Below are 60,948 nucleotides of genomic sequence, written 5' to 3' on the forward strand. Positions count from 1 at the left end.
GAGAGATACTACAGTCCCCTCATCATCTTCCTGGCCCTTTGTTGGACTCTTTCCATCATGGCCACAGCTCTCTTGTGCTGGGAAACCCTGACCTTCTCTATAGGCAATCCTGGGACTGTAGGACACTAAAGCAAAACCTTCTAGAGTAAATTACCCCAGGGAGGCAAGCTGCTGGAGGCTACTAACATTTTATGGCTGCATTTCTGACCCTAACTGTGCTCAGATTGTGTCACCTGCAGAAGGAAAGAGCGGCATGCAAGACTTGGTGAGGGTAATCCAGGCACAAGGTGTGATATACAAGAAAGCTGGAGGGTGGGGTAAATGTCTGATAACTAGAAATAGTATTTGAACTGATCCATGCTTATGGAGGTGATGTAAGTCCCAAACAAGAGTGAAAGCTGAAGAGAAGAGAGGGAAACAGGATGGAAACTAAGAGAGGAAAGTCCACAGAAAGACTATAATACAGTGGAACAGATGAACAGAGGCTGAAGGAGAATCAGAAGTGAAATACTGAGTTGAAAAAAAAATTAAAAGAGTTTAGAGGTAAAGAGGAAGAGGGAAATAATGCCCATGTTTTATTCCCATTCTCTTTCATACCACACTTTCTTTTCTTTACCTTACATGGGTGAAGATATTGTTCTTGTCTCTTCTTCTTTTCCCACCCTCTTACCCCTTTCTTTTTATTTTTCCTTGTGTGGATTCCTCCTCTTCCTAGCAAGGGCTGCATGAAAACATCATGACATGCTCCTAGGCAGTAACTCCATCCTTGCTGTTCCTCCTCCACCTCTCCAGTAGTTGGATGGGCTCTTTCCTTACCTGACCAGCACAGCTGTCCCATTGTCCTCAGCATCCACATATATCTTCTCCCAGGCACCACGAGCACTTTGCACCTCTGCTTCAGAAAGTGACATGGTGGAGGAGATGTTGGTAACAGAGGGTGCAGCAGGAGGGAGAAGGACAGGGAGGTCCTGGCAGGGTCTTTCTGCTCCAGTTCTCTCCTCAGGGCTCTCTAAATACTGCCCTGGGGATTTAAGAGATCTTGAAGGGTCTCTTTGTCTCTGTTACCCTCAGTAACATTTCTGCAGGTTTTAGAGCTACCTAATCACTTTTAATCAGGAAAGAAACCAACCACATGAGAAGGAGGACTAGCCCTGTAGTCATAGGTCAGGTGCCAAAGCAAAGGTCTCACTGTCTGAGGGGAGAAGGGAAAAAGGGCATTTTTCAGTGGGGAAAAAAAAGATCAATTCTCTTCCCCTCTCACCCCTGCCAAAGCTAGTGCTTGGCTCATTTTCCTGAAGGTGATCTTTGCCTGAGCATTAATTTTCCTGGTTTTCTCCCAAGAGTGCTGCTGTGCTGAGGGCACTGTGGTGCCCTGCTATCCCCTCTCCCTGGCTCTCTTTGGTCTTTCAAAGATCCTGTTTCTAGCTCCAGCAACTGTCTCCAGTCCTGCCTTCATGCCATGGTCTCTGCTTTCCCCATGGCTTAACAGGGGTTCACCCCACACCTGCTCCCAGCCTTGGTCCCATGAGGCTGGGAGGCTTCGCCAGCCCAAAATGACAGCATTGCAGGGCTGGTGATGGCAGCGTGGCACAGCATCCATGGCCATAGTGCCCTGCAAAGCCACTTCATTTTAGCACTGCAGGTACAGGGTGCAGCGCAGCCAGGCCAGGAGCAGCGGCATTTCACTTTCCTAATGCTCTTGGCCTGCAGCTGGGATCTCTGTCCTGTCTCTGAGCTCTGACTGCCTGAGAGAGAGATAAGGGTGGAAGAAGGGCCAGAGTGGAGCTGCAGACAGCATCACTGGACTTGTTACAGTCACGGTCACTTGGAACTGGAGGCAAAAAGTTTTCATGGATTATCCATGCAATGCCTGGGCTTAACCTCTGGCAGGAATGTTCTGGTTAAGTACAGGGCACGCACGCAAAATAAGGGCTAAGGGGCTTGAGAAACTGCTGCTGGATGCTGAGGGCAGACAAAACCTCATATTGTTTGGGATAGTTTAGAGGAGGGAAGGAACAGGTGTGAGGGGAAAATATGCAGCATGTCCAGAAAAACCAGCCTGATAACCCAGGGCAGAAGGAAAGTGCTGGATGCAAACTCACAGAGACTGACTGGTGTTGGTGAGGTTTTGTCCCACCGCTGCTGAGGGAGGCCTCAAATTACTGCGCTGAAATCTCTCCACTCTTGCCTCCCTCTCCCTTTTTGCCACACAGGAAACAAAGAGCAGTCTGACAGAAAGCTGCAAATCAGTTGTGGGTGCCCCATCTCTTTCCACGGCTAGCTGGTTACAAGAGAGGGGGGGCAACAGGTTCCCCCTGGAGCTCCGTTGAATCCCAGTTGTCAATTGTTTCGGCGCAGTATAAAACACAGGCAGCGCACACGGGTCCCAGGGAAACTTTATTTGATGCCAAAATTTCCCCTTTTTCCTCTCCTGGGCCCCATTCAAGGGGCGAACAAAGACTTGTATCTTGGGAGAAAGTCAGGGGAAGGCCCAACTTTCAACAAGTCAGGAGAGTTGGGAGTAAAAAACCTAGGCGGGGAATAACAGCAGTGAACCAATAAACTTCCAAGGGAGGAAAAACAGTTTCAGTAAATGGGTGAAGTTTGGAGAAATAGAAACTAGAAACTAGCTGACGAAATAACTGGGAAAAGGCGGAGACAAAAGGAAAACAGCACCAAGGAAAACCACCAAATCACAAATCAAACCATAGACCCACTGATAAAACAAAAAGCACCATACAACACCCCATCCTTGGAAGAGTTCAAGGCCAGGCTAGATGGGGCTTTGAGCTACTTGGCCTGTGATTCCCTAGTAGACTTCTCCTCTGCTCTTCCCCATTCTCCTCTGGGACACTGCAGGATAAACATGCTCCATCCTTTGATATATAGTCAGACATCCTGTCATGGGCCAAAAAATACCTATTTTGAGTGGAGAAATTTCAATCCAATTACTTTATTGCCAAGTAACAAACCAGCCAACCAACACTTAGATGCCTCATTTGCCCTGCCCTGTTTCCCCACCCCATGCTGCAGGTTACAACCAGACCTTTTGGTGAGACCGTGGGTGGTGCAGGAGCTGTGGTTGGGGTGTGGGAATCCCTTGCTCTTGCTGCTCAGGGCAGTCCCTGACCAGACAAAGCAATGACATCTTCCCTCAAGCATGTCACCATGTTCTCTCTGTGATATGCTTTTCTATTCTTCCATCCTCTGGTGTTACTTTTACTGGTTTGGAAAATTATCTTCTTTTTTCCCCTTGCATGATTTGCCAAGTCCTTGTAAGATGAACACAATAATCCCTCATAAAGTTTTGACATCTCTAACAGGGCTATATACATTTATGCTACACCTCAGCAATCTTTAGCAATTGAAACAAAAAAGTTCCAGAAACCCATTTAGTTTGGCATGGAAATGGAAAAGCTATGAGAAATGTGCTGTTTAATCATGAAATCATTGCTGACACCTCCCCGTATGTGAGTGCTTGGTTTATTTCTTGGTTTATTTTCACTCCCCGCAAGAGGATGAGTGCTTGGTTTATTTCTTTTTCCTCTCCTGTGGTTTGTTTTGTTTATTATGCCAAAGGAAGTGAATTCTCTCAAGCATAATTTCTATTGCATGAAGAGACATATTTTCTAACGGGGTGAAGCTCCTCTGGATGTTATCCCTACAGAAAGGAATCCTCATGTGCAAGAGCAAATCAACACATTGAGTTGAGACATGATTTTATTACAAATCTGAAGAATAGGGTGCCAGGCCAGGCCTTTTCCAACCTTTTGGAAAACAAGCAGAGTCCTTTTTACCAAAAGGTAACCAAAACCAAATCATATAGGAACAGGAAATTGGTCACTCATGCTTGCATAACAAAATTTTTGATGCACATGTGCTGATCTCAGTCCAGTTCATTATCCTATCATTTCCACATAGAAATTCCCTTGGGAATGTGTTATTCAACATTATAATTAACTAAGGTAACTTGAGGTTCTCTTTACATCCTACCACCTGTTGCTGTTATCATTTAATTTTATTTTGTTAAACCTCTGTTGCAGTTTCTGCTTGAATCTATTTGAACCATTACTTGTCAAGGACAAAAAAGGATTTATAGCATTCTGTTCCTAGGGTCTCTTCATGGTTCCATTGCTCCAGCACCCCATTGTCATGGCTTCAAGGCTAACTTATAGTTACTGTGAACTTTTTGTGAATCTTTAATTTCCTCTGACATCAAGCAAGGAGGGTGAACCAGATGGCACTGGGAAATCTGAGGCAGAAAACACAGCCACGGTGTTTGGGCTGTGACAAAGCTGTTCCTCTCTCTATCCCCAGCTGGGGGAGAAGAGGATGTGCCTCCCACTTTGCTGCCAGGAAATGTGTCAGTACTGAAGAGTGGGGGTTGCTTTCTCTCAGTTTCCAAGAAATCACGTGCTTTAGGCAGAAGGCCACTGGCAAGATCAAGCCACAGAAATGGGTGGCACCTTCTACTCACCCAGGGTCCAGCAGCCATCGCACCTCTAGAGCTCACTGATGTCCCGGTTACAGGCACGACAAACCTCAGTGTCTTCTCTTATCCTTGAAACTTGGGGATCTGTGATTCTGTGATTTTTAGCACAAACACCCTCTTTGTTGTTCAGCAGGGTTGATCCCCAGCTCAGCAGACACACCTGTTTCAGAGGATGGCTGCCAGGGGCTCAGCAGCTGGAACTCTTATTTTCCCAACACCCATGGTAGTGTCAGGCTGAGGGTAGAGCCCCCCATATTGCCAGGTTTCAGGGATGCTTATCCCAAGACCCTGACACTCAGTGCTGCTTTCACAGAAAGGACAAACACCTGCAGCTGCTCATGCTCAGTGTCTGAGGTTATCAACACAATCAGCTCATCAGAACAAGCAAAACCAGGAGCTGCAGTCACGACTGTCGGTGTCAATGTCTGAATCCCAAAGGCAACCTGGCACATGATGGGTGGGAAAGGCTTTCCCCACTGCCACTTTCCCAGACCGTACTTCTCTTCCCATTCCAGGGCCTTGGTGAGCTCGGGTGGAGCCGTGTTGGGCTTTCCACTGGCAAAAATACCAAATGCAAAGAGTATGAAAAAAGCAGGATTACTCATCTTCTTGGGACCTAGCCCCCTGAATAGCCCTTATGAAGTGTTCAGAGTGGTACCACCTGACCGGGTAGAAATGCACACAGGTGTCTGTTGTGAATATTTTTATTGCATGCATAAACATTTTAAATTTAACATCTAAAATTTCAAAATAATTTCACTTTTATATATCATAGGGCATAGCATATATGCAGGTTAGTCCTCTGAATGCTGCTCTCATGATTAACAACATTCAGTACATGGCCAGCAGTGACTCTAACGTTATCATTCAACTAATAAGGATGACAGTGCTGAGTTTTCTTGCACTGTATCCACCTAACCAAGAGTTTGCATTGGTGGAAGCTGGTGTTCAGCAGAGAAACTTTACATCCTTGGTAAAGGGGAAGAAAGCCAACCCTACAAACCCCAGCCCACCCTGAACCATCAGTGTGCTGTCAGCACCATTCTGGAGCCAAACCACACACCAACATAAGGGTTGCTGTGAAGAAAGTTAACTCCATCTCAGCCAGACCCAGCACCCTGCAGGACTGCATCCTTTTCGTGGACAAATTCAGGCTCATGAAGCCTTCACAGTGCTCAACTTTTGTACAGGTGCCGCAGGCAGGAGGAAAGAGATCAGCTTTTAGAGATATAGAAAATATCATGCCCAAATCAGAGATGCAGAGTACCAGGGCTGGACAGAGGCATCAGGCAGCAGCATATGCACTATTCATATCTGTAATGTTACAATCTGGCATTTATATCTGCCCAATTGATGACATTGAACCACCCAATCATTTAATGGAAACAGCACTCCCACAAGTTTTGGACATAAGCCCCTAGACTGGTTCACTCAACTCCCTTGTCTGGGATACTGGAGCTTTAATTACATAGAGTTTGTATAAATCATATTCTGAAGAAAACAGAAATCCACTGAATATCACCCCTAGCAGAATTAAACCCGGACTCCAGATAAAGTGACCTGATGTCAGAGAAAGAGAAGACGTAGCTGCAAGAAGACATCAGGCTAAAATAAACAGCTATGGGCTGCTTTATGTGGAAGTTAGACACCAGTCCAGAGGCTTTCCATCAAAACACAGGTAGGTCACAGATGATTGTGTTGGTGGTGTGCAGAGATGCAAGCTAAAAGGGCATGAGATAAAGCAGCAGGAAAACCTGCTGTCAGATACAAGAGAAAATGAGGTGTTGGTGAGGAATGGAAGGAAGCAGAGAATCAGACTTGTAGTTTTCCTGTATAAACAGAAAGTTGAATGATGGACTTATTGGTCCAGTTGTCTCCTCTACTGTAGAAGTCATAAAATTGTTAGAATCATAATGGTTGGAAAAGGCATCTAAGACCTGTTCAATATGAAGAGCAATTATAAGATAAAAAATCCATTATAACTGTCCGACTTGCTTGGGAAGTAACATCAGTACATGTGGCTTTAAATTCAGTGAGCCCAAATTGAACCTCCACCTTAAGCGTGCGCTTTGTCCCCAGCCATGTGGCTGGTGATGGCACTACACAGGAGCCAAGCAGTTCCATCCCTTCCTCATCCACATACTGAGCATTCTGCTTTTTTGTACAATAGAAATTAAAGTTTAGCTCTGTTTGATCTGGTTCTAGTGGAAAGAAATCATAGCAGGCAGCTTCATGTATGTTCACTGACTCCCCAATTTCCACCAGTTTCCAGAAGACATCTGTGCAATAAATATAGTCACCAGCTTTTGAGACCCTCCGTTTACGGGCGTCATGGATAGCATCATCAAATTTCTCACATACTCTTAAGCCATATGTCCTACAGCTGATTCTTGAGGTAATGATGTGTGGATTAACTCCAAATAAAACAGCTCCTTTTGCAATGGCTGCCTGGGCCTCCATGGGACAAAGGATGTGATATTTGCTGCTAAAGGCCTGCCTGACTGCATCTCGCAGGATGATGCTGGATGCAAAGCCTCCCACAAGTAAAATGTACTGGACTTTGTCCATCTCAGGTTTGCAAAGAATTTCCCTCAAAGCAAAAATTATATTGCTGATACTGTAGTCAAACAAGCTCTTCATTTTCTCATATGTAATCATGATTGTCCCATCACACCACACAGCTCCTGCTGCTTTTTCAAAGAACTTGGAGATGTCCTTCTTGGACTCTGCCAGTCTGGTCAGGTTGTAGTAGCAACGTATGTAGACTGCCTCCCTGCTAGCAGAGCATTTCTGTAGGCTGAAGTTGTACATCATATTTTGTAATTCAGTAGGGTGCTTCTTCACATATTCATCCCATACGCCATCACTGAATATTTCCTTGAGGAAACTGATGAAGTTTTCATCCACTCTGTTGCCTCCCCATCCACCTCCAGTTGCCTTATGTAGCTCCTTTAGGTAATGGTTTTCTTGGATCTCGTGTACTGTGATGTCTATGGTGCCACCTACATGTGCAACACACACACAGGGACAGAGACTCAAATTAATTGTGCTGTTTGCTTTAAAGTACACGAGTTTCCATGGAATTTAATCTTACCTTCTGAATTCCCGATTCACAGATGTGCTTTTCCACGCTGCTTTCTTTCCTCACTCGCTCTTCTGCTATTGCCTTACTTCTCTAGATTTCTTAAATTTCTGCACTTTTGTTTAAAGGCCTGTTCTCACAAGGCTCCTACAGTTATTTCTGATATGAGCTGGATGCTCCAACTTGCTCACTGAACAAGCCAATCTCCTGTCTGACCACAAACCGAGCCTGGCCTCCTCTCATAGGTAGTTGACTCCTGAGCAGTGGTGAGAAGACTCTCAGGAACTTGTGGTCCTCCCAATGCCTCTTTGGTATTTGTTCGCAACCACCGGACTGCTCTTGGCAGAAAATTCACACTGAAAACCTCAGGAATCTAGAGATATTACTGAGAAGTGCGTCATCAAATATTCTTAATGATTTACTCTCCAGTGCCTGCTAGCTCTTCTCTTTGGTCACTTCACTGGGCACTAACTCCAGTTGCTTCTGGAGAGGAGGCTCGAGCTCAAGCTACACAAGAGCATGTGCCGGTGGCTGACGCTGGGACACCGTGCCGGCTGATCTGGCGCCGGGCAGGGCCTCGTGTTGTGACAGTCTGGCCTGAAGAGCACTGCAGTGTGAGACACAGCCCTGTTCTTTCTTCCTATTTCTCTGCCTGCTCACAGGATCTCATTAGGTGACAAATAACATTACAAAAAGACCATGACAAGCACAGCAGTGGAGTCCAAGCTCTGGGACCTTCACCTATTGTGAAACAGCCATGCACCATGCCCAGCAAAGATGGTACCTGTTAAACAGGGAAAATTTTACCTCCACAGTCAAGGACAACATACTGGATCCCAGGGGAGTCTTCAAACTTCTTCTTGTCACTGCTGTCTGCCATAAACCCTTCATGTGGAAGCTGCTTGCACCACAGTGATGCAGCTTCTGGCTCCAAGGCAATGATCAGGTTCCTAGAGATCATGTCAGAGATAATTCCTGCCTAAAATCACAAAAAGCAGAGTCAGGTTGAGGAAAGGGAGTGTGAGATTACTGCTGCATGAACACCACCTGCTAGGGAGACTGTTCTCACCCTAGCAGCTCATGCAGGGGTGGTGGTTCTTGCACTGCTGATCTCTGTGGGGCTCATTTCTCCCCAGCAGTGGGGAGAGAGGGCAGAGCTGTTGTACTGCCATTTGGGGACATCCTCTCCCTCACCACCTCAATGTGAAAGATTGCCCAGTGGACTGAAATTTGGAATACAAGTTGTTTACATATTGAGGAGTTCCTGAGGCTCAGTTGGGCAAAGAAGCCTCCAAAGGTAATTAAGGAAATGGGGTAACCCCTGCTTTTACCTCTTTTGCTGCCAGACGCATGAACTGCTTGGCAGCAGCGCTCCATATGGCCGGGACAGTAATGACCCAGGTGATCTCCTCCTGGTCGTAGACAGTGTGGAAAGAGGCCTCCTTGATGGTGTTCAAAGCATGTTCCTTCATGTAGCGCAGGCTTTCGGAAAAGACTGTCAAGGCAGGAAGGAGCTTTCCATTGGTGGCTTTCAGCTTCATGCCAGCTGTGACATTCTACCAAAAAAAAGGCCCAGGGTCACACGGTGCAGTGTCGGTATGAGACCTGTCCCCTTCACACCAAGCACTGCACTACATTGGGCACCCAGACACCCCTGTCTCCAAACCAAACTCCCAGCACTGGCTTCACTACTGTGGCAGAGTCTAAGTGGCACAGGTCAGCTACCAAACTGCTTACCCACCACACCTGTGATTCAGAAGGCAAAATGTCAATGTGGTTGATAATTCAGCTGTTTCTCCTAGGCCAAATTTTGTAAAGACCCTGTAGATCCTATAGATTCCTGAAGAGCCAGTGGGGAGTGATTCTGTAATGAAATTTTTCTTCACCATTTGCTCCTCAGATGCAGAGAAATAGTTCTAAACTAAAACCTCTCTCCAGCCCCTGCTGAGAGTGAAAGAGAACCAACCGCTCCAGAGGTGACATTGTGACAGACCACATCATCCCCAGCTGTTCTGAGGAGGAAAATCTTCAAAGAGGCCCCCCATCCACCAAGGAGAGGGCCTGAGGCTTTTCCTGGGACTGGCCTTGTGCTCTCAAGCATAGCTTATTCTATGCTTGAGAGGCCCTGTGGGACGCTGGAGCACAGACAGGAAGGCCCTAATGTAGCCTGGTGTGTGGCTGAACAAGCAAACACAGATAAAGTTGTGAACTATTCCAAACCAGCACAGAGCCTTCAGAGAGAAATTTGATAAAGCCACTGCAGGCTTCAAGGACAGCTGGACACCCTTACATTAGCTTCAGCATAACGTTTCAAGGGAGGGAGAGACAAGCTAGGGGGAGCTATAACGTGGAATGAGAATTTAGGTAATCCCAAGACTGCCCATCTCCTCTGAATTACAGGAAATTTCACTTGATCCCTGTTTCTTGTTGAGGACTAAGGTAGAGAGTCCCAGAGGGAGACGAGTTTCTCTGTCAATCTCAGGACCAGGGCAGCTTTTTATTAGGAACAGGTATTTGCCTTCACCCATGTATTCAGTCACGGTTTATTGTCTTTAGACAAAAAACACCATAAAGGAAGGGCCTGGGAAGCTTTTGGTAACTAAAAAAAAAAAAAAAAATCTTTTGTTCATCAACTACTCTCTGACTTGCATTCATTCAGCCTCATCAACCAGACTTACTCAGCCCTCTTAATGGATTCTCTAACCCTCACCCCTCAAATAAATGTATAGCCCTGACCCCCATTAGTAGTGACTCTTCCACCTACCGTGTTGTACAGCTGCATCTTGAAGTTCTGGAAGAAGTACCAGCTGTCAGCTTGGCTGGAGGGCAGGCTCTTGTACTTCATCACAGCATCATAACCAAAATATTTGAACTCCCGCTTCTGGTTGAACAAGATGCTCGTAGGCATCTTTGGGGTCTTTACACCATGCTCTGCTCCCCAGTAAACCTGGCGGATTTGGTCTGCACCTGAAGCAAGAGAAAAACAGTACCCGCTGTAGGATGTGCCAAAATCTATAGCAACGACGAAGACTGGCTGGCTGGCCATGGCCACTGCAGGGCAGGCACGCAGCTCTGGGAGCAGAGAGGAGTAAACAGGGCTGGACTGAAACTAAAAGGACTGATATTGCAGAAGGAAGGGCAGTCTCCCCTGATTTTATTGGCTGGAGAAAGATGTGACTCTAGACATCCTGTAAATTCTACGTTTTCCTGTAAAGACGCAGGGCTTTCTTCTGCTTTTTGTAGCAGCAAAGTGCCTTTGTTAGGGAACTGTCTTATCAGTAGCTTTCTGCACTCCCAGCAGCATCAACAGTCCTCAGTGCTGCCCACACATCTCCACAAACTTTTTTTGCTGCTGCATGAACAGACGAAAGCTTTCTGGCTCCAGCAAAAGAAAAATGTGGGTTGTGGCCAATGTTTTTGGTCATAGAAAAGCAGAAGTCTCGGATACACCTGATATTTCTGACTCCAGCAAAGGAGATGTGTTGGGTACACCCAGTAGTTCTGGCTCCAGCAGAGAAGTGTGGTCTACATCCAACATTTCTGACTGCAGAGGAACAGAATCATGGCATACATACAATGTTTCTGGCAACGGAGGAAGAGAGGTATTGGAAAGACAGTGTGAGGACAGTGATCCCAGAAAGACAACTGCAGAACACAGCAGGTAGGTTACACAAGGGGATATCTCTGGATAACCTCATTTAATCTTCCTAGGTCTGAATATTTCTACAGAGTTTCTTGGAGGGTTGCATGAATGCTGAATTGCAAACATTTTCTGACTGTGAAATATTCAGTAAGAGCTCTGTTTTCTACTTCCTAACCTTTCTAGCCAACACAGACATGATAACAGTTTTCTACTTCCTAACTTTTCTAGCCAACACAGAGATGGCAACTGTCCCCAAATTCTGCTCAAGTTCAACTCCAAAGTGGGAGGCAGATCTTAAATTGGTGCAAGAGGAAGAGAAACTAGAAATATCAGTATAAAGATTGTGACAAGATTTCAGATTTCATGGCTCTGACTTGGAGCTCATCAATTTTGCAGGGAAACATGGACTAAAATGTAAATTTTTACTGGATTGTTTAGCTTAAAGAAAAAGATTGTGTCTTCAGTGAAAGACTGAAAATTAAGTGATTTAACTGGAAAGTAATCAATCCAAGTAAATAAAACCAAAATGTGCTTCAGTGGGAAGGAGTAATTCTGAGAGGGGCAGCAGGGTCCCTTGCAGCAGCTGGTACTGTTAATCTGGTACTGTTTCTCTAATAATAGTTGATATTTGGGATCCTTGTGAGGAAACAGGACACAGCAGTTGTACAAATTAAAAATTACCTCAAGAACACAGAGCTTCGTACTCCTCTGTTAAAAATAAACGTACATTGCAAAGCTGGTTTTAGCAGAACAGTCACCTGCATTTGCTGTTCCCCTGCTCTCTGCAAGTCTGGGCTGAGTTTGTTTTCCAGGAGCTGTCCTTGTATCTTGCCCACTCTATCCAGACCTAATGATTAGTCAAACCCTCCTGGTTTTGGCAGACCCTGGTGTGGCAAATAGTAAAAGTAAGAAGATTTCTAGAAAGCTTTAAAAGTAGGCCTTAGAAACAGGAAGAACAGAAAACTTAGAGCTAGCTGCAGCAGAAAAGTCTGAAAGTAGAAAAAGTTACAACAGTACAGCAAGCAAGGACATGAAACAACAGCTTCAGTTTTAGGGTGGCTAAGATAGATAGCCTGTGGAGTCCTCTGAGCTGTATCAGGCATAATCTGGGAGAGTGCTACCTCACTTGTGCCAAATCTGCACCCGTGTGCCCTTTGTCCCGTCTCTGATCCTTTTCCTGGCATGGATATAGCCATGAAGCCTCTGCTCACAGGACTGGCAATTATAAAGTACTTCTTTCAAGGATGTGTTCTTACCCCACTTCATTATAAGAATTCCCTTTTCTTTTTTTCCTCAGATATATATCTGACACCTCACTGCAGCCATCAGCCTATGGAGACCAGACTTCTAACATCAAGGAAATGTTTGAAATTATGAAAGAGATGGACAACAAAAAAACAAAGGAAATGTTCGAAATTATAAAAGAGATGGACAATAAAAAAATGAAGGAAGTGCTCGAAATGATAAAAGAGATGGACAACGAAAAAACAAAGGAAATGTTTGAAATGATAAAAGAGATGGACAATAAAAAAACAAAGGAAATGTTTGAAATGATAAAAGAGATGGACAATAAAAAAACAAAGGAAATGTTTGAAATTATGAACGAGATGGACAACAAGAACACAAAGGAAATACTTGAAATGATGAAAAAGATGGACAACAAAATAATGTGAGAGTCCAGTAACCAAAAATGACACTGTTTAGTGTGGCCTCTGACAATGAACAGTAGCTGGTGCTCACTAGGGCAGGTGGGACAGAAAATGAGACAGACACAGGGAGGGCTCTGCATTAGCAACAGATTTTGCCCAGGCTGTACTGGGAACCCAGAGCCAATTCACAGAAGCTGTTGGGTTTGCACCATGTAACGTGCAGATCTTGCACTTTGGGTATTTTATTTGCACTGTTGGTATTGACTCAGAGAATCACAAACCACGCACCTGGCAAAGAATAGCCTTGACAAGTTTTGGTCTCTAAATTTCTTTTCACTATGGGTTTATCAGAAATTGGAGGGAGGAAGTTTAGCTTGTGCATTTTTTAAGACTTTATTGCATACTTGCCCACTGATTGCAATGTGGTTTATTGTTTCTTTCTTTCCCTTATGGATGGATGGACAATGAGAACAGAACTTTGTCTGACACTGTTCACACTCTACTTCACCTTCTGGATAGTCACAACAGGTAATGTGATTATTTGCCTTAATAATCAGTGTAAGAGGGGAAAATCATTATGATCCTCACAACCACACCTCTATTTCTTCTGATGTAAATAGCTTCCCAGTTGATTTGAGCATAAATTCTGGGTGGGAGCTTTCAGGGGAGGTGTTCAGCTCCCTGGAGTTTTCCTGGATGCTCTTGCGCTTTCCCACCTCACAGCTTTTTGTCCTTGAATTCAGATTATTCAACAGGGGCATTTCCATTGTTGTCCCAGTGTCCAAGTACAAATAAAGAGATCTCCCAAATCTGTTTCAGAGCACTTCCTGAAAGGGTAATCCAAATACTGTGTAAGGAGAAAGAGGAAAATGAGATGCTGAAAGAGAAAACCAAAAAGCTAGAGGAAAGGTAAGGCATTTACTCACATTTCAGACATAGTGTGTGTTTCTACACTGAAAAGCCACACACTTCTTGCTTCCTCCAGTCCTTGGGGACTCTATTTCTGACCAGACATCCCAGACACCTTCTCTCCAGACTTTCAACCTGCCAGCACCTCTTTGTAACTGACTTCTGGAAGATGGCGTGGGTTGTTCTGCAAAGGGAAGAAGATATTCTCAGGGAAACCAGTTAAATAAAGAGTAAAAGAGACCAGTCTGCAATGACATCATCAAGATGCCACTCTGATCAGATTCTACTATGATCATGCAAAACTGAGCTGACAAAGCACTGTTTTCCACAAAAAAACTGCTTGCCAGCTATAGAATATAAATGAGAAGTGCATTGTAGAAAACACGGTATTCATTAAACAGTTTCATAAGTAAAATATTCACATTTGCTCATTATTTCACCTTGACTTAGATATGTTTTTTAATATCCTCCTTGACCTAGAATCCAAGAGCTGTTGGCTAAAGCGATGGCCATGCACCAGCACTCTGAGGACATCAGTGACCCTTCACGTTTGTCTGCTGTGCTGGAGAGATACGAGATACTGCGGCTGCAGGAATGGGAGAAAGTCAGGAGCTCCATGCCCCACCACTGGACCTATGAAAAAGGCAGTCGCACCATTAGGGTTTGTTCAAGTCCATTTTCTCCATCTGATTCTTATCACATCAATTATGGCATAGCCATATAGCAGCCTCTGAGTATTTGTATTTCTGTACCAGAGGGTTGGGGGCTAAGTTTGTGTCTTTGATTTTTCCAGCCCAGCAGGGCCTGTGGAATGCTGTAGAGATCAAACTGACAGTGACCTTCTTCCTCCTGCCTTGCACAAGGGCACACTCAAATACTAGTCCCACCTCTCACACGTGTTAAGCACAAGTGGGAAAACAATCCACTTTCCTTATGTTAGTGCTTGAACTGATAGCTGGGAGACTTCATTTTGATGTCTGACTCACTGCTGTGATGCTGGAGAGATCTAAAGGAAAATACCAAAGTGGTATTACCTTAAAGGACAAGACTGAGATGAGGCCATTATTAGCACTGACTGTGATGACAAGGCCCCACAGATGCTGAAGAATGGGCTCAATATGCAAGCAGCTTGATGAAACAGTTTGTTTCACAGTTATTGAAGACATATTTCAATCAATTAGCAGACCTGTAATTCACTCTAATGCAGATGTTTTCTCAGCTTTGCACACTACACCTGTGGTTTCACTGTGATTGATGCTGTAATCAGTTGTTGTTTTTGCTCTGCAGAAGGTGTTTGATGCCTGTGAAAAAGATATACAACAGAGAACGGAGAACATACTTAAAGTTCTTTACATTCCACCTTCGAATAAGGTAAAAATACCTTTGACCAAGGTATTTTATGTTTCTGTAAAAGGCCTGTAAAAGGGCCATTGGTACCTACCATTTCATTTAGAAGTTTGTTTCTGCTTAGGACACTGCTCAAAATCTGTCAGCAGTGACACTGGGGATAACTTCTGAGCTGAGAGGTCTGGGGCTAAGCTCTAGCAACCCTAGGTATGAGAGAAGTACTGGATAAAAAACAGGCCTTTCTCTCTAAGAGTTAAGCTGTTCCACGGAGAAGCAGGGAGCTGGACTTGAGGGTCCCTGTGGGAGCCTTCCAAAATTAAATTATTCTGTGTCCCATGATACACAGCCATACAGTCCATATCTGAGTTGTCCAGCTGGATGAAGCACATATATGAGTGCAGAAAGCATTTTCTAGCCCTGTGTTGCTTTTATGGGACCTTCTTCCAAAGCCTGAAATGAGTGACTTCCCCATTACTGATTGACTCAATATGAGAAACAAAAATTCCCAATTTTGCCTTATCACATGGTAACAGGCTGCTTTGTGCTATGATTCTTCTGTAGGTGGTGATGCAAGACATAATGAAGCTGTTCAGGCAACACTATCACCAAAACTCATTGGTTTACGACCAGATTGTTCAAGTGAGTAAAGATACAGCCCAGGAACGAGGGCAATGGTTCAACTGTCTGTGCAGCTTGTTATTTAAAACATGAGAGGTCTCCCTTGTGCAGGAGGTTGTTTTCCACTTGTGGCCAGGTCCTTCCAGCCCATATACTCCCAAAATATTCCAAAGTACATATAATCTTGTAAGGGAAGTACAGCAGGACAGGCAGGTTCATGCCCCTACCAACAAGGCACAGCCCTACTGGACCCAAGCAAGGAGCAAAGAGCAAAGGGCCAGTGGTGGTGATCAGGGACAGCCTCAAACCAGCGACCACTGGGCAAGCTCACAGTGACCAGCCAGGTCAAGACCAAGCTGTGAAGTTGGTCTGTGGGTCAGGACCAGCAAGACGGGGCACAGGCACCCCAACACCACAGCTCAGTCAAGCACCCAGCCACCACTCAGCTCCTGGGTCAATTGGTGGTCAGTCTGGGGGTGAAGATGAGGCTTCTCATAACTCCTTCTCACACCACCCTTTCTGCCAGCTTGGCTGTTATTGCAGGAGTTGGATACAAGGTCATATGGTCGTGCTAAATCTGAGCTGACCTTGAACACAAGCAGCCAGACCCCTGGTAAGGCAGAGGAAAAACGTGCAGAGGCTGTTGATGTGCACAGAGCCCTGACACCTGCTATCCAAATGGACAAGTCTCTAGTGGGCTTTTTTTGTGGAAGATATGACATATATATCACAGATATATGAAACTTCCAAAGAGGAGCTTCCTCCTGTTTCAGCTTACTGGGCTTATCCAAGAGCTTGGTCTTACCAAACCCCTTGCAGATTTCTCTGTAAGGAAATAGAGAGAGGTGCTGTGTGGAGGAAATAGAGAGAGGTGCTGTGTGGAGATTCTCAAAAAGAATTCTCCCAGGCCTCAGTCCTGGGAAACTCAGAGGGGAAGAATGAAAACAATTATTATCTCTCTTTCTGTCCGTGTTGTTTATAGATTTGTACCTTGAGAGAGCTCTATTCATAGTGCACCAATGGAGTAAGAGGTTTTCACCTTAAGACCAATCAGGTCTTAGGTCCACTGCTGTTCCTATAAGAACTGTAGATTTCTTAATACTACATGGGATAATAAAGTGTCTTTCAAGCCTTCTGCATCATGGAGTTAGATGCCAATCACTCTCCGGCTGGGGCAATGCCTGCTACCACAGTGCTGGGCACTGGCACAATCCAGGAGTCAGGACTTTGTAAATAAAAGAACTTTTAAAGTGACCCTGGGACCCCTGCATGTCCCACTCAAACAGTACCAGCAGCTTTGACAAGTGAAGTTCTTGAGTGCAACATAACAGTACATCAGCATAATATTACAAAGCTTTGAAAACTGTTTTCATTTGATTTTCAGGAAGCTGGCATTCACATAAGAACTGAAAGTGAAACACAGTTCCTGCTGCAGTGCTGCCAAATTTATTGCCTGCTGCTTCTTCAGGACCCCCCAGTTAAAGCTGAGTGGAGGATGAACAGAAGGCATGGAGCCTTCTGTCTAGAGCACGTGGACAAGAAAGATGCAATGCACTGGAAAAAAGTATCACTTCTGTGGCCCATAATGAAATGTGGGGAAGAAATTATTGTGAAAGGTGTAGTCTGGGATCAAAGGACAATGTCTTGAGAGTCGGGCTAATTACTTAGCCAGAAGATGAAACAGCTGCTATGTAATACTCTGCTTTTCTTTCTCCCATGAATTGCCTACTTTTCAGAGCTAGTAATTTAGACATCTCCCACTTGGGACACCTAGGATAAATCATCATTAACAAACCTGTATTAAAAATTGAAGCTATTCCAATTGTGTCCTCACAAAGGCCACCTGCCTGTTAGCACTCCTCTGCTTTCCCACATCTGTACAATTTACCTCTCCCAATGTCCTTCAGCTACACGTGTGCCACGGCTCTGGACCAAAAACCTCTAAAAGTTGTACTCCTTGCATACTGGGGATGCAAGGAGGCAAATGCATGTTTATGTGATTTGGTGTGACACAGTATTCTGTAAGCAACTTGAGAATTACTGAATAAAAAATACTTCAAATTCTGCTGTGTGCCTGCTGTTAGAATGCATGGAATAGAAGCCTCTCTGAGTCCCTCAGAGAGAGAAAGGAATACAGGGATTGAATTGGAACCTTTAGAGAAACTAAAATATATTTAACCACACAGACCTCAAGTAAGTTTCAGTTTTAAGTAAGTAGAAATATATCTTAAGTGCCTTAAGAAACTCTATTAGCCAGTAAAAAAAACCTAAAGCCTAGTTTAAAGTTCAGCAGTGTTACCTTTCACAAAATTAACTTAGCTCCAGACATAACAAAAACACAGCAGAACATTGCTTGCATTTCTAAATAGAACAGATAGAACTATTTGTGTGAACAGATAGCAGCACTATATGTGTAGATTTTGTGTTAAAACTAACACTACTTTCACACATTAGAATTAAGCTTGGATAAGTGGAGAAAGAATGTTTTAGAATCATGTTTTTAGCTGATTATTTATGAATAAATTTCCACTATATTGGGGTACAAAAAATGTGCTAATTGCTTCTACTAACTACTACTACTTCTACTGCTTCTACTCAGAACATCAAGACTATACCAGAAAGCTTTTAGCACAAACTTTAATACTGTAAACTCTTCACCTTCAGTACCGATGTATTCATACAATAAACAACCAACAACTACTTCTATCTCTTTGAAGACCCAAGACCCACTCATAACACCTGCCAAGTCCTTTTCTCCAGTTTTTCTTTCCAATCCATCCATTTCCTTGGCTGCACAAACTCCCTGGGATTTTCTCAATGGGCCCCCAGAAAGAAAGGCAAATTTCTGCACAGCTCTCTGCAAGCAAATTGCTCTGCTTCTCTCAGGAATTTAGTATTCCCTAAGCATATTGCAGGTCACTGACAACATGAGCTGGGATCCAGGTGTGTGCAAGAAAATTGGCTTTTAGAAAACCAGAGTATTCTGAGAAACTGACTGTAAAATGACCTTTATTGAAAATATCTATTATGGAATAGAACAGGTGAAGTAAAATTACATATGTACCATATTTCCTACAATTTCCACAAAAAGAAAGAACTACCATAGTTGGTTTTTCATGCCTTTTAAAATGTTGCAGACTCAGATGAGCAGTGCAATAATATTTCATTTTTCCAGGCCGTAGAAGGTAAATGAGAGGGAAGTTGTCCAGGGCAGGCAAGGACTCTGAGCCAAAATGCCACATGATTATACAGGTATAATACTACACATATGGCAAGCTGCCATGCTCTCTTTGTTACCTGCTTAGAAAATTTTTAGCCTATTTTTTTTGGTAGCTCCCCTAGTCTGTCTGGATCCTATGCTGTGCATCAGTTTTGTCTCTGAAGCTCATCACTTCTGCATCTCCTCAGGTGTGTCCTCTCCTTTGATTTTTCTCTCCTTAACATCATTTTTGCTAGGCTAAAATACCCATCTTACAAGGCCTTATATTCCAAAGACTGATGTAAAAGTGTTCACAAGGCTAAAAGGCCTAGGGTTGAGTAGTCCTGAAAGACAGAACAAACTGCTAAAATCAGAGGATTTTTAATCTCTCACTACAAACCAGGTACTTTCTCCACTAGCAACAAAAAGATCCACTGATTGCTACTGTGCAGTGTCTCTGTGCAAGAAACTCCCCTATTGCCAGACTCTCACATTTCCTGCTGCAAAGGACAACATCCAGCCCATGATCCCACACAATTTCTCTTTCCAGTCCTTGATGTTTGAGGGTGAGGTAATATTTTAAATCAGGTGCTGTACCACATACCATTCCAAGGCTAATATGATGTCCTGATGTCCTTTACATAACTTCCTAGGTAATATTTTAACAGGGAATTGGTGTGAGATGGTCTCCTCTGGTCTGACTTCCACGTTGGGGGGATCCCAGCAGATGGAGGAGGCACACTTAGGGAATCTGCCTCTGGAAAACAAGGGCAGGCCTCAAAGTTTTCCAGCACACTGGGACAAGGAGCCCTTTGTAGAGACCCCTACACTCAGGGAGATCTCTTTGCTGCTGCTTACACATTTACCCTCTCCCAGCCACAAGGAGGGAAGCAGGGGCCCAGGCCCTTCCTGGAACAAATATTTGACTTCTCATCCACAGCTCAGACAAGAAACCACAAAGAACCTGTGAAAACTGAGCTACAGCTTGTGTCTAACAGGAAGAGCAAAACAGTCAGAAAGAGGAAGAGAGAGGAAGATCCTGACGTTTAAAACTCTTCCTTTCCCACAACAGCATGATTCATGCCCCCTAATCAGCCTCCCACAGAGACTTAAGATGGGAAGGTGGAAGCCTGCAGAGGGAAGGGAGCTTCACTGGAGGAATGTCTGAGCAGGCCTGGAATTCTTCACCTGGACAAAAGAGGACTCCAGGGATCACAGGTGGAAGAGAGGGTGGGTGGCAGCTACACATGCACTCTTCAGCTTCAGTAGCAAGAACTGGGCTGATGGAAGCAAAACAGGATGATGCAGAAGAAGCAGAGAGTGGAGGTGCTGCCTGAAGGAATTGTGGCTGTGCAAACAGAACTAAGCTTGGTGGGGTGTCTGGAAGCCAGCTCCATAGGGCTCCTTGCAGGCTGGAAACAGGATACTGGCTAGGTGGCCCTCTAGTCTGGAACCACTTGGGCTGCTCTTAAATGAATTTGCTCAAACAAACATTGCCTGTTGGTTTTGCAACAGCAGAACAACTATCACACATTACCCACCCCATCGCCTCAGTTTGATCAAGTACCTCAACAGCTGCAGAAAGGCAGCACAAAAAGGGCTGTGGTTTGTGTACCTTCATTTGTAGCACCGCAGCCGTGTGCCACCCTGGAGCTGGATCAAGCACCAGTGCACAACCAAGCAGGGACCTGGCATCATCGCTGGAATCACTTTAGGCCCACAAAGGCTTCCAGAGAGGAAATCAGTGCTGTGGGTGCCTGAGCCTGTGTGGCTGCGAGCAGCCGCATCAGCTGCATTTGTCCCCAGCCCTCCCCGGCAGCTCCCGCGCTGCTGAAGCCCAGGAGCTTCCCCTTGGATCTCACGGAATGCGCCCGGGCCGACAGCTCCACAGCAACACGAAGGGTGCTGCAGCATGCGGCAAAGCGCCAGGGTGACTGCAGCTCAGGATGCCGTGCTGGGGAACAGCACAAGGGGAACAGCGGGGGGCACAGGGCTCACAGGTGAACTCGCGGCAGAGAAGCTGCACTCTGGAGAAGCTGTGGCTGTGCCGTGCCGCTGAGGGGAGTGTGTCGAGGGAGGCCCAGAGGCTGCACGACGGGGCAGGCCCCGAGGAGCTCAGCGCTGCCCGAGCTGCACAAGGCGCCTTGTCCCTTTCACTCTTAGCTGCATTTTAAACGGTGTAATTGCTCCCTCAGAAGAGCAGAAAAGAAATTGCTCCCCGCAGACGCATGAAGTGCTTATTAGGCAGGGTTGGTGTTTCTTTTCTAAGCCTCGTGAAGACCCTCAGGGCACTTCAGCGAACCGAGGAATAAGAGAAAAGCACAGTGACGGCATTGCTGTTGTTCAGACCGGCCGGGCTTTCCGTGTGCCACGCGGCCGGGCGGGGCGCTGGGGCTGTCCCGCCTGCCGGGCCCCGAGCGGCGGGGAAGGGCCCGGCCGCGGCCGCTCTGTCCTTGGCACCAGCGCCACGGAGGGTCGGGCAGATCACGGCACCCGGGCATCCCGCGAAGTAAGCGGGGCACCCAGGGGCGACCTGTACCCGCGCAAAAATTCCTCTCACATTGCGAGTGAGGACCCGGGCGTCACCCCGGGTCGTTATTTTCCTTACTCATAAGTTTAAGGCATGACCACAGGCTCGCCGCGCCGCAGAGACACTGCTCCGCGCTAACTCCACAGGTCAGGGCGAGCGCCGGCCGACGCGGTCTCTAGCTGGCCTACAGTGTCCCCGACACTGCGCTCGGCCCTTGTGCCCTTTCGCGCCGCGGAACCGCTGCCACGGGCCGAACCGGGCCGCGACGTGCCGCGACGTATGCAAATGAGAAGCCCGGCGGCCGCGGGGAGTTGTGGGGCGCCCCGGCGCAGCGGGCGGGGCCCGGGCGGGGCCCGCAGTACTTCTGGGGGCGGGGCGAGGAGCGGAAGTCGTACGGTGTCACCTCCGGGACTCGCTCGCTGCGTCTCATCGTTGGGGCCGCGACAAGATGGCGGACCTGTCTCTGGACGAGCTCATACGGAAACGCGGTGTGACGGTGAAGGGGAGGTGAGCGCTTGGGACGGCGACGCAGCGCCTCGGGCCGGCGGCCCCCGGCCGCTCCTCGAGTGTCCCTGCGGCTGGCTCCGCTCCGGGGGCTGCGGGCCGCAGCTGTCTCGGCGCGGCCCGGCCCTGCTCCCGCCCTCGCCTTCCCATTGGCTGAGCCGCGGGCCTGCGGGACCGCGCTGCCATGCGATTGGCGGCGGCGGCCGTCACTCAGGGCCGGGGCGGGGGTCGGGCCCCATCTCGGCCCTGCTGCCCCGGTGGGGCAGAGCGCTCGCCGGCCCATCCCCTCTCGGCCTTTTCGGCGTTCCTGGCGCCGTCCCTTGTCTCACTGAAGCCTCCGACTTGCCCTGTCCCCGCCGCCTCCTGCTTGTCCCCGCCGATTAACCCAGCGCCGCTCCCCGTAACGGGGCGGGCGGCCCTGAGCCCCGTCGGTGCCCGGGCCGCGGGTGTTACCCAGGCAGTGCCCTGCGCCGCCCGGTGCCCCCGCGCTCCCGGGCGCGGCTCGGTGCATTGTGGGAGGGCCGTGGGAGGCTGCTGGTGCTCGCGGAGCCGTAACCGACCGCGGCCGCCGGGCGCCCGCGCGGGGCAGGCTGCCGGGGCTCCGGCCGCAGGCTGCCCGCCTCTCGGAAGGTGTTCTCCCTCTAGCGCAGCTAGCGGTGCTCCGGGCGATTGTTTGGAGTGGCCGAGGGGACGTGGAGCATGTTGCAGATCGGAGCTGCAAGGTCAGGTTATTTCTTTGCGTGGCAGATGTCTCCAGTAAATGGGCCGGGCCATTTGCTGCCACAGTTGGCAGTTCTTACCTGGATTCTCCTTCGGCAGCTTTTCATTTTCCCTTTTGCCGTAGCCTCTTAATGCTTCTGAAGAACTTGTCCCCCATCTGTGTTAGCTCAGTGTGCTCTTGCTTTGTTGGGTTTTTCCCTTCTGTTTTTTTTGGTTTTTTTTTTAATAGTCCTCGTTTTTGACTCTGAATGTGTATACACTTACATGTCTAGAGTAATACTCTGAAAGTTACCTGCTAACATACCCTACCAAAACATTCAAACATATTTAAATCCTAGTCTAGACAAATCCTTGGCTTTGCGCTTTCATTCATGTTATCCTACATATTTGGAAGAGTCTTAGGCTGCTTACTCTGCCCCAAGTACCTCCTTTATCCCTTTTCAAATCCCCCCTTAACTCTCATTTCTTTCAGGAATTCTTCCTGCTTTTTTTTTGCTGAACAATAATCCCTCTGCAGCGCTGTAAGAATTATTGTTCCCCACACTCTTCTTGTATGTTGTGTTTAGCTCACTTTATAAATTCCTGAGGTAGCAAACTTGGCTTTGTGAAGTCTAGGTAAACTGACTAAAGTTAAACCATTACATTCATGTTATTCAGTAGTCTAGATGAAAAAAAAAAAGAAAAAATTTCACTTAGAAAATATACTGATCCATAACATATTCAAGCCAGAGCTTGGAATCCTGGAAAGTGAATTAGATATTTGAGATCTGCTTTTATTTCAGGTGCTGTGGCACAAATACCTCAGCAGTTAACACTCTTGTGGGGTAAGCAATTATCTGTGAAAGAGAGTTGCTTATTAGGGTAAAGACAACTCTTCAGAAATGGTTAACCTTCAGTACAGTTTCTTTTTTGTATTTTTTTTCTATTTTTTCTTTTTTCTGTTTCATTGGGTTTTGTCATCAACAGCCTTAACTAATTCTAGTTTAAATGTTGATACATACATTTCTGCTTTTGGTTTGACCTCTCATGAACCAGTCATCCAGCCCTTTGCAGCGCTCCAGCTGAATGCTTTCAGCATGGCTAAATAAATGCATTTTAAAATTGCAAGGAACGTCTTGCTGTGTCTGTTGCTTTACGGGTACTGTTAGTCTGCTGTGTTCTGGGTATATTTTCATAGATGGTCTTCATAATCCTCCTGTTTCTTCTAGCTGGTTTGCTGTGGCTGTATGAGAGAGCAGCCCTAGGACTCTCAGATAGGAATAAAATGGGACTCCAGGCCCAGCTTTCCAGACATCTAGACACAAGAATGAAAGAGGCAGAAGCAGAGGTTAAGTCTTTCATCTCTCAGCTGGTTGGGTTGTTTTTTTTTTAAGATCTCTCCATTGAAAATACATGACTGAAAATAATGTGAAGGTTGTGGAGTTAGAGCAGGAAATACTAATATAAAGGTGCATGAAGAACTGAAATAGCATTGTAATTTGATTTTGTGATACTAACCTCTTGATTATTACAACAAATTCCAGGTATCTGCTTTTAGACTTTATAATACTGGACAACACATTTCTGAAAGCAGATGAACTTTGTAGCTCTCTATTTTGACTTCTAAAAAGTCAACAGCAAGAAGATTTTTTCTCTCTACTTTGTCTTTTTTTTTTTTTAATATGAAGAAACCCAATGGAAAAAAAAAAAAAACCCTTTAAAAATACTCATCAGAGGAACTCCATTAAGAAATTAGATAAACTGTTTTTGTTCTTAGGGCACATTTTGAAAAGGTGTATCAGACCTGTAATAAGAAGGTAGTTCGAGCTTTCACCCTGTGTTCTGCTGCTTTTAGGAATACTTGTCTACAAGTACAAATGTTGTAGTTTTTGTGGGCTGTTGGCTTTCCGTGCTCAGCAGTGTGATAATGATATGCTTAAAAAGTAAAGGCCATCAAGTGCAGTAGTTCTTTAGTAGATTAAAGAAGAGGCAGTCATGTTAAAAAGTAATTTGACTAATGACTATTCTTGCTGGAAGCTAAACAACCTCCAAACTGGTGGCTTTGAATTGAGATTGTTACTGGTGCTTGTACATACTAAAATTCAAGTTGCTGTGCTCTCACAAATGTGAGCTTGCTGCCCAGAATTCTTGAAATCATGTGTAGTTGCATGTTTCCTTCATATCAGGATGTATTATTGTATTACAGGAGATGCTTTAGCAGAGCTGTTCATCCTAAAGCTAGAAAGTGTTCCTGCTCCTCTTTGTCTTCAAAGGTTTCCCCAAAGTTGTTGAATTTTGTTTAAATGTAGTATGTACTTAGCACAGCTGAAGTCAGACCCTTTAGTTTGTAAACGTGAGCTTAAGGATGGATTTTGGAAATCAGTTCCTTAGCTGATTATGTAGAAAAAAAAAATCCAGCATAAAAGAGCTTAGGAATTCTACTGTTGTATTTAGATGTCCAGCCAGAGTGGATTTCTGTGCAGTAATAATGAACTTTTGTTTGCAGCAGCACAAATACTTTTATTGATGCTGTATTGACATATCTTACAACGCCTGAAACTTTTTCCTTTTTTTTTTTTTTTTCCTTTTTTCCCCTTAGACTTAACACAAGGCCAGTGTTTGGGGGTGTAAGATCTCGCATTGGGATCCAGCAAAATCTTCTGAATAGATCACCAACCGTGAGCTTCCAGCAGACTTTCGATGCCCGGCAGAAGATCGGACTCACCGACGCCCGGCACAAGCTGGGCGTGAAAGACGCCCGAGAGAGACTGGTTCAGAAGGACGCTCGCTTCAGAATCAAAGGGAAGGTGCAGGATGCTCGAGAGATGTTGAATTCCCGTAAGCAGCAAAGTGTTGCTGCTGAAAAGGTGACCAAAGTGGTGGATGCCAGAGAGAAGATCAGCTTAAAAAGGAGCACTCCAGCTGCTATCAGCCCGGCTATGGGGACAGTAAATCCAGCCGTGAAAATCACCAAAACTATCCAAGTAGGTGAATGAGTCACCTCTGAGCCCCTCAGTTACTGTACAGCAGTTCAGTAGGCATGGTAATACTTCATCGTGTTCGTGTGGTTACAATAGAAGCAGCAGTGATACAGTTCATTCCAGCCTGTGGGTGGGATTCTGATCCTTTCCTGTGTCCTTGCAGCTGCTTGGAACTTTTTGTAGAATCGCACATCTCATTTGAATTTTCATTGTAGTTTTGGGCCCAAAAAGACTAAGGCAGAGCTCCTGTCAGCATTAAAGATGTCTTGAATGGTTAAGTAGTCTCTTTCCTACCTGAATGCAAACAAAATGATGCAGATTTTCTGTCATTCTTATACTGCCCCTCTTTGCAAGTCTGATGCAGTGGATTGTCCTGTATAGATAACTGGTTTATCCTAGTGGTGGAATAACAGTTTAGAATATGCAGCTGTGTTTGTATCTAAGAAAATTTAAAATTCAATGAGCTGTTCTACAATTTTGTCTTTTTATACTTGTCTGGTTTCCAGGGATTTGCCTGATCACATGAAGCATTCCTGCTGAGGCTCAAGATTTATTTCAATTATATTCTAATCGGTTGATCACCCTGACCTGCTGATTTCCTGGGCCAGTTTTCTGATTTCACTTTGCTGTGTGCATAGCAACTTGGTTCTTAGCCAGCTTCTCTGAGAAACAACTGATCTTGAACTGTGCCTATTAGCTACAGTGTGTAGAGTCAGAAAAGAAATTTCCAGACTGTTGGGATTGTTGTTTGAGTGGTTTTGCCCCTTACCTCTACAGGCATGTAACTGAAGTTCCTAGTCTACCTCTTCCATTTTCAACCTCCCAAAAATCAGCAGTGTGCTTGCTCATACCCAGGAATCTGTTGTCATCAGTTTGAAAGCCTAGATGAGTCTGCTTTCTGTTCAGCTGTGGGTTTTGCTGAAGAGAAACATCAAACATGTTTCTTCTGCAAATTGGCTTAGGAAGTTTCCCACTAGTCTGCAGGTTTCCTGCCAGGCTGATGTGAGAAGGAGAAAGGGCACTTGAGGCAGTAAGGAAGGCTAATGGCAGGGCAGTTCAGCAGTCGTTAACTAGGAGGGTGATTAGTATTCTTGATGTCCTTCTAAGCCAAATCACCAGCATCAGCCATGAGGAATTGAACATCTTCTACAAAGTTTCTAGGAGTTAAAGTAGTTTCCAGAGACTTGGTGCAGTAACTGTTTGTTCTGACCTGGTGTTTTGTGGGCTTTTTGTTTGACTTGTTTTGACCAATAGTATTTTCTGTTGGTTAGGCAACATAGTGCAAGGGAACATATATATATTTATACATAGGGTATCATGGTCATTCAGACTGTAGACAGAACCTTGACATAAGCAATTATCTAAAATTTTTTTAAATATTTGTACTGAAATTCCAAATTGCCCGTGACCCTCTTCCCGAGCATGGAAGTGGAATCAAACTAGTGTATCTTGATCCAAGGTACAGAACACAGCTCTAAATGTGCTGTCCTGAGGTCTTGTTTATCATAAAGCAAGGAAAAGTCTTTGAAACCAAAAAATGACAGTAGGTCTGCTGCTGTTTCTGTAGGATGGGTATCCTTGTTTCTTTGATTAGCAGATTGAAACATGAGGTGCTATGGTATAAGTTGCAGTCTAGAGAAAATGAAAATCTGAAGATTTTATTACCTATGTGGACTATTTTTGTAAGAAGAGCTATTCTTTAATGGACAGATTCCAGCTTTTTCAAAAAACAGAAGGGCATTTTTACAGGTGTTGTGGCATGATTTCAGTTATCAATTAGTACAGCTGCATTCCCTACCTCCTTCTGTTGTGGTTTCCCTGTTCCATGGTGTAATGGGCTGCACACTACCCTGTGCATCATTGTATTCCACCACAGCTTATTCCAGCTCTAGTGCTAAGGGGCAGTGTATACTTCTCCTTTTGTTTGATGGAGATACGTGTGTTTAGTTACCTGTAGCATGAAAGAAGAGACACTTTCTGACTTATCCATTCATGGTTTTGTATTGCCAGAAATGTAGATCTAGTCAGTCCTGACAGGACTGAAGTTAAATTCCCTTCCCAGTAATCTTGGACTATACCCTAAGTAATTTGAATCCATTTCTTCATGTGGTCTTAGATTTTAAGTGAAGCTCTCTCATATTGAACATATCACAGGAAATACAGGTGTTACCTAAGAGCATATTGTGATAATACATTTCAAAGCAGGGAAGGTAAGTTTCATATAAGTGATCCCAGGGTATTCAACTAAAGCTTTGATCTTCTGAACTTAACCTGAAGGACTGTAGTGCTTAATGCTTTGGTTCTTTATCTCCAACTGTAGCAGAAGGCTCCAGTTCCTGGACACTCTCATCCAGCAGGAATGAGGATCAATGTGGTGAACAACCATACACATAAACAGGTGTGTACCTGCTCTATACTCTTTGTTACCTTTAACAGGGAAGAAAATGTGTCCATAAACTTTGGCAGGTGCAAAAAAAACCTCCTAAATAGGAGAGAAAAACACCTGAAAGTTCTCCATCAGCTTAGCTTCCATGTCTTGTGTGGTTAAAATAGTTTCATGGTAATTGAGTTTTTCATTTAGTATAAATTACCTTGATTCCTATTGTATTCTTTGAATGAGATACAGGAATGAGAAGTAGATATTCCCAGTTTTATCTGTGTGCTAGTGGTATATTTTGCTAATGGTATATTAGGCTGACCTCTAGCTCTGGTATTTTTGTATAAATTTCTTGTGGCATCACATCAGATCAAGTTGTTGGCTGTTTTGATTCACCATGCTGCCAGCCTCTTCAGAGAGATGTGACTGTATGTGGTCAGATGTGCTGCAGTGAGGTGGGAGAGGGTTTAACCTTCCTGTGAAATCCCAGCTGTGGGCCACTGCTGGAATCCTGATAGGGAATGATGTTCAATAGTATTCTGATGTACTTCCAGAGTTCCCATAGCCCTGATCAAGCAGATTTTGAGAAAGACCTGAGAGCACTGTCTTTCTGGGGTCAGTTTTAATGGATTTTGTCACAGCCCCCAGCCATTCAGCCACCTTACTACCTTGGGTGCTTTCAGAGAGGAATTGGATATTTTTATTACTTACATTATTTTATGTGTGTACACAAAGTATTGCTTGAAATACTGGAAAACTGACGTTCACAATGTCATGTCAGGTGACTTTTTTGCCATGATTACAGTAATTTTAGCTATTTTTATATGTTACCTATATGCTGGCCTGCTACCCTCACCTATCCCAGATGCTGTTGTTCAAGGAAGTGTCTTCATTATTCTGACCTTATCACTCTGCATGTGGAATCCATTTCATTTTGTCTCAAACTCAAGTCCATTGTCCTGATATCTAGTGTTTTTCCCAGCTCTTTTATTTTCTGCACAATTCTCCTCTGTTCTCTGTCTGTTTTTGGGTTTTTTTCCTTCATAGCATTTCTGTCCCTGGAACAACTTCCCTGTTTGTAAACCAGAATCTTGCTGACTATGGACAACCCACTGATTTTGCAGGCTCTCATTGCTAATCCCTCCAGTTTTCTTTACCTTTTTACTGAATTAATGGAAAGCTGTTTGCAGTTGTGATTTCTTATGTTTTGGGCACTGCTATATGTGTCTGGACTTTCTCTTAATGTTATTTAGAGTCAATGAAGAAAATGCTTGTGTAGGAGCTCACCTCAGTATTTTAAGGCAAGGCTATGAGTGTTAAGTGGAACTGAAAAATTGATTATTCATTCAGTAAAGCTCTTAGAGCAGTTTTCTAGGGCCAGATGGATATGTCCTGTGCTAAGGAAAGCAGGCTATTCAAAAGGAATGTTCTGTTTAGGTGTATTCAGCAGGCACTTTTTTAATTAAAAAAAAAAAAATACAAAAAACAACCATGAAAAACCTCAAACAAACAAAAAAACCCACCCCACCACACACCCCCAAACTAATTTAAAAATCACATGCACAGGTTTCAACTGTAAAGGTAGGAGGGTGCAGTGTAAGACACTGAGGCTTTATTCCAATAATGTAGCTTCAACAGTCCTAATGAGGTCCAGGAGTAGAGGAATCTGTATGTGATTTCAGTATATCTAGGAAAACAGTTTTACTGTGGTGTTTTTGGAAAGAAAGTCTGATAGCTTTTATACTGATGTTTTGACATGGACTTATATACCTGAAACTAAATTCCAGTGTAATTGTGTTCATTAGCTCAAGTTGGTTGGAAGCAGGAGAAAACTGCCTATTTTTGATACGACTCAATGAAATCTACCTGCATTAAACTATTCCCTTCTTCACTTCAGGGTCTGTATGACACAGAGGATGATGATGAAAGTGTCCCTCCCCTTCCTAGCAAACAGATGAAAATCACTACCACAAACAGTTTCCTGCACAACTCGGTAAGGGCTCATCTGAGCAGTCCCCACCATGCCATGCTCACACTGCATGGACACAGAGGCTGTCTTTACAGGACTTAACCTATCAGTTCTTTTAAAGTCTGTAAATGATGTTTTCTCCTCAAATATTTGCTCTTCACCCCACCCTTCCTTTGTGCCAATGCTTCTACTGTTATTTTTTGAACAGAGTTCTTTTAGGGTAACTGGTTTTATGGGTTCTCAGCAGCCATGTGTGCTTTCTGCCCTGCTGGCAGGTTGCTGTATCCTGGCTCTTTCTTCTTGTTGAGGAAGTGCAATGAACCTGTCATGTTACTGTTTAAGTAAACCTGCAAGGGAAGCTTTCTGCTGCTTCTGGAGGCTGGGCATCAAAGCAGGAAATCTCTTGCTGTGCAAAAATCTTTGTAGGCATCTTACTGGGGAGGACTGTTGATCTGGAGAAGATGGAATTTCAGTACAGACAAATGTAAGGTCCTGCTTTTGGCATGGGATGGCCCTCTGCAGCTTAAACTGAGAACTGACTGGCTAGAAAGCAGCAGCAGCAGCTTTGTAGGAAGGAGCCTAGGGGTCCTACTGTGTGATCTGCTAAGAATGAGTGAGCAATGCATCCTTCCAGAAGCAGGGCCAACTGTAGATAATTAATCAAGTAAGATAATTATTCCTGTTTGACATTTTGAGAATCATCCAGAATTCTTTGCCTGTCTTTGGGCTTTGCAATACAAGAAAGACATGACTGGAACCAGTTAACAGGCTGGTCAGAGAGCTGCACCATACTGTGCATGAGGAGAGGGTGAGAGAGCAGTGTCTCAAGGCTGAGAAGGCTATAGTGAGATCTGTCCACTCTCACTGCCTGGAAAAGACAAAACTCAGGTTCTTTTCAGGAGTGACCATGGAGAAGACAAACAAATGTGCTGCAGCAAAAGAAATTGTGGTTGGTGAAACTCTCACAGTATTGATCAGCATCTGGCACAGGGACCAAGAGAGGTTGTGCATCGTCATTCTCAAATATTCAGTGCTTAGCAGGATAGGCCCTTGCCAGCCTAATGTGTGTTTGAAGTTAGCCCTGCTTCAGACATGGGAGTTGGGCACAGGTTTGGGCTGAGTTATTCTCTGGTCTTGGAAAAGCAAATTCATGTGGTTTTACCATCATGCAGGCACTGTAGTACAGTGGTTACCCCAGAATTTTATTTCCTCATGTGGGTATTCAGAATAGAGCTTCTGGCTATTTGTGATTCTCAGATAATCTTATGAGGGTTTTTTTCAGGAGTAAATTTGTTCTTTTCAGTGTTCACAGCAGCTTCCAAGCACAAGTTTGAGTCTGGCTTTAAACTCAGGTATTTCAGCCTAAGTTCCATGTCTTTGTGTGCTCTAGCTTGGTGATTCTGAGGAATTACTGCTTTTTGTTCTGTGGATTCTCAATCTTACTGTTAATGAGCAATCTTTGTGAACTCTTTGTAAAGTACTTGAAAGTCTGCAGATGAAAGGAGCTTTTCAAATTCAGATCACATTGTTAAAGTTCATTTATGAAAAATATTAAACCAAAAAGTGCTTATGAAGAAGTGCACTTTCTGCCTAAGCATACTTTTTTATGTTTGTGCCCAGAAACTTGCACTGATTTTTTTCTCTGAGCCTTTTGAAAGTCTCCAGCACTGTAGTGGTTTTGACACTGGGAAGGATATGCAGTGCATACTAATAATACTCTGGTGGTGATGCTTGAAGAAAAGTGGTGGCTTTTGTAGGCTGTAGCTCTGAGATACTTCCTTTTTTCTTCCTGTAGACTGGTCTGAGCAGCAATAAATTCTCTCTGTCCAAGACTGTTCCCCTGACTAAAGTGGTCCAGAACGATACCTACACAGCTCCACCTGCAACTCCCCCTCCTGTGCAGACAAAGGCTTTGGCAAACATGTCCCGGACCTTAGTGACAAAGGAAGTGCCTCCAAAAGAGCCAGCACCTGTTGAGGTGAGTTATGGAAGGGGAAAATGCTCTTTAGAGAAGTCTCTGAAACATCTGAAACTTGTTCATTGGACATGTGAGCAGCTCATTTGTGCCTGCCTTTCGTCATTAGTTCAGGATGTCATCAAGGTTATTCTGATAAGTGCAGTCCATGTCCCAAGAATTTGAAATCTGTCTAAACATCCTTTCCCTGCACATGATCCTGGAGGAATCCATATTACAGGGAGGTGGCAGTTGTTTGGACTCTCCTTGGTGGCTCTCATGTCCCTAGGAGTAGTGTTTTAACACTATTTGATACATTGTATGTTGTATGTCCACTCCAGCTAGCAAGGAGAAAAAAAAGAGTTCTTCCAAATATATGCATTTTCATGTACACATGAGACCTCCCAGGCAATTTGTAGACAGCCTGCCTGGAATTGCTTTGCCAAACTGCCTGATGTTGGATCCAAGTAATCCACCAGGTGTTTCTAGGTGTGCTGAGTTCAGTATGCTCTTGAGAGGCTGGAGCTGTATTTTGGGGGTTTGCTGGCTGGTCTAGCGTACAACAGAGACAGGCTATTAAAAATGTGGGCATGACCAGAGTACTGTGCATGCCGATTAAGTTAATGTTATTCTTGGGAGTAAGAGTGAAAAGTTACTTCAGAGAAAAACTAGCATGATAAAGAAGCTCCTTTTTGCTGTCAGATGAGCTGGGCTTTAGTAAACATTGATATTTCCCATTACTAGCTGTAGTTTTCTCCTTTGTGTGTGTGTACAGACATTCCCAGATACATCCTTAGTGACTTTTTATTTCTTTCTCTGCTCTGCTGTATTGTGAGCCATATTTCTGTGATGCATTTGTTTGTGTTGACAGCTGGCTTTCAGTCCTTTGGAAGGCACAAAGATGACTGTAAATAATCTGCATCCTCGAGTCACAGAAGAAGATATTGTTGTGAGTGTTGCTTACTGCCAGACTCTGCATGAGTGACACTTCCTTTCTGTGTCCTACCTCTTCTGATAAATCACTTGATCTATGGTGAATGCAGTGAAGAGGGGTGTGATGTGGGTTTACTGTCCGTGCAAAAACTTGGAGGGTTCCTGATTATTTGGGGTTTGTTTACACTTTTTTTTTTTTTTTTTTAGTGTGTGCTTAAGAACATGGGACAAAAACCCACAGAGTATTTTGAGATAGCTGACATCACTTAGAAGAAGATGATTTTTCTACTCAAACCTATGCCCCCATCCAAATTATTTAGGGGCTTCCATTCTCACTGGGCTGAGAATGAATCTGGTCTTCCCATGGGAAAAACATTACTGGGTACTGGCCCTGAACTTCCCTGCTTGTGTACTCTATTATTAGTGCCAAGTACTTATACCATAACAAACACAGTAAGACAAGTGTCCAGATCTGTCAGGTATTTAATAAGCAGGATGGGTGGTGTGGTGAAGCAAGGAAAGCCTCAGCATGCCGTGCCTTTGATGTGCCCCTGGTCATGGCTGACTCTCTGCCCTCAGGAGTTATTCTGTGTGTGCGGCGCTCTGAAGCGAGCCCGGCTGGTGCACCCTGGCGTGGCTGAGGTAGTGTTTGTGAAGAAAGAAGATGCTATCACAGCATATAAGAAATACAACAACAGGTGTTTAGATGGTAAGTTTGATGTCAGTGTTGCATGTGGGATAAATAAATCAAGAATTACTTTACCACCTGAGTGGAAGGTTTAAAAGTATTTTAGATGTTAATATGTTAGCAAGAGAGAAATACCAGAAAATCAGTTCAAGAGCTAGATAAGGTAATAATTGCTGTGTAACTAGTTGAATATATGCACAGTTTATTTAAATGAAATAAAAAACCCCACCCATATTTTCCTATAAAAAGGAGGTTCAGAGCTGGAGGCAGGGTCCTGATGAGTCTCCTGGTCTAACTTTTAGATGAAATTCCTTGTGTTTCTAATTTGGTACCTAGAGCTGGAAAGTTATCATAGTTGAGACAATACAAAGAGATAATACAAAGCAACACACTCCATTTTCAGAAGGCTTCAAACTGTTTTTTATTATAGCATGCATGCTTTTTACACATTCTTAGAAAACTCGTAAGTTCACACTTTACTCCTTGATCATGAGAGACAAAGTGCTTATTGGAATAGGCAGTTGCAGGTTTCTCTTATTTGTTTTCTTCTTTCTTTCTTGGTTTCTATGTCAACGACCTTGGTAGAAAATTCTTTCAGGGGTAAACATGGATCCTCTTATCAAACATCTCTCTGGCTCACAGAAGTCACTGTAAAATGTCTTCCACAGAAAATCCTTAGGAAGGCTTTACCTGCTTATACAAAGCAACCTGCTTGCAAAGTACAAGTAAAACTAGTATTGGCAATAGTTTCAGGGTGTACTCTTGAAACTCTTTGAATTGGACTTGTAAAATAGTATCAGATTCTCCATAAACTTTGAATAATGCAATTTTATTTTTTAACCATGTTAAACTGAAATTATGGTTGAACTGTTAATTTTTAGCTGGAAATAGGTACTTTTTCTTTCTTTAGATGAGTGACAAGTTGTGGATGTCAGAGGAGGAACAGACAGCTAAGAATGGGAGGTCCTCTTGTGTCCCTGCTAAGGGCTTCATACTTCTGTGTAACTTGTTAATTAGTATGATCCTTCATATGGTTGTGTTTCAGTGGCTCTTCTATTGCTCTGATTCTGCAACAAAAGATTTATCAGCTGTTTTTTCTCACGTTTCCCCAGCATGTCGAATTCTATTGCTTGCACTGTTGTGTGATGTTTCAAGGATCTTGCCTTATTCCACTTCTGATAGAATGAATTTTGTGTTTTGTTTTTATTTAGGTCAACCAATGAAATGCAATCTTCATATGAATGGGAATGTCATCACCTCAGACCAGCCTATATTGCTGTAAGTGTCCTTCAGTGGGGAAAAGGTCCAAAAGCTTTTGCAGGTTCTATTTTGAGGGTTGTTGTTCCTTGAATTTTCTTTGTCTCTCCTTCTGTGGCACAGTATGTTGAGAGGAGTGCAATGTAGCTTGACTTCATAATGTTCTCAGCCTTGAGGCTCAAAAATAATCTGAGATGAGGGTATTTTCTTGTGAGAAAAGCATATTTAAAACCTTTATCTCTTATATTGGTAAGAGGAAAACACTGGTAACAGTAAATGCAGACACAGTGTTAAAATTTGTCATAAAGAGAGGTTAAGTACTGCCTTTTAAATTTTTTTTTTTAATCCTCCAGCCGATTGAGTGATACCCCTTCAGTGAAGAAGGAAGGGGAACCACGCCGGTCAAGTGCAAGCGCCTCCTCAAATCCCCCAGCTGAAGTGGACCCTGAAACTATCTTGAAGGCACTCTTCAAATCCTCAGGGGTCTCTGCATCTGTGCAGCCCACAGAATTCAAAATTAAACTCTGAGAGGGGGGAGCAAGCAGTGGACTGGAAAACTCATATAAGCTGGGGGATGAGGAAAGTGCAGGAGTGCAGATGTTATTTGCATTTGCCTGTCCTGAAATTTTTTGTTTTCTATGATCGCTACCTTACTGTACAATAGTGTTTCCTCTTGTGTGTGTACTTTCTGTTTTCATAGTTGGAGTTTTCTTCCATGATTTTTTTTTTCCAAGAGAATAACCTTCCCCTTCTGCCAGTAATGTATTACCAAGCATATACCATGTAACTCCATCCTTTACTCCAAAGCCCCCAGTGGCCATTAAAAGTGCACATAGACTTTGAGGGGAGGAGTGGTGATCTCCTTCTGTTTTCTTCTGACTGACCTTTAACTGAAGGGTGCATCCCCTTGGTTGTCCACAGGCAAGAGCACCACGTTGTTTCTGAAGTTGCTGCGCTGGGTACAAAGGCAGGTTGGGCTCCCTCCAGAAAGGACTTGTGTGCATTTGTGGCATAACTCTTCCTTCTGGCTGCTGGACACTTTCCTCTCGGCAGCGGGGAGAAGCGGAGCTGCCCGCGGTGTGCCAGCGGAGGCGTCAGGCAGAAGGGATGTGTGCAAGTGCACCGGCCTTGTGCTGTGGGCAGGGGTGTTTCAGCTCTGGTAGTGCCAGAGGGTTGTTCTGGCATTTGTACAAGGAATATATTTGCTCTGGAGGGTCAGGCTCAGTTGCTCTCCTCTTTCTGGACTGAAAAATTAAGAACTAGTTGTGTTCAGAGCTAGAAGAAACCCAGTTGTGTGACTCCCATTAGATTATATTGCCTCCTCCTGCTGATGCAAGGACATGAGTTTCTTTCTTGCCTTCTAACTCAGCCAGTCTCCTATAAAAAGGAAGGACCTGAGACCCTTTTCAGATCCTAATACACACAAAGTCTAATGTCTGAGAGCTCGTTTCTTTGAGAGATGCTGTTTGTTTGGCTGCTGTGCGGTTATGCTGCTGGCATGCCTGGATTTGGAGGATGATGGCTGCAGCGTGTGACTTCAGGGAGAGGTTTAGGAGCAGCGGGCAGATAGTTCTGTGTAAGGAGCACCGGAGAGGAATGTCAAGTCCCGGGCAGGGTGGCGAGGACGTGGCGTGGACCAGCGAGTGTGTGTGACAGGCCACTAGGTGGCACTTCCAGTACTTCCCATTGTTTGTACCGCATTGGCACCTTGGATGTTGAAAGTCCCAGTAGCTCCACTCGTTTGTGTTTGTTCAGACTGTATTGGAAGAGAGGAAAGCTGAGAGCAACTTCCAGAGCCAGGTTGGAGTTCGAACTTGATCCTGCTAGCTGGGAGACTAATCTAATCCATTCTGTTCAGCTCTGCGGAGTAGCTCCTGTAAGTCCAGATTCTGTTTCTTGGACAACCCCATGTTTCTTTTGCTTTCTTGTTCTGTATGAACTTTCTTCTATCTAGCTTGTGCAGACCATTCCTTAATCTCACTGTATCCCTTTTAGCCATGGAAATAATAAGGACTTGGCACGACTTGTTTTTCTGGAGTACTCTGGTTGGAAGGCCAGTGACACCATGATTGGTGGGGTGCTTCATGTGAACAGCAGATGTTTGTAGGGGAGGGGACCTAAGACAGCTATTGTTCTCCTTTTTTAGATTGCCCACCAAATACATGTGTTTTAATAAAAAAAAAAAAAAAAGAAAGGGGGAGGGAGGGGGAGGAAACATTAGGGGTTGGAAAAGATAATGTATTACCTGTTTCTGAATAAACGTTTGTTATACAGAGAGTGGATTCTAAGCCTTTTGAGATGCTGTGAAGCACCTAAAGATAAGTGGTGGCGTTCCAGTATTGAGTGAGTCGTGCTTTCTGAGTGAACGTAGACATTTCTGATAATGTGATGAAGAGCAAGAGGAGCTTACAGGTGAAGGAGCTGTTACTCATCCACTTTCTAGTCTGCATCATACAAATTAGCAGCTGACTCCTGCTACTAAATTGAAGCCATTTGTGTTTATGTAATTCCAATTCTCTTTTTAGAGAGAAAAAAACCCAGCCTTTGTTACTGACAGCCTGGTCATTTAAAAAGTAATTTTATAGCCAAAACAGCTCTGAGATCAGGGTACCTGTTCCAGGTGAAGTGGGATACAGACAGAAAGCTGTGTAAATGTGAAACATGTATTGGGAGTGTGTCTCTTGCCTCTTCTGAAAGAATGGGGAGACTCAAGGACGTTTTTGATTAATAGGTTTGTGTCCTTTTGAAAAGCCAAGTAGCAAGTTGCATTTTAACTTACTGTTAACCCAAACATAAGGCAGAGTTTATCTGAGAGTTTATGATGGCATTGACATACTTCCTTGGAAGAAGTACTGTCTGCTCTGTGCCATAGCTCTGTGATCTATGGCAGCATATTCTTATTTTTACAAATCTGTGAATTAAGTGGGTGTCCAGACACCACTCCATGGCTCGTCTCACAGCAGCGTCTTGGTGTACAGTGGTGTTCTGGTCTTGGTCAGCTCTTTAATGCACCATTGCATGGCTGCTTCTGTTGGGCACTGAAACAAGAGCAACTGTTTATTCCCAGTTCTTACCAGGTTATTCCCAGTCCTTTTCAGGTAGTTCACCTTGGCTCTCCAGTTTCTCCTGGACGTCCTGCAATTGTCATGCTAATCATGGTTTCGAACCTACCACCTTCTGTCTACATTTATCATCATGCACCATGGTTATATTTTTGTGTTGTTTTGGTGGGTTTTTTTTTTCCTTCTGGGCTGGTAGAAATACCAGCATATGACTTGCATATGAAATACTAATTGCCTGCACTCTGAATTAATGTGCATTAATTTAGACATTAAATTAAATGGCTGGCCAGGACAGGTGGTAGGTAATTTGTAATGGTGTTTCTTTTGTTTGTTTTGGTTTTCTTTCTTTTATTTCCAAAATGTGAGGACTTCTGAAGTTTTGCCACAATGTGCAAGTTTGGTGTATTTTCATGGCTTTTGCATGTACCTTCCGATAATGTTCATTAACTTGATATTTGGTTGGATCAATTCTCCATATCATGTCATATTTTGTCACCTCCTACATTAGCTTTCAGTATTTTTAAAATGGTTCTGTCTTCCATTACAAGTTCGTCTGTAAAGGTTTTGGGTTTTTTTTTGTAATTAATAAGAGTCTTTAAAAACAATTGCCTTTGACTGTTTCTACATCTCTTTAGGGTTTACTTGCCTCTCTCAGATTAAGGACAGTGCGTGAGTTTTACACTGTTGATACAAAAACATAAACTCAACCCCGGGGCTGCGGCGAGTCCACCCGCCGCCATTATCAGGGCCGCGCCGCGCGCGGGGAACTACAGCTCCCGGCGGCCCCCGCGCCGCCGCGCGCAGAGAAGATGGCGGCCGCCACGGGGCGTGCGGCGGCAGCGCCGGCGGGATACACGGGGGAGGGGCAGCGCGGGGCACCGGGAGCGGGGCCGGCGGGATACCGGGGTGAGGAGCAGCGCGGGGTACCGGGAGCAGGATACGCGGGTGAGGGGCAGCGCGGGGCCGGCGGGATACGGGGGTGAGGAGCAGCGCGGGGCACCGGGAGCAGGATACGCGGGTGAGGGGCAGCGGGAGCGGCGGGATACGCGGGTGAGGGGCAGCGACGTCTCAGAGCGGTGCGTCCCTCGCAGCTCTGGCGGTGAAGTTCGCGGAGCGGCAGCGCTCGCAGCACTGCCTGCTGGTGAAGGAGCACCAGGTGCGGGAAGGGGCCGACGCCGCGCACCCGCCTCGCCGCACCCTCTTCGTCCTCAACGTGCCCCCGTACTGCGGCCCGGTGAGTGGGGGCGGCTGGGGGCCGAGCGCAGGGCTGGGGGGCCCGGGAGCCGGCGTGTGCCCCGGCTGCGGCCGGGGAGCCGCCCCGAGAGCTCTGCCGGCTGTTCGAGGGAGCCATCGCTCCTGCTTTGCTGAACCGCGTGTTTTCTCTTACTCTCCCTGTTAAGGACTCTTTGTCTAGGCTGTTCTCTCGCTGCGGGCATGTGCAGTCTGTGGACATCTGTGACAAGCCAGGGCCAGGAGAGAAAAAAGATAAACTGGCGTCCAAATTCTTCGACCACAAAACTCTAAAGGTAAAGCTTGGCAGGGGGAGAGGAGTACTGATGCTTCAGTGGGAAAAGATGGCAAGTACTGAATGCTTCCACAGGAAACCATATGCGGCATTGGGTGACATGATTACTTACTTAAGTTTATACTGTCTTTTTTTTTTGCTGTCCTGCTGCCTCTTGTGGTTTTGAATTTTATTTTTTAAGTTATTTGTACTACAGTTCCTTGCTCCATTACCAATTTCTCTTACATATCTGACTCACCTGGGTGTTTTTTTCTTTCAGGGATTTCAAGTAGCATACGTGGTGTTCAGGAAACCAGCAGCTGTCCAGGCAGCCAAGGCTCTATCACAGGAAGGTCCCTTGCTAATATCAACAGAGAGCCACCCTGTGAAAACCGGCATTAGCAGTATGTCAGCTCTGGCTATCTTTCTGTGGGCTAATGCTGGGAAAGAACTATACTCATTGTTTGCTGAATTCTACCCTACATGCCCCATTTTGTTCTAAGCTGGGGGTTGTTCAGTGTTTTGTGTTCTTTCATTATCCACAGGGTAGCAATCTTATTGAGCTAGATGTTGAAGTCTAGTCTACTGACCCTGTGGGAGAGTGGGGACATTGGAAGGGTCCTTTTTTCCTGACATTTTTTCGGTATTGCCTAGATTCAGAGATACTGTCTGCATCTTGTCCTCAAAATGGAGACCAGACTCATGCAACAGGCCCTGGATGCCTGTCAAGTTGACAGCACTTCACACATAATCTCTTGACAGAAGCACAGAATGATGTGCCCCTTAGGCTTAAGGCTAACCCACTTCTGCCTGGGCAAGTTGCAAACTATTCCCATGGCACATTGATTGTGCTCGCAGCCAAGTCAGTTTATGCTGTAACAGGGGGGAAGCTGAACACAAATGGGAACAGTATGTCCTTCCCCCATGCTAGAGTTTGCTCTAGAGCTGCCCAAAAGCATCACACTAGCCTGCTTCTAACAGCAGCTATTGCTGACTTGTGCCCTCTCTGTCTCAGAGTGGATCGCCAGCTATGAGGCCTCCATCGTGGATCCGAAGGAGCTGAAGGCTGAGGTGGATGCCTACATGCAAGACTATGATAAAAAGATGGCAGAGGTGAGGCCAGGCTAGGGAGGGGACCCAGCTAAGCAGTTTTCTTGGGACAGAGGGAAAGAAGAGAGATTTCTCAGTGCTCCAGCCATAGTGGAAAGGGCTGAGGGTCTCTCTGTTTGGCAGAGGTTTTTTACTCCCAGTTGCTGGTGGGCCGTCACACCCAGGTTTGGTCTGCAACACCTGACCCTTCCCCTAGGGCTTATAACAGATACCCAGAAATAAGTTGATGTGCAGTGTTGTGACTGGAAGTTGAATGCCTGCAGCCCTGATCCCATGCCTTCCTTTAAACCTTGCTTGGAAGCAGGAGCTGTAACTTTGCCGGTGTTTAAGGGAGGGCCGTGAGGAGCTGTGCATTAGGCTGTGCATCTGCACTGGGCTGCCTCACCCTCCTGTCCTTACAGGAAGAAGCCAAAGCCGCCAAGGAGGAGGGTGTTCCGGATGAGGAGGGCTGGGTGAAGGTGACCCGGAAGGGCCGGAAGCCCGGCCTGCCCCGGACAGAGGCTGCCAACCTGCGCGTGCTGGAGAAGGAGAAAAGGAAAAGGGCCCGCAAAGAGCTGCTCAACTTCTATGCCTGGCAGCATCGCGAGAGCAAGAGAGAGCGTGAGTGTGCAGGTCTCCTCCTACCCCTGCCTGGCTCTTGTCTCATGCTGTGGCCCGAAGAGCATCCTTCTGCCTTCAGGGGAGGCGACACCCAGCTGCCATTAAGCAGTTCGCTGGCTGGATCTGAATGGCCTCGTGCCACCACCTGTCCTAGCAAGGGCTGCTGGAATATTTTGTGGGAGGGTGTGGTTTTCAAAGAGGTGCTTATTCAGTCTGCACAAAGGATTGAAGGGGGAAACGAGCCAATTCCTCCCCAAGAGGGAGCTGCAGCACCACTGGAGATGAACAGCTGGAGCCCCAGCTTGGCACTCAGCTGAGGTGTAAAAGGGCCTGCTCTGGAAGTGTGTGTTTGTGGCTGTTGGGACTGAGCCCCTCCGGTATGTTGAAGTGAAGCTCCCAGGAGAGGGAGATCTGCTGCTCTCATGTGACTTGTTCTTTCTCTTTCTGTTTTAGACATTGCCCAGTTGAGGAAGAAATTTGAGGAGGACAAGCAGAGGATCGCACTGATGCGAGCCCAGCGCAAGTTTCGGCCGTACTAGGTTGTGCTGAGCTGGTCTTCAGGTGCCTGTGCTGGAGAGGGTAGGACAGATGCCTATTGACTCCATTTGCCAAAGGATTTTGAGGAATTGAGGCAGCTTTGGGTTGCCTCTACCCTTGGATCTGAAATGGGAGAACCCAGCAACTGCTGCTGGAGGAGAGTTCCCTTTACTTGCACCAGCATCCTCCTGCTCTTCTGTCATTCAGCCCCATGGCACCACTTCTCAGGGTGTTCATGTCAAGGGCCTGAGGCACATCCTGTGACAACCTGTATCTCCCTGCCACCCAAAACCACACCTCCTAAAGCTTGGTGAGAACTGGGATTGACCTAGCGCAGCCTCTGCAGGGGCAGGGAATGGCTGAAGAACTGTAAATAAACTGCTGCTACTGTTTTCAGAACATGGGAATGCTTCTTTCTCCCCTCTGGTCTCCTGTGAGAACAGCTTCCTGTGTGCTGAGGTGGTGGTAAAAATCATGGCTTGTAACCAGGTGCTCCATTGCACATTTTGTTGAAGGTATGAGCAGTGAAGTGACTTTAGGAAAAACCTAACTGCAACTTGTTGTCACAAGGAAAGAGCAGTGGTTTGGTACAGAGCCCTACCCCTTCTCTTGGTGATTCCCTCCCTGGCCAAGTGTTGCAGTGCCCAGTCATCCAGCTGTGCATGGAGCTCTGCAGCCATGTGTAGGCCACAGAAAATTCCTGATACCCAGCACTGTTGCAAGAACAAATGCCACTTTGAGCAGCCTGGTTTGGAAGGAGAAACCAGACTCTCCATGCCCTGTTTCCACTTAACCTGTCCCCAGCCCTCAGAAAGCAGGTAAGGATAGCAGCAGGCAAGTTTAGGTGTGGGACAGTGGTTTTGTACTGCTCCTATAGCATTTGTGCAGCTCTGGAATAGTGGTAGGTCTGTGATCAAAGTAACCCATGCAGCCCCAGGCTTTTACACATTCATTTTACCATCTGCAGCCTCACTAGAGATGTGACCATGGAATGTAAGGTGGAAATGGTGGTAAATTCCAGAGAGCTGAGATAAAATTGATTTAGCCTCTCCTAAAAACCGACTGCAAATACAGTTGTGTTGCTTGCAGAGATGACAGGCCTGCCTGCTTCAGTGGGCTTTTTGCATCAATTTAACTGGGAGGCAGATCCTTAATATGGCCTACCTAAGGCAGACAGTGTGTAAAAATTGCTGCCTCCCAAGATGCATTTTAGCTGCTTGGGTGAGCGGCCTGAAAGAGAAAGGAGGTTTGTTTTCCTGTAGAGTCAAGAAGACAGACTTAACATTGGAACATTAATCTTTATTTAGGACAGAAATTTTCTCTGCCAACTTCTCCATAATTTGTACTTCTTCCAGCTGCTTCAGCTAGAGGATTAAGGATTCTCTAGTGTTCATTAAAATGGCCTTCTCTGCACAGGTGAGCTCTTAAAGCAGATTCTTAAACAGTGGTCCTCACAATGGAACAGAGACAATGAGGCCCTCTGAGCTCAGGCATCTATGGAATTAAGCAGAGAAGCAGAACACTTTGTTTTTCAGCAGGTTAAATCCTGGGAGCAGCTGTCCACACCATCCTCAGGGAGGAGGCAAGATGAGCCACCTCTGTTGTAGTGCCAGAGGTGGGGAGCTGCTGCTGTCACAGAGGATGCCTCTGCCTTGTGTTCTCCTCTGTTTCAGGGTGCAAGTTTGGAGTAAGCCAAGGGGAAGGCCACTCTGGGCCTCTATCCCTGTACTCACAGAGCTGGAAGTAGAGCAAGGATTCCTTCTCCCTTTGGCAAATGAGATATTTTGCTCAGCTCTCCTTCAGAGTACCCCTGGCAGACCTGCTTCCACCCTGCAATGAGCTAAGCGTAGGAAAGATTATCACGGTCTAATGCTGCATGTGAGGTAGGAATGGTGACAATTCTGGAGCTGGCTTGTTAGCTCCCAGTTCTGAACTACTGCAGCTGTGAGGGCTTCCTAGAGTCTGGCCCTGGTGTTCTGTGCTGTCAGGAAGTTGCTGATGATCCCAGATACCACCTCGGGCTCGTTCAGGTGCACAAAATGACTCCCAGGCACTTCTGCTAGCTGGATGTGCTGGAGGGAAAGAACACAAGAAGATGTGAAGATGTGGACCAGGAAAGTGATCCCTCAAGCACACTCTGTTTGCTGTGTGACACTCGTGGGAAGGGACAGAGCAACTGAGGCAGGACAGAGATGGGAGGACCAGGAAGAGCTGGGTCCAGAGGGCAGTACTAACTTGGGACTTTGGCAGCAGGGACAAAGTTGACTTCCTCCCTTGACTCCACCCCCCCACCCCCTTCCCCATGCGAGGGCTGTGCTGTTCAGGACAAGTCACCTAGTGGAGGGTGTCCACCAAGGTCAGCTGCTTCCCAGCTGCTGCTCCCAGGTTGGTGGCAAATGGAGATGCAAGGATGATGTTTGCTCTCACCTCTTTGAGGTTAGACTCGAATGCCTCCTGCAGGGCTTTCACAAAGTGATTTCTGCTCGGTAGGTTGTGCGGTACCAAGAGCCCATCTTGTGATCTGAAAAACAACAGTGAGGCTCAGTACAGCACACAGCGTGCTTCCATTTGTCTTTGTGGCTGTCCTGGGCAGAATCAGTGTCCCCAATACAGCAGGGTAACAAACCCAACTGTTCTTTCCAGGCTGCTTGTAAGCAGCAGGTGACAGGGTCACACGTGGTAGTCAGAGTGCACCGCACAGCTTGGCTATGCAGCTATTTTCTGTCAAACTAAAAGGTGTAAAACCTTGGGTGACTGCCTAGTGGTATCAGAGTGGAGACTGGCTAAATATTGTCCTCCCAGGGCTGGCTCTGTAACTGGTCTGAAAACATCCTTCCCTGCCCCTGCTCTGCCTTCTGCTCTTAACTTCTTCCTTCCTTAGAATTTCAACATCTCCCCTCAGTCCTTTCTGCCTCTCTTTACTGCTTATTTAACCAAGTTAGGCCCTGCTCAGAGAGGGAGGTACCAGGGCAGTTGCCCTGGAGAAGTCAGCATTAGATCTCCTGCAGAGCTAAGATCATGCTGTCTCCTGCTGTATTGGTGATGGGACAAGGGGACATCCCAGGCTCAATGACATTTCTATGGCACAGAGGACTTGACCTATATTACATGTCTGGACAAGCAGGAATAACCTGAACCTGTTATGATACTAAAACACATCAGGGAAGTCAAAACTGCACCTCTTTTCTCAACTGCTAGCACTTCTTGTTTTCCAGACAATCTTTTAACAGCACCCCACCAGCCAAGGTAGCCAGAGCCCTGCACACCTTTCCCTCGAAGGAGATGGGAAAAGGCAGAGGATGACTCACAGTACAAGCTGTACACCCAGACAGCTTAACAGCTTGGCAAGCCACTGGCCATGTCCCCAGAGCTGCTTGCCCCAGGCGCCACAGGAGAGAGCTTGCAGGAGCTCAGTTAGACCAGGGGCTTCAGGAGCAGCTGGAGGAGATGGAGACTCTGTAGTTTCACCTGTTTTCTCAGGCAAGAGTTTTTGGGGCCTGGAGAAGGGGGCGGGCTGGGTTGCTGACTGTGGTAGAGTCAGGTCAGGACAGCAAGTAGGAGTGGTGCTGTGGAGGGTCACATATTTGCCAGAATGGCCCCTCGCTACAGTGCCAAGGAATGGAGAGTTGTGAGGTGGCATTGTGAAGCCAAGAGCATGGGGAAGATGGGGCAGGACTAACGTTTCCTCAGTCAGCCTTGCACCAGGAAGTCCTAGCCTGAAAGCAGAGTGCCAGGCTCGGAGGATGTTCCAGTTGCTGTCTGCCTTCTCCAGGAGCCTGCCCAACCCAGGGCAGTGGTGGGGAACTGGGAAATACTTCTCACTTGTGAAGCTGTACTGTTACACCAGCTGGCCAAAAGTCTGGGTGCCTAGTGTAGATGAAGGGGTAGTGGAGGACTCCTTCCTAGCCTTCGTTCCTTCCACTGAGGGAGACAGCAAGGGCTGGTGTGGTTTGTGCCTCACTCACACAATGATGAGAACACGGTCCTGGATCTTCTGCAGGAGTTTCACACACTGCTCCACTGTGAAGAATTCTCGACTCTGCTGCAGGTGCAAAGAGAGGGAAAGTGTCAAAGCTCAGGGACAGCAGCTAGGGGCAGAGGGTGTCCCCAAGCCCTCCTGCACAAGGCTCTGAAGGTAGAAGTAACTGTAGCCCTGAAGCTTCCATGCTGACACATGACAAGCGTCCAGGCTGCACACAGGAGTAGATGGCTCTGCAAAGGCTCCTTCTGTCCAGCCGTGTTTCAGGGCTGCCAACAACATTGCCTGCTGGGCAGCAGCACATATGGGAATGATCTCATAGAGAAAAGCTTTAAAAATCCTTTTACTAAAAAGGAGAGAGTACATAACCCTGGCTTCCATATCCTGGCAGTAGCACAGATAGAGGAGGCCCTAATTGCTCAAAAGTGGCACAAAACTATCAAAATACAAAACCCAAGGACTTTGCTCCACTCCCCTTCTTATTCAGGTCACCTGACAAGCTGACAGAAAGCATCAATCCATGTGCTGCCTGAAGAGCTATAACAGCAGGAAAATGTGGCCAGGAGGCCCTGGGGCAGAGGAACTTCTAAAAAAAACAAACAGTAATATTTTCCAGTGACTCTGTAAGCTGAATCAATGATCAAGTGCAGGCTCTTTTAAAAGCAGCATTTAAAGGACGCGTGGGAATTTGGGAAGCAGAAAGTAAGCAGCTGGGTGGAGGCAGGGCCTGGTTCAGTGAGCAGGCATCCTCTGTCTGAGTGTTCTTAAGCTCAGGGCTCCAAAGTAGCAAGGGGCATGTCGGAAGAGCAGTGCTCACCGTACGGGCTCTCATGTCTCTGTTATACACCAGCCCTGCAAAGAAAAAACAGAAGTTTTTCTTAGGAGCAGGAATTGTTCTGTTTTAACTCACTTTTGGGGTCTGCCCAAGATTTTCTGAGATGGGAAGAATAGGATTAATTCATATTTCTCCCTTTTTTTTACTTATTTTCTTTAGCTGTTCTGGGATTTGAGAACCAAACCCAGTTGCTGGGAATGGAGAACTCTTCCTCCAGACTTAATTGATCCCATTCAGGCTGTGTAAATCTGTAGCTAGGGCACCCTGTACCCTGCAGAAGACAATGGCTGTTGGCATCAGTCCCTTCCCACACCCAGCAGTGGCCCAGCACCACACAGCCCCTTACCAGCGGGTGTCTCAGTTGCTCCTCGCTGCAGCAGGATTGCCCCACCCTCTGCTGTCAGATGGCTGTTTGCTTCTAAAAGCCTGAGGGAGACATGGCAGAGAGATGGTGATGCTGGAAAAAGGGAGGAAGTGAAGCAAAAATGCCATGACAAGGTGACAGTGAGCTCTCAGGCTGCTTCAGAAAGGAGCAGGAAGAAGCAGCAGCTTCTGGCAGCAGAAGCAAAAGGTCTTGCTGGGATTCCAGAAAGGGACTTGAAAGGTGAAATGCAGGGATGGTTTTCCTTTCTCATTTGTGCAGCTGTAACTCTGTCAAGGTGAGGGCAGGCAGTAAATGAAGAGAATGGATGGGAACCCACCTCTGCAATGCAGCCTCGGGGCTCCGTGCTTTGGGAGTTTGCTGCTTTGCCTCCAGACTCAGTAGTCTGTCGATCACCCTCCGTTTTGATTTCAGCCATGCCTCAGTGTCCTGAAACACAGAGAGGTAGGGAAGAGTACTCCTTTCTTCTGAATTATTTCACCCCTTATTGGAGAGTGGAAGAGGGACTTTCACTCTTCAACATAGAACTGCTATAATTTATGGGTATCTTATTAAAAATGCCCATTTCTGGGAGAAAGTGAACATCAATACTGTAATGAACTTATTAATTTTTTTCCTTGCCATCTTTTCTAACCCTTCCTACCTCACTTCTGAGTTGAGGACAACTCTCCAAAGTTTGGTATTTTTTGTCCCTCTGAGCTAGGGCTTCTGTCCTACTACTGCCACTGAAAGCTCCAGCATCTGTTAGCAATGATGGCAAGTTGGGAATGTAGCTTTATGAACTGCCAGCAACAGAAAAAAATCTACCCATCTTGTACCCAGGTCACCCAACAAGATGTTGGCAAAAAGATAACCTCAGCTGGCAGTTGCCTAGACAGAGGTTCCAGTTTCCTTTGTACAAGGGCTTGGCACAGACAAGCAAATTTCAGTGCTAAGGGACTGCAAGATGTGGAGCTCTACCAAGTGTGCCCCAAGGGCCACCCTAAGGACAAACTTCAGTCTGTGCAACAAGGAGCAGATCAGTGCCTGCCAAAAGGAAGAGCCCTAGGACTTGTGTGACCTGCCAGGAAGTGGTCACATCAGTGCTTTCTCTGAACAAGTGAGGGAAAGAAAAAAATCATGTATTTTTGTATTTTAAAAAAAGTGAAGGGAAGGACACATGAGCTCTAACCTCTGGAGCTAGAAGAAAGCCAAGACTTTCCAGCAGGATCAGCTTGTCCACCATCTCAGGATAAAGGAAACAGAACTGAGGAGAGATGAAACAATAAGAAAATGAAAAGCTGAGCACTGAGTGATGTCTTTATCCTGCTGCATGGGAGAGGGATCAGTGAAGGGCCTCTCCTCCCCTGAGATCCAGATCTGTCCCTTCATTCCTCTCCCATTTGTTGTTGCAGCTGCAGAAATCACAACCCCATGAAGAAATGGTGCTTTACTCACCATTCCTGCCACAGCCCCACCTGCAAAGAAGAAAAGGGTGCTCAGTAATGCACAGAACAGCTCCTGGTAACAGAAGTTCACCTTCCCCACAGCAGGCGCTACCTCAGAAATAAAAATGTGCATTGTACCATGGGACAAAACCCCAGTACAGAGGAGAGTTCTCCCAAGTCACAACATGCAGGCAGAGACCAGGGCTGTTGACCTGCTGTGTTCCCCATCTTGTGCCATTCCCACCTCCCTCAGACAGCAAAGGCCAAGCAGGAGTTACTGTTTAAAATGTCTTGGTGTGCAGGTCCTGTTAGATGTGATCAGAGCAGCCCTAGGAAGTAAACTCCAAATTGTGGCAAAATCAAATCCTATTCCAAGCTCAAAGGGATAGATCCTGGAGTCCAGTTCCCCTCAGGCACCTTTACAGCCCACCAAATGGGCTGTCTGTTCCCAGGCTTTGTGGGGACCAGGCAGGAAGGCCTGCTGCTGTGAATTTTCCTGCACAGACCACCCCTCTTTGCCAATCACTGTTCCGTGCTGTGAGCGGGGGAAATGCTCACAGCAAGAGTTACCACTGTCTGTACTGCAGGGTCTTGAAAACAGGCATTTCAAACACAGGTACAGATTTTTGAATCACTCAGGCAGGAACCTCATACTTTGCATAATATAATATTCCAACCCAGCTCCTAGCAGCATGTCTTGGAAGTTAATTATCTACTGCTTTGTATTAATCTCACAGTTTACAAGGACCAGAGGCACTTACCCATACTGTGACCCATCAGGGTGAACCGTCTCCACTGCAAGGCTAAATGGCAACAGAGGAAAACAGACAGTGCTACATCAGAAACCAGAGCAGCAACATCTTGCTGTTTCTTCACTGACATGGGCCCTTTCTCCCAGGAGGGCTTTTGCACTACCACATTTGCTTCTTAATTCAGAAACTAAGCAGCTGAGTAGGCTGATTTTGAAGAAAAAGAGCATTTACCACCTCATTTCCATGGCAGTTAAGTCATACAGCTCTCAATCTCTCTCTGTATGTCAAACAAGCTCCAGCAAAGTCCCATTCACTGCCAGATATGACACTGGCAAGAAGCAAAGGAGCCTGACTGGGTAGCATCTGGTGGAAGAGAAAAACCTTTACAGAGCATCCTGCCACAGGGCATTCTGCAAGACATGTGAGGACACAGAGCCAGGTCTGCTGCATTGAGGGAAGTATGATTCCAAGTGAAAGCTTTCTGCACCATTTAGCACATCAGGCTCTTCAGTCCATTTTTAGGGCATTCTGGGAGGCTTATAGGAAAATACAACTTTATCAGTGCTGCCCATCTGAAATATACCTCACTGAAAGATGGATTTTACCCTCTGGAACATCTGAGAGCTTCTAGAGGCTCTTTTGTGTACTGAATGGGGAATGTAAAACTACACATGCCAAATATACAGATGGACAGTTAGATCAGGAGTTATTAGGAGTACAAGACATTTCAACTTTCAGATTTCTTTGCATGATACTAAAGCAAGTAGCAAACTGCCATCAGAGAGAACCAGAAATTTCCAACTTACACCTGTCACTGACTGCTTATAAAAAGCCAGTCTGGTAAAACCATTTAGTTGCTTCCACCATTTCACCACTACAGCTTTTTTAGTACAGAAACACTCAGGGCTTTACAGTTTCTTCCTTTCCCAAACAGTGAGAAAGAGGGATGCTTATTCAGTCACTAAGCACTGGCTGACATCCAACTGAGAAGCAGGGGTAACTGAAAATGCTGTTTGCTTGTTGGAAAGAGCAGGACCAATAGAGCATCCCCCCCACAAGTACCCCCTCGAGGGTTCCTTCACATACCCACCTGCTGCCACCCGGCGCACATCGGTCACATAATCCAGGAAATGGTAGGGGAGGCCTGCAGGTCGGTGGGAGGACAAGCCGTGGCCAGAAAAATCCATTGCCACATAATAACAACCTGAAAGGGAAAGAGGATCACATGTGCAGCCCGGCCACACAACACAAGCCATCCTGATGAGCCAGACTTACCTCTGGGGAGCAGTGGAATGAGCTTGTCAAAGGTGTTGGCATTGTCCAACCAGCCATGCAAACACAGCACAGGGTGTCCCTCCGAGGGTCCCCAGGCCTTGGCTGCCACATGTCCCCAGGGCACAGGGAACTTCAACTCTGAGAACATGCCCAAAACACGCTGATGTCCTTGGAGAGTCACGTACTTGGAGTAGGTCCCAGGGGTCTTGTTAATGGTCTAGAGCTCTGAAAAGAGTAATACAGGTCTTTAGTAACTCACCAGTCTCCTGTGGTCTTAATTAGCAGCTTGATGATTTATAGCTCCCCATTCAACATCCCAAGCTGCCGTTCCTGACTGCCTGTTTGGGGAATCCTCCTCCCAGCACGTACTAGCTATGCTCCTAGGAAGAAATAAGCTTTCCCTATGCAGGAGGAGAAAGCCTTCTCTGTGTCTCTGCAGCAGCTGCAACCTGACCAGAAGGCACAGGAGATCTGGCAAGAGGGAGACATGCAGAATTCCCCCAGCTAGCTGCAGTCAGCCAGGCACCTGTCCTGGGCTTAAAAGACAGTTTGGGGAATAAGGATGCTGCCTCCAGGATTAGACTGTTACCACCTTGCCCTCTTTTACCTTGGTACTTCTCTTTCGCACCACTGCTTGGCACATTTGCTAGAGCAGCTGGCTCCAAGCTGCACAACAGGTCACTGCTGCCACTGCCTGTGCACCCCTCAGAGCAAGGGACTTTTGCACGGGATATGGGTCCACAACCTGCCAGGCACTTGCTCGACCTCAAACCATCTCATTTACCTGGCAATCACTGACCCTTGCTCAAGCACCAGCTCCTGAGTGAACCCAGCCTCTGGCAACCTTCCAGTGGTGGTTTAAACATTTCCCTTTCACCCCCAAGCCACAGGCAACCTGACTATCTCCAAGTCTCTCATGTCATATCCCCTTCCAAGTGACTTGTCTTGTGTATCTGCTCCCTTAATTAGCCCTCTGAGATCGCACAGCAATTAAATCACTCTACAGCAAGTCCCTCCTGAGCCCATACCTCTCTAAGGAGTGAGGATAGAGGCGGTAGGCTGCTGTCAGGGCCCGGATGGTCCCTGTCAGCCAAGCCTGGGGTTCCCGTCAGTGTGTTTCAGCTCGGCCCAGGACCAGCCGCAGCAGTGCTGCAGGAGTGCCGCTCTCCATCAGCAACGCCCTCACCACAGCAGCCGTGGCCCTGCCTGCTGATCAAGGGGCTGTGCCTGATCCCAGCTGCCCGCGCCGGGCCGGATCCTGACAAACAACCGTGGGCTGACTTTCCATAGTGTGACCATGGACCTGCCCTGTCCTGAGGGCCTGGGCTCCTGGCAGAGCCTGACGGCCCTCCCAGGCAGTCCTGCCCGGGCCCAGCGGGGCTCCGGCCCTGGGATCCCCCCGGCCCCGGGATAAGGCCTCCGTGGCCGGGCAGGAGGCGCCGCCACACCGGGGCCTTCGCCTCGGGGCCCCCGGAGCGCCTGTCCCGGTCCTGCTCCCGGCCCCGGGGAAGGGCTGCCCGGGGAACTGACCCCCGCCCGGCGCCGAGAGCAGCCCCCGATTGCCACGGCCGCTCCGGCCCCCTCTCCCTTCGCCGCCCTCCCGCGACGCCCCGGCCCCCTCCTACCGCTCCGTGCGGCCGGGCCGGCTGAGCAGAGGCGGCGGCAGGGCAGGACAGGACAGGGCGGGCCGGCTGCACCGCCCCGCTGCCCGCCTCCCTGCGGCGCCCCGGCCCCCGCCTCTGTCTGCATCGGGCTCGGTGACAGGAACGGGAACTAACGATGGCTGTGAGGTCTGGAGCTGCGAACAACCTCCTGGGCGTGATGGGAATCTCTGAGGAGTCAAAATCAAGGAGGTATGGCTGCATCTGTGACTACCTCCAGAAGACACATTACTGACGATGGAAACTGTCTGTACTGTGGTGACACAGTGTGAGATGTTTTAACTGTGACCCAGGAGCTTCATATTGACATCAAACGGGCCCGTGCTTGACACTGACACTGAACTTCTGTCACTCTCTGATAGAGAGACTCTTCTGAACTCCTAAGGCTTGCTGCAACCGTGTTGCTTCAGGGACAAGAGTCACCCTCCCATACTGTGACTCATCGCAGTGAATAGACTCTGCTACAGGGCCAAGCTGCCACAGATGCACAGCAGACAGCACTGCCTCCGCCACTCCACTCCTCTTCTGTGAAAACAGATCCCTCTCAGATGGAGAGGTTTCTATAAAGTTTGCCTCATTAATTGCCCAAAAAGCTGATGTCTGCATAGACCAAGTTTCAAGGAAGCCAATACCCAAGTATGGCTACTTGCTGCTGCCTCTCATTCCATCCAGCAGTCAGTCTGCTAAGCCTAATGCAGACCACAACCATTCCTCTTCAGTCAAGGACTCTGTGGTCAGAGGAAGCAAAGTCAAATCACACTGTGAGCAGTGGGACCCCTTGCTGGAATAGTTGAAGGAAGCAGAATGAATGTATGTTCTTAGGGAATCATTTTTATATTGGTAACTGGAAGCCCTATACTCAGTTCAGCACATCAGTCTCCTAAATTACACATTATATTTTCAGAACAGCATAAAAAGCTTGAAAGAAACCAGTGTAGAAGCTTAGAGCCCTATTTCTCCTGCCTAGCTCTAACTCATCCTGGCAAAATGGGCTTTGCACCGCAGCAGTTTAAACATAACCTTGGGGACCCATCACTGAGAAGAAACAAGAGCACTGTGTAGCTCACAGCCTCCTCTCCATGTGAGCCATTAGAAGGGAAATCAGAACATGAATTTTTACAGGTTTGCAAAGTGTCCAGTGCCTTGCTTTTTCTTAGGCCTCCATACTGAAGGAGCAAGGAAAGCGGACTACGAGGGCTGGGCAGCCTTGCAGGAGAGAGGCCACAGCAACTTCTACAGCTTCTCTCTTACAGCTCTCAGAAGTGGGTGGCTGATTACAAAAGGTGAAAAGCAAGAGACAGCTTGGCTGAACAGCTTTGTAAAATGCACTCAATAATAAGGAGCAATAATCAAATAGCGGCTGCTGCTAATAGAGGGCAGGGCCCTCCTGTGAATTCCTGGAATTCCTCCTAAAGAAGCCACCAGACGGCAGTGTAATTGTTAGGCAGTGTAATTGTTAGGCAGTGGCTGCTGCTGGGCTTGTGGTTCTTCAGTCTGTGGCATGACTTATGAGGGAGAGGACCCTGTGCCATGAGAAGTTATGTGTACTGTTGGCACACACTCCAGTGGTTGGTGGGACAACGGGTCATGGCCAGAAAAATCCATTGCCACTCATGAGCCAGACCAACTTCTGGGGAGCAGTGAAATGAGCCCACTGAAGAGGGTGGCATTGTCCAGCCAGCCATGCAAGCATAGCACAGATTGTCCCCAGGCCTTGGCTACCACCAGTGCTTGAGGCATGGGGAGGTTCACCTCCAAGAACTTGTACCCACAAGGAACATCCCTGAGAGCTACATGCTGGAGCTCTACCTGACCTCTACCTAATACCAGTTTTTGGGCACAAGCCTTGTTTGGGATAATCCTGGGATCCTGCTGTAAATGCTTGCTCTGGCAGTATATGCATCACCACCACAGGTCCTGGACCACCACACGAGGTTCTCTCTCCCATTCCAGCAGCTAGTAGGACCTGGGCTCTTGTTGCTTTGGGTCACAGAGATTATTCTGGGACTCAGGTGGGAATAATGCATTCCCTAGTGACATTGGACTCCTGTGGCCTGCATTCTAAATCAATTCTGGTAGGAGGCTCCATCAGCAGCTGCCTGACAGGAAAGGAAGCATTCCTCACAGAAATGATTGGGGGTAGGTGATTTCAGATAGAGCTCCTAGCGGAGAAGATTGCACTGGGATGTGCTCTGTACCCTCCCCTCAGTGGCAGGACTGTCACCCTATTAGCCAAAGCCATATTGCTGAGCTGTCCTCCAGGTCCCTCATACCTTCTCTAGCAATGCTACTCACCCCTCACTGTGCATCTCCCCCAGCACAGCACTGTGCATCTCCCTGGAAAACCCCCCAGGGGAGGGCCCTATGCAGGGTGCACAGCAGTAAAAGAGCAGCCCAACATCTTACAAGACTGTGCATCTCCCCCAGCACAGCCTGGAAAAGCCCCCAGGGGAGGGCCCTATGCAGGGTGCACAGCAGAATTGGGATGGCTCACAGAATTCATTTTGCTTCATCTACTTCTAGTGAGTGCCACAGGCCACTGCAGTGGAATTGCTGCTCGTGGAGGACCAAACTAGATTCCACCTGGAAAGGTGCTGAGGTGTTGGCTGGGCTACACTGGACCGGTGGTAAGAAAGGCTGGTTTTGAGTAAAGAACTGTGAGTTAGTGTGAGATATCCCATGTGCTTAGCAAAGGGTAATTTAACCTCTGTGTCCTGGCAAAGGAGCAGGAGACCTGCAAGGGTGAACACTGGGACATGCAAAGCTGTTATGCTCCACTGACTTGGAACAGCATTGATCAGTTTGTGCTAGCTGCAGATCTGGTGAAGAAACTTTAAGTACAGCAGATTGATTGCTACCAGGGGACAAATTCCCCATAGCTGGTTGGATTCAAGCACTGAAGTACTGACATATTGATCTATTTATGTTGATTTATTAGTAATAGTCCTGTACCCCAATTTCTCTTGTGCAGTTATACAAATATAAAAAAAAAACCCTGCTATCGCTAGCTTAACTGATTTCTTTCAGAGGATATATAGAGAACACATCTCTATATAAAGCCCCATATTGTGAGCATATGCTGCAATCTATAGTAGACAGGAAAATAAAAGTGATCACAGGCAAGCATATTATTATGCAAGCAGCTCCAACATGCTGGCTCACAGGCTTTAGTTTGAGCTCCATCTACAAATCTTGCTTGCCTTGGAGATGTTCCCAGCACGTCTCAAGGGCTTAAATGAGCTCCCCAGGTGGGAAGAGTTGGGATAGGATGTCATCCCATGATCTCTGGGCTCTGCTCAACCGCAACAGACTCATCCAGGTGCCTTGTGTGGTGTACTTTGTCTTTGGTTTTCCCTAATTTCTTGTTGAATTTAATTTATGTGAATTTCTGACTGAAAAAGTTGCTTACATATTAAGTGCAAAACAAATGCTGTGATGGATTAGATTGGTTTCTCCCCCTTGCTCCAGATCTGTTGTGTTCCTTGTTTATTGGCATCATGCTGTAACCAACTGAGCTAAACTCAGTTTTTCCAGGGCTCTCCAGCTGTGCAGAAGGTGGGAGAGACAAAGGGATGCTGGCTCTTTACCCACTACAGTCTGAGGCCAATATGATAATTTAAATGGAAATCTTTGTTTTAAGCCAAGCAATAAGTGGTTGGAAAAGGGAAGTGCATCTACTTCAGGGATTCACCTGCAGCATAATTTGGGTAGTGGGGCTGCTGGGGTGTTAAATCATTCCCACATAAACCAGCACCATTCTGCTGGAAGCAGCCCCAGGCACACACCATGCATCAGGTCCAAGTGGTGCACATTTGTATCACTTTATTTGCAGCTAATGAAATAGCTAGAAACATTTATTGCATATAAATTATATATGAGCACCCATCATACAAATAAACTCCAGTCTCAGCTTTCCATTTCCTCCTTAATCAGAAAGTCTGTTATATTTGGGACAGATTCAGGAGTCTCTGCTGGTTCCCATCCCCTGGGCCTGTTTAGATTAACTTGCGGGGTGAGCTACTCTCCAGATCTCTACAAAACTCACCTTTAGAGCATGCACCTATTTTAATGTATAAAGTGGCAGGGGAAGAAGAGAAGTTTCTCTCCAGCTCTTGTCTAGATTTAACCATCTTTCACTTGGAAAATCTGGCAGATTCCCCATAGGCTGAGATGAAATAATAGTGAAAACCATAAGTAATCTGACACTTGTAATTACAGCCTACCAGTTCCTTACTGACCTCAGACAGAATAAGGAAATAGCATGCACTAGGATCATTTAAAAACAAGGGGAAGGTTCTAGTTAACACTAAGTCTCATGTGTTTATGGAAAAGAATCTATGAAACTGCTTGGGAACTTTTGGAGATGTAAGTTGTAGATTTGGGTTATGGATTTGGCTGACAAAAGTAAAAACTGTTGAAGTAATAGCTCTCCAGCAAGGAAACTGATACAGTCTTACACTGTGTTTTGATTTTTAAAATACGGGAATGATACCAAATTAACACATTTTGTAGTAATGGGACTGAGAATTGACTAGGTAGCAAGTGTCAAAATATTAAAGTCGATACAAGCATACAAGGGCGGGTTTTGAAACAGTCCAGTAGTGAGTTACTCCACCCGGGCCACACTTTTGATATGGCCATGGAAGAAGTGGCTCTGGTGAAGGATTGACTCACAGCAGAGCAGCAGCTGAGCATGAGCTCCCAGTGCAGTCAGAAAGGCTAATTCCATTCTCCGATGTATAAGCAGGGAATGTGGAACAGGTGTAATGAGATTATAGTGCAGGAGATTATATTGTGTCTGCTAATTCCATGGAGGTGATTACTGGTGTGAAAGTATTCCCAGTTTAGACAGCTGTGGTTCAGTGAGGAAGGGAACAAGTTGGAGAGGCTTCCTGGCAGAGCTTTAAGACCTGTTTATGAGAGAGAAGCATTTAGGACCAACATGATCAAAGCCTGGGTATACCTATGTAGCATTGCATTTTTGCTCCTCCGGTTGTCACACTGCCTAACAATGGCACAAGAAAAAACAGTCTAGAGACGAGGTACACATTCGATAATGGAGAAAGGAGTTAAATACTTCAGGGTTTGCTTAGGGTGCTGGCAGCTTTCCAACCATTGGCAGTTTTTTAATGAAGATGGGATGTTTAACAAAACAACAATGATTAATGTGACAGAGTTCTTTGTCCTGTGATCATCTGGAAAGCAGAGTGGTCTGGAAATTAGTCTACTGCAATAGACACTGCTGTCAGATGGTACCAACCTGAAATGCTGTTACTACAACCTTTCCCAAAATTATAGTCCATAGCTATACTCCTTGCATTTTACATTGTTTTATTTCATTTACAGGCTGGGTTTCCTCAGTTGAGGAAGCCCCTGTTTGTAGGTCCAACAGACTGAGGACCTTTTTGCTATGGGGTCTCTGTCTCGGCTCGCTCCCTGCAAACAGCCTCTCCTGGCTGTTTTTGTCTGCTTTGGAGAAATGCCTGAAGTGAGTGAACTCAGTGCCTGTGTCTGTGAATGGGGTTCAGCATCACCACCTGCCTCAGTGTGGGCGGGACAAATCTCAGAAGGCATGGGCAGGACTGAGCTACATGTTCCAGCTGAAGGATTCTGTCCAAAGGGATTTGAGCAAGATCCACCCATTTCGGTCTCCAGTAACACATCCTGAAAATGTGGGATAACAAGGAGAGACAAGAGACCTCAAGGATACAATGAAATCCTTAACTGCGCTTCCACCTCCATGTCTGTTGGGCAGCAATGCTGGGAGAAGTCACCTGGACTGGTCATGGATTTATGTGGCCGCAGAGCCTCAAGGAGCTCACAGCTGAGTCCAGTGGTGTGGAAGGCCAGTACCTCATTTCCCCCATCCCAGATTGTCCTCTACTGCTCCAGGGTGTTTGACATGTAGGCAAGATTCAGAGGTGAGGGAATGGCTTGCTGTAGAGTTATAAAAGACGGCAGCTGCTTAAATCTGACCTAAATACCTTCCAGATTATGCAGCCTGATGCTTTGTTTGAAAACGCAGAAGGTCGCTGTCTGCTGGGTCTTCGCTTCCCTCGAGTGACCCAGGGGCATGGACTGGCAACGAGCGAGAACTCGTGTTTGCGGCGGCCGTGGGGCAAAGCCGCGGCAGCAGAGGGTGCTGCAGACGGGCATGAAGGCGCATGGGGCACGGGGCTCGGCGTGCCCCCTGCGCGGCTGGCTCCGGCTGCCCTCGCTCCATCCACGGCCCGGGACGCGCGGCACGGCCGGGCACGGCAGCGGAGCCGCTCCGTGCCGGGGCTGGCAGCCCGCAAGCCGCAGCAGCCGGCTCCCCGCAGCCGCGCTGGGTCACCGCGCTCCGGCCTGCCCCTGTACCTTCGCTTTCCTGGAAAGCAATTTCTCTTCGTTACTGCGAAGAGCCCTGCTCTGGTAGAGGAAGGAGGGGCCTTGCCACCGCTTCATGCAAAGGGGCCACTACTTGTGCTGATTTTTCTCGTAAGAGAGGAACAAAACCAGCCCGTGCTCGCTCTAAACCACTGAAGGAGTTTGTTTGTTTTTGTTTGGTTGGTTTTTTGGGGTTTTTTGTTTGTTTGTTTGTTTTCCTGGGGGAACAGAGGAACAGGGCTGGGGGATTTTTGTGTTGGTTTAGTCCTCCTGGCTTTCTCTTTTTGTGCTATTGGGTTTTTTTCCTCCTTCTTAATGCTTTGCTGTTAGCATCTCCTAAAAGGAGGCTTGTAGCAAGTTAAGAGACCACCTCAAAAGGGGAGGAAAGGTCAAAAGGGAAAAACTGCCTAAGACTGAATGCAATCAAATGTTGTACATTTTGTATTCTTTGCAGGTTGGACTCGCAGCACATCAAGAGATGGTGGCGGTCATTTCCTACCCACCCCACAAGCATCCTTCCATCCTCCTATCTGTATAAAATCTCAGGCACTGCCTGCATCACCTCTCAACCCAGGGTACCCAGGCCTTCCCTTGCTTTCTTCTCTCCCTTTCCTTCCCATTTAATCACCTGGCAGGAATCCCCCAGCCTTGGGGCTCCATGTCTGGGCCACTTGGTCAGCTACATTGTCAGGGCAATCTCATATCCTACTCACATCCCATCCAGAAAGTCAGTGTCCACACCAGTGAGCAACAGCACGTTTGGGTCTGGTGGGGGCCTGTAAAAGGCACTGAGATCCTAAGTAATTGGTCACCTGTGATGTGGAATTGGTGCTCCAGCCCCAGCTGAGCTTCCACACACAGGTCTGCAAACCTGAAGGGCAAGTCAGTACTGGATGATTTAATGTGTTCACTCATCTTCCCTCCTCTCTGCCCTCCATGTTCTTCTCCTTTGTTTTTTTGGTATCTTTTTTCCTTTCTTATGCAGATTTTCAGCGTTTCATTACCACCAGTTCTTTTCCCGCATCATATTATCCTCTCCCTTCCTCTGAGGCAATGTTTGCCTTTTGCTTTCCCAGAAAACCATCTTTATTCAGTAGTTTGCAATGAGACCTGCCCCAAAATACCATTCTTTTTCCCACACCTCCCAAAGTGACAGGTGTAAATAGGCAGACTGTGGCTCCTTCTTCCTTATGCAAGATGAAAGGAATCTGCATGCTGAGAAGGAGTGAAGGTGTTAGGGTATTACTGGCTCTTGGGCTGCTGGATATCAACCTCTTGGAACTTACCAAAGACTTGGAGGTCGCTGAAGAACAAGCAGAGAAACACCACAAAGTTGAACTATGATCCAAAGGTAGAATGAACTCAGACCTACTGCTCTCAGCAGCGGGACTTCAAACAAAACTCTCTGGAAATGGTTAATTCTGTCAGCAGCTCTATCAATTAATGCTTTCATGTTTAATGTGCTTTAAAGTTTTAGTATTGGGGATAGTGAGGGTATATGTATCCATATGCAGGGGAAAAAATGAGGGGTAGGATAAAACTTGTAAATCCTAAGAACGAATCCTGACACCTTCTTGGGAGCTACTCCTTGTCACACAGTCATCAGCATCCTGGGCATCTCAAAAACTGTCTTTAGGAGGGATCCTGCTTTCTCCAGAGAGGCAGCAGTGGGCAGTGTTCAAATTAGCCTGCCTGTATTCTCACTGTCATTACACAAAGCCTTTCAGGTGGTTGCCTTCCCCTCCTTCAGGACACAAGCTATTTCAGCATCCTTGTGTTTTCCACCTATAATGAAGCCACCTCAGAGGTACCTTGATCCTGAAGACATTTTGGACCCTGTGGTTCAAATCTGAGCTTTGGAAAGCTGCGCTCAATGGTGCCATTGTGACATGTCTCACTGGCTTTTATGGCTGAAGACGATTGCTGCAATACGCTTCAGCTGTAATGCTGCCAGGTCACAGTTTCAAGTGGATGAGAGAAGAATGAGCAAGACCCACAGACAATCTCAGAGCAGTGAGGCTGGATGTTAACTTTTCACAGGCAAAGATGAAGAAGAAGAATAAAAGGTAGAATTAGACCAGGCCATTTAACAATAAGGCAAGGTGGCTGGAAGAGTCTATGAAGTCACCCAATAAATGTTATAAATATCCACAGAGGGAAAGAGACTCCCTACTAGGCAACTGTAAAGCAAACCACAGGATATTTTTGAAGCTGCCATCCAAAAATACAAAGAAAAGTGTGACAAGCCTACTTAAAAACCAAAAATGGAACAGATGAGTACTTCATCCCTGCTGTGATTTAGAGCTCCAGCGGCAGGTCCTCCCACTGAAGCTGCTCTCAAAAAGAATAAAGTGCTTTGCCCAGATTCTTATGGAAGTTCAGAAATTCTTCTGTGGTCAGCAACATCTTCATGCTTGGTTGAAAGAAAAAACAAGAACTGATGTCTCAACACTCAGTGGAACTTCTGGCAAGGCTGAGGATCAGATTCAGCGGCGTTTCTGACTGCTTTATGCTCCCTGGCAATGCCAAGCAGCTGTAAAGTTTTTAGTCTGCTGCTCAAGCTGGAATTACAGCTGCTTTGCATCACTAAGCTGGTACAGAGCAGCCAGAGCACATCTGCGTTTGGG

The 60,948-nt window shown here is 46.4% G+C and overlaps 5 protein-coding genes and 1 non-coding gene across 11 annotated transcripts in view; 2 read left to right on the forward strand and 4 right to left on the reverse strand.

The window, feature by feature from the left end:
* The window catches only part of LOC121342307 (cytoglobin-1-like), a 3,497-nt gene extending 2,586 nt beyond the window's left edge, over positions 1-911 (reverse strand). The window contains exon 1 of the mRNA XM_041416633.1: positions 817-911. Coding sequence (XP_041272567.1) covers positions 817-911 — 95 coding nt within the window. The remainder of the gene's footprint in view (positions 1-816) is intronic.
* Positions 912-5,272: 4,361 nt separating this feature from the next.
* Positions 5,273-10,620, reverse strand: LOC121342305 (heat shock 70 kDa protein 12A-like). Its single transcript, XM_041416628.1, has 4 exons — positions 10,339-10,620; positions 8,906-9,130; positions 8,382-8,553; positions 5,273-7,494 (listed from the first exon to the last, which is right to left on the reverse strand). The coding sequence occupies exons 1-4, from the start codon at positions 10,618-10,620 to the stop codon at positions 6,434-6,436; spliced, it is 1,740 nt and encodes a 579-aa protein (XP_041272562.1). The 3' UTR covers positions 5,273-6,433.
* Positions 10,621-21,415: 10,795 nt separating this feature from the next.
* LOC121342488 lies at positions 21,416-21,564 on the reverse strand. The gene has a single exon (XR_005953555.1). It is a non-coding gene; the product is annotated as a U12 minor spliceosomal RNA (small nuclear RNA).
* A 258-nt stretch (positions 21,565-21,822) lies between these two features.
* Positions 21,823-37,108, forward strand: POLDIP3 (DNA polymerase delta interacting protein 3). 3 transcript variants are annotated; one of them, XM_041416629.1, is made up of 9 exons: positions 21,823-21,976; positions 25,272-25,656; positions 27,974-28,051; positions 29,928-30,023; positions 31,795-31,977; positions 32,825-32,902; positions 33,466-33,595; positions 34,786-34,852; positions 35,185-37,108. In XM_041416629.1, exons 1-9 carry the CDS (start codon positions 21,918-21,920, stop codon positions 35,357-35,359), a joined length of 1,251 nt encoding a protein of 416 aa, XP_041272563.1. In that variant the 5' UTR covers positions 21,823-21,917; the 3' UTR covers positions 35,360-37,108. The 3 variants fall into 3 exon arrangements, with proteins under 3 accessions (XP_041272563.1, XP_041272564.1, XP_041272565.1); XM_041416630.1 differs by having other exon boundaries at positions 27,977-28,051; XM_041416631.1 differs by lacking the exon at positions 21,823-21,976 and adding an exon at positions 21,983-22,695.
* A 1,528-nt stretch (positions 37,109-38,636) lies between these two features.
* On the forward strand, positions 38,637-42,040 carry RRP7A (ribosomal RNA processing 7 homolog A). Of its 3 annotated transcripts, none has more exons than XM_041416813.1 (7): positions 38,637-38,751; positions 38,985-39,127; positions 39,294-39,419; positions 39,678-39,801; positions 40,413-40,510; positions 40,909-41,107; positions 41,561-42,040. In XM_041416813.1, the coding sequence occupies exons 1-7, from the start codon at positions 38,703-38,705 to the stop codon at positions 41,644-41,646; spliced, it is 825 nt and encodes a 274-aa protein (XP_041272747.1). In that variant the 5' UTR covers positions 38,637-38,702; the 3' UTR covers positions 41,647-42,040. The 3 variants fall into 3 exon arrangements, with proteins under 3 accessions (XP_041272747.1, XP_041272749.1, XP_041272746.1); XM_041416815.1 differs by having other exon boundaries at positions 38,677-38,746; positions 38,980-39,127; XM_041416812.1 differs by having other exon boundaries at positions 38,688-38,799.
* Positions 42,041-42,928: 888 nt separating this feature from the next.
* SERHL2 (serine hydrolase like 2) lies at positions 42,929-52,015 on the reverse strand. Of its 2 annotated transcripts, XM_041416810.1 has the most exons (13): positions 51,920-51,973; positions 51,323-51,552; positions 50,295-50,519; positions 50,110-50,223; positions 49,029-49,070; positions 48,278-48,297; positions 48,012-48,086; positions 47,160-47,269; positions 46,805-46,884; positions 46,441-46,475; positions 45,610-45,686; positions 44,072-44,165; positions 42,929-43,716 (listed from the first exon to the last, which is right to left on the reverse strand). In XM_041416810.1, the coding sequence occupies exons 3-13, from the start codon at positions 50,440-50,442 to the stop codon at positions 43,600-43,602; spliced, it is 912 nt and encodes a 303-aa protein (XP_041272744.1). In that variant the 5' UTR covers positions 50,443-50,519; positions 51,323-51,552; positions 51,920-51,973; the 3' UTR covers positions 42,929-43,599. The 2 variants fall into 2 exon arrangements, with proteins under 2 accessions (XP_041272744.1, XP_041272745.1); XM_041416811.1 differs by lacking the exon at positions 51,323-51,552 and having other exon boundaries at positions 51,920-52,015.
* Between the last annotated feature and the right edge of the window lie 8,933 nt (positions 52,016-60,948).

This window comes from Onychostruthus taczanowskii, unplaced genomic scaffold, assembly GCF_017590055.1.
Source record: "Onychostruthus taczanowskii isolate IOZ18803 unplaced genomic scaffold, ASM1759005v1 scaffold53, whole genome shotgun sequence".
NCBI classification, from domain to species: Eukaryota; Metazoa; Chordata; class Aves; order Passeriformes; family Passeridae; genus Onychostruthus; species Onychostruthus taczanowskii.

Coding starts and splice junctions, on each gene's coding strand:
- LOC121342305 (XM_041416628.1), bottom strand. CDS start 10,620: ATGGCCAGCCAGCCAGTCTTCGTCGTTGCTATAGATTTTGGCACATCC. Junction 8,554..8,905: donor TGCGTCTGGCAGCAAAAGAG/GTAAAAGCAGGG, acceptor TTGTGATTTTAG/GCAGGAATTATCTCTGACAT. Junction 7,495..8,381: donor TGTTGTCCTTGACTGTGGAG/GTAAAATTTTCC, acceptor TTGCACATGTAG/GTGGCACCATAGACATCACA.
- POLDIP3 (XM_041416629.1), top strand. CDS start 21,918: ATGGCGGACCTGTCTCTGGACGAGCTCATACGGAAACGCGGTGTGACG. Junction 25,657..27,973: donor AAATCACCAAAACTATCCAA/GTAGGTGAATGA, acceptor CTCCAACTGTAG/CAGAAGGCTCCAGTTCCTGG. Junction 32,903..33,465: donor TCACAGAAGAAGATATTGTT/GTGAGTGTTGCT, acceptor CTCTGCCCTCAG/GAGTTATTCTGTGTGTGCGG.
- RRP7A (XM_041416812.1), top strand. CDS start 38,703: ATGGCGGCCGCCACGGGGCGTGCGGCGGCAGCGCCGGCGGGATACACG. Junction 38,800..38,984: donor GGGGCCGGCGGGATACCGGG/GTGAGGAGCAGC, acceptor CGTCCCTCGCAG/CTCTGGCGGTGAAGTTCGCG. Junction 40,511..40,908: donor ATGATAAAAAGATGGCAGAG/GTGAGGCCAGGC, acceptor CTGTCCTTACAG/GAAGAAGCCAAAGCCGCCAA.
- SERHL2 (XM_041416811.1), bottom strand. CDS start 50,442: ATGTTCTCAGAGTTGAAGTTCCCTGTGCCCTGGGGACATGTGGCAGCC. Junction 48,298..49,028: donor CCTGATGGGTCACAGTATGG/GTAAGTGCCTCT, acceptor TCTTCTTTGCAG/GTGGGGCTGTGGCAGGAATG. Junction 43,717..44,071: donor TCGAGTCTAACCTCAAAGAG/GTGAGAGCAAAC, acceptor CTTTCCCTCCAG/CACATCCAGCTAGCAGAAGT.